We start from the raw sequence: 72,089 nt of genomic DNA on the forward strand, positions 1-72,089 counted from the left end.
CTAACTAACCGGGTATGTAATTTGCCGGTGACTCAGAGTTGATAATGAGATTCTTGTGCATTTCACATGGTAGATGTGGTGTGTTGTGCAGGATTTAGATTCACACGCATAAGGTGACAGTTCATTCTTGAAAGAAAGATCATGAATTTTGGACAGAATGGTCAGTTTCAGATATTTAGAGGAATGTTATAATTGCCCGAGGATCCCTGAGAAGGGTGTGCATTTCAGAAGGCGTGTTATGTTTTGACTTACGGATGTTCATCGATATTGCAGTACCCACCTGGGTTATAGACTGCTAATATTCAAATTATTTCTATGTGGCACGAAAGAATTATGAAAGTATTCGTCATGGGAAGATCGTGAAAAGAAGACGTGTTAGTCATTCTAGTGCTGGAGTTGGGATCAGTTACGATGATTCATGTGTTTGATGAATTTGGGGACTGGGAGTTCTCAGAAGTATATTATTTTAGGTTGCGGCCTGTTTGAGGTGAGTATTTTAATTTTTACTCAGTGGAGGCACTAGTTGCGTTAATTAATTGTGATAGCTACACACTATAAGTGTGCATATATGTGGGGTTTGAGCCAATGTGCGGGCATCAGGGCAAGTACTCATACTCGAAAGAATGCTTAGGCTATGATATGCCTAGAGTTGACTGTTGAGCGTAAAGTTATAACGTTTCTCGTGTTCGTACCTTTGTTGAGAACTATCTGGGTTACATTTGAGGTTTAAAAGAGGTTAATTCCCCTGAATAAATGGGTAGTTACTATTTTTGCGTTAACATGCCAATTGGAAGTGTAACACCAGACTTTGCACATGCTTACGCTATGGCGCGTTATTTATACCAGTCCAGGAGCATGTGAATCTTATTTCATGTATCACATACATGTGTCCTTATTTGATTGCTCCTCTATGATATGCTTGGACTGGAGGCCTGTGACCATGCCTGGCGGATTATGTTATTGATACGATAGCACGTGAGTTTTTTGTGCGAGTGATGTTAATGTGAGCTCTAAAAGAACTGGTTACTGTTATTAAACTTGTGTGTATCGGTTGTACAATATATAATGAGATTATAGCATTACAGTGGTGGTGGTTCTTGTTGAACTTACAATACAGTTCTCTACTTTGAGACATTTTCCATTTTTGGGTACAAAGTTGCGCAGTTGTGGATTGAGTTGTATTAGTGTGGCATGTCAATCGGATAGTTGTGTTTAATAATATAAGGTCATTGGACCAAGAATGGATACTATCAGGTTGGATTCCGGTATATTGGGAGGAACATATTGAAGGTCGGCCTAGAAAGTGATTTTATCTGGGACTATAGTTATGGCTGGATACAGCTTGTTCATACTTATACAGTGTGTAGATGTGAGATCCGGGTATTGAAAAGAATTCTGGATGTTAGAAATTTGGCTCCATGGTTTTTGGGCTAAGGGTAAATTAATAATTTTTCAGTTATGTTGTGTGGTCAGGCCTATATAGAATAGGATGACGTGAGATCACCCCCGGGTACATGCGTGGTAAGAAGGAATAGTGATGTGGTGGCTTGGAAACAACTCTTGGCACGTTCGAGGACGAACGTATGTTTAAGTGGGGGAGATTGTAACGACCCGACCGGTCGTTTTAAGCATTTACGCTTCTTTCAACTATTTGAAGTATTGAATAGTTTCCTACGAGGTATTATGACTTGTGTAAATTATCGGTTTGGTTTTAAGGTACTTCGAAGTTAGCTTGGAAGAATGAATTTCATGTTCGAAGCTTAAGTTGAAATAGTTGACCGGATATCGACTTATGTGTAAATGACATTGGAATGGAGTTTTGATAATTCCAATAGCTCCGTATGGTGACTTTGGACTTAAGAGCATGTCCGGAAAAGTTTTTGGAGGTACGTAGTGGAATTTGGCTTGAAATGCCGAAAGTTAAATTTTTGAAAAGTTTGACTGGGGGGTTGAATTTTTGATATCGGGGTCGGAATTCAATTCCGTAAATTGGAATAGGTCCGTTATGTCATTTATGACTTGTGTGCAAAATTTGAGGTCAATCGGACTTGATTCGATAGGTTTCGGCTCGAATGTAGAAGTTGGAAATTTCATAAGACTAAAGTTTCAAGTGAGTTCGCACAAGACCCAACTTTGAACGAGAACATCTACATATATATGGAGTTATGTGATGATCTACCTATTAAATGAAAGATCTTCGAGTCTACTTTCTAACACTTCAAACCGTTCGTCATTCGGACATTCCTACAAGAAGTTATGATCAAATACCCAAAGGCTGTCCTGTAGCTCGCTACAGAGCTCGCAAGGCCAGGCCTATCGCGCGCTAAGACCAGGCTTTAGCCTGGCGAGGCCAGGTCTGTAGCCTGGTCCGGAATGTTTGGAGTATCCATTCTTCTATTGTTATAACCCGACCCAACTTCGATAAATAAGCCTTGAAGCTCATTTTGGAGCAAAAATCTAATATTTTTAGAGAGAATGGAGAGTGTTCTAGAGAGAGGAAGAAGCTCAAGAACTTTGTTCATCAAGATCTTGTTCAAGCTTTGAAATCCAACAAGGAAATATCACAAGATCTTCAGCCAAGAGGTAAGGTTCTAACCCCTAGTCTTCAATTTCGAGTTTGGGTAAAGATGGGTGATTAAGAGTATGATGCTTGGGTGTAATAGTATCATTTATACATATCAATAAGGATTATGGAAAGATTGTTGAGTTCAAATGGGTAAAGATTGGGTTGAAAAAGGTAGAAATCTTCAAAGACTTTAATTGAAGGTTTGAGGGTCGAGTTGATGTCGGAATTTGGTAAAATTTATATGGTTGGACTCGTGGTTGGATGGGCATTCATATTTTGTAACTTTTGTCGGGTTCCGAGATGTGGGACCCACAGGCGATTTTTGAGTTAATTTCGGATTTTATTGAAAAAATTAGTATTTTCTTATGGAATTAATTACAATAATTGGTATTGATTGAATCGAATTATTTATGACCAGATTCGAGGCGTTAGAGACCAATTCACGAGGAAAGGAAATTTCGGAATAAGAAATTTACGGGTTGAGGTAAGTAACAGTTTTAAATCTGGTCCTGTGGGTATGAAACCCCGAATTTTGGTATCATGTGATTATTTTTGGAGGTGACGCACATGCTAGGTGACAGGCGCGTGGGCGTGCACCGAGGGGATTGTGACTTGGTCCGTCCCGTAGCAACTATAAAGTTGAATATTTTATGGAAATTATATGATACTTATATGTTTTAGAAAGAATTTCTATAAAATTGGGCTGAATGCCATGTTTGGGCCTTGCGCGAGTGTTGTTTGGACCCTTAGGGGCTTTTTTCTTACTATCCTCTCATTGTTTTCGATTGAAAATCTATACTTAGTCATGTTTATACTTGTTTACCGCATAACTCAATTTTTGTGACTCTAATTTTGATGCATATAAATGTTTTGGGCCGAATGCCCTGTTTTACTGAAATGTCCGAGTGGCTTGAGAGGTTTATGACTGAGTGAGGCCGAGAGACTGATTGTGAGGATATTTTTGGGATCGGGCTGCACGTCGCAGCAGGCCTTGTTGGCTATATATATATATATATATATATATAATATTATTGCACGTGAGTTGGCCGTGCAGATCTATATATTATACTATTGCACATGAGTTGGCCGTGCGGATCCAGATATTATTATAGCACGTGAGTTGACCGTGCGAATCTAGATATTATTATTGCACGTGAGTTGGCCGTGCGGATCCTTATATTATTATAGCACGTGAGTTGGCCGTGCGGATCCAGATATTATTATTGCACGTGAGTTGGCCGTGCGGTTCCTTATATTATTATTGCACGTGAGTTGGCCGTGCGGATCCAGATATTATTATTGCACGTGAGTAGGCCGTGCAAATCCAGATATTTATATTATGGCACGTGAGTTGTCCGTGCTTATAGCGCTTGGGCTGTAGGAGCCCCTCATGAGTCTGTACACCCCAGTGAGCGCGGGTACCCATTGAGTGAGGGCTGGGAGCCCAGGGAGTGATGAGGGCTGGGAGCCCAGTGAGTGATTGTTGTTTTGAGAGGTTGTACTTAAATTCCATTTGTTGTTGCATTTAGTTGCTATCTGTCATTGTTGTGAAATCTGTGAAAGATTGTTGATATACGGATTACATGAACAGGAACTGTATAAAAATTGATTTGACATTAAACTGCCAGATTTGATAGCATGTCTATTCTTTTATGGGATTACTAGAAATGAACCATAACTGTGTAGCTCGTTACTATACTCAGTTCCTTATTTATTATTGTTACTTGCTGAGTTGGTTGTACTCATACTACACCCTGCACTTCGTGTGCAGATCCAGGTGTTCCCGGACATAGCGGATATTGATTCTTCCGTACAATTGATTTTTCGGAGATTCAGAGGTAGCTGCCGTGTTTCGCAGACCTTGTCTCTCCTTCCCTATCTCCGTATTACTGTAATTTTTGGTCTTAGACTATTGTAGACCGTACTTTTCCAGATTTGTATTCATATTAGATGCTCATGTACTCAGTGACACCAGGTTTTGGGGAGTGTTCGTGTTTGTATTTGGGAGATTTTGTATTGTATTTAAATATTATATTCTCAAACTTAAAAGAAATTATGGTTTAGTGACATTAACTGCTTGCCTAGTATCGAGATAGGCGCCATCACGACGGGTGAGATTTTGGGTCGTGACAAATTGGTATCAGAGCTCTAGGTAATATAGGTCTCACGAGTCATGAGCATGTTTATTAGAGTCTTGCAGATCGGTACGGAGACGTTTGTACTTATCTTCGAGAGGCTGCCGAACCCTTAGGAAATACACGCGCACTTTTTAAAAGGGAGAGAGAGTGTGTGTGTTAGTGGGCCGAGCCCAAGGAAAACTCTGACAGTGTCAAAACAAAAGGGTATATCTTATATTGTGAGGGGAGAAGGGCAACATCCAGCAGCAAACAATAGAGAAGGGAAAATTTTGGACGAAATCCTTGAAAAGAAAGCTTAAGAAAACAAAGAAGAATTAGAAAGTTTTAATTTAATAATTCCTCCAGCTAATGTCTTCCTCGTCTCAAAAGGTCAGCTTTCTTTCTTTGATTTTGCACGAGTTTGTTTTCTTGTTTGGGGACTGAAAATAAATATTATGGGCTGTGATTCTATTTGCTTCTGGGGACTGGGGTATATATGTACGTATTTGGTATAACGTGGTGTTAAGAGCAAGATGACTATTATATCAATGGGTAGATTATAGATTTGGTTATAATGATACTTCTTAAAATTAATATATAGATTGGTTTTATAATAACATATGTAATTGATAAAGACGTCGAATTGATCGTCTGGTATTTCAATACGAATATTATGGGTGATAATATCACAACTTGTACTTTTATAACTTACATAATTTTCATGATTTGACAATGTAATGTGTTACCGAATATTTTAGAATATTACATCGGAGCAAGGGTATATACAGAATTTTGAAAAACAGTATCATCATTGGAATGAGCATTATAACATTAATTCAGATCATATTAATAAAAAATAATTTAAATACATTAGTATTAATTTTTTCGATAAATCTTTTATTTTTTTTAGAAAAGATCACGATAGCCTTATTAGAAATGTATTACATAATAAGCTGAAATAAGAAATTATTACTATAATTATCATGAAAGTACCTTTGACTGTCAGAAATTACCTCGTCCTTACCTCATACATCATGTCTCTGCATGTCATTATTCTTTTGAATACTCCCTCGTGATCCAAACACATAAAAAATTGTTAAGTATATGTGAAATTTTACAATCTTTCACATCAACTAAGTATCTATAGCTTGGACCATCTCCAACCCTTACCTCAATTTTTTTCTCCAAAATAGAGTAATCTCCAAAATGCAGGAAAGTTACTCCAATTATTACTTTATTTTTTACTCCAAAAAAAAATATTCCATTTTATATTTTTTTCTCTCTTCAATATTATATTATTATCTTTATATAAATTTTATTTTCTTATTTCTATTAAAGAAAATCTATCTTTTTTTCTTTTTTACATATTCATCACATATAATTTAATATAAAATTATTTTACACCATAAATTTTTAAATAATATAATTTGTAAGCAAATATTATACATTATATATATTAAAGAATAATTCAAATTAAAGTGAAATCATTGAGATACAAGATAATTCAATACATATTACATAATGGTAAAATTCATATTAAATATTATAACTTATAATAAAATTAACTTACAATTTTACATAAAAATAATAAATGCATGAAAATTAATTTATCAAAATTATACGCCAAAGTTAAGATGTAAAACTAATATTATAAAGATATTACATAAATATAATTAGATATATAAAAAGAGATAAATTAAAAGAGTTAAATAATAAAAAATAAAAAAAATGCATGAATAGTAATGGAGAGATGAATAGTGTCCCACATATTTGGAGGAACACTATTCGTCCCCCATTTTGGAGGCAAAAATGGGGGAGGGTTAAGTTGCCCCCATTAGGGAGAAATGGGGAGGTTTGGAGATGACCTTATTTAAATTAAAGAAAGATAAATCTATTTTAGTTTTTATTTCAAATATATAACAAAATTTAAATTATAGAAGGATAATTTTTTTTAAATTCACGTATCTAACAGAAGAATTAGAAGGACTCCACTTATCAAAGATACTAAACCAGTATGAGAAGTAGTTTTAATTCGATCATAATTTTATTTTTCATTCATATATCCGTATTTTAAATTCAAAATTTTATTACAACGATGAATAGTTTTGTCTTATGATTTTCAAGTGGCCTTTTAGTAGCTTGGCTTAGTGATATATATATATATATATATATATATATATATATATATATATATATATATGGCAGTATATATATATATATATATGCTTTCATTTGTCAAAACAAATGGTAGCATGTAAAATTGTGATCTACGAGGTAAGGACAGGGTAAACTTATCAGTAAAAGATACTCCATGATAATTACAGGAATACTTATTTATTTCAGCTTATTATGTTCTAGTATTATTCCTAATTAGGCTAGGGCTGTGCATAATTTGGTAAATATCGAATTACCGTATCGAAACCAAAAATTTTGGTATTCGGTATTCGATATTTTGGTATTCGGTATGTTATTTGGTTTATGTTTTAAAAAAAATTTGGTATTAGGTATGGTATTTGATATTTTAAAATAAAATACTGAAATATTGATATCGTACCGAAATATATATTATAATACACAATACACATTTTATTAATTATAACATAAGTATAAGAAATCTAAAATTTTACTTTCCTTTATTCTCTAAGTTCATCAATTAACTCTAAGCAAGTAACAAAACATTTCTCTAAGTTTTCTCTCTCTAGGTTGGTATATGTTAGTTTTGGACAAAACTTTTGTCAATAAACGTTTTTAGTTTTGTACTTTTGAATATTTTAATTAAGAATATTACCGTCTATGACTCTATGCACTAGTTAGTATTCAAACCGAATAAACTGACGTTACCGAACCGAATAAACCGAAACCGAATATCGAAAATATCGAACCGAAATATCTAAATACTGTACCGTACCGACCGACGAACACCCCTAAATAAGGCTATCATGAGCTTTTTTCTAAATAAAAAATTTATCAAGAAAAAGTTTACCAATGTACTTTGATTTTTTTTTTTATTAATATGATTCGAATTTTGTTTTCTTAATAAGATGTTGTGCTGATATGTTCATTCACTTTTTAAAATGGAGACTTCACTTTTTAAAATTTTTGTGTACGCCCTTGGATAGGATCTCATTAATCTTAATAAGATGTTTCGGGTCTGAAATTTAGGTATATAAAAAATCATGGTACAGAGAATCCCAGATGCAACATTAAAAAAAACTTGTGTTTTAATCTAATAAGGTACTAAACTTTATTTTTGCAGAAGGTTTAGGTGACGGAAAATATTTCAAGAAACTTATTTTTTGAATAGTATTTTCGATGTTAGACAGTGAAACAATGTTTCCAATTTTTTATTTATTAAAGATTGAGAATAATCTTGGCTAATCGGATAGTATTTCGATATATTTTTCGGAATATTAAAGAATAAATTATGACAATTCATTTAGCCAATTCCAACTTTTTGGGATTGAAACATAATTGTTATAAAACGTGATACATGAAGATTCACATAGCCAATTTCAAATTTCGTACTACTTGTTGTTCGTTGAACTTTACACTATTTTCCTGCTTGAATATATGTTTTATGATGTCACTCAATATAAATAACTGAACATATTATTCCAGCCCATTAAGATCTCTAACTCATTTCCTAGCACAATCTTAAAAACATCAAAAGGCTTGACCTTTAACACAACAAATTTTAGAACCTTAAGTTGCATTTCCACAGAGCAAAGGCTAGAACATATGTTAATTCACTTGTATTTGAGAATCATAATTCAAGAGCCTCTTCAAAGAGCTTTGTCATAATATACGGATAAGCCCCCTATACTACATAAATGACAATCTACAACTATTTTCCCCATACCTTTTTGGTGCCTTCCACTACTCAATATATCAACAAAATTCAGCACATTTATCTTGTGATATCATTGTGTGTCTTAAACTTAAACCAACTCAACAATTGCCATAATAAACCATTCAATCTACAAAGTCATGAATCATCTGACCTCCAAACTGCTGTCTGAGTCGATGTTCGTGTAGTTGCTGCAACTGTTGCTGTTGTTGTGCAGCCTCAGCATTTTGCCTTAGACCCAATGTCAACGACACAGCTCCTATACCACCGATTTCAAGTCCATTTCTCTGGTAAGGTACAAACCCCATTAACGAACCGTCCATGCTAGCAGGAATGTGACACTCTAACCTTGACCGCTTTTCTTGATTCTTCCACAACATATCTTCGTCTAATCGTTCCGAGGGACCGATCCCTGGGCAGTCATCTTGCTTCTCTGACATGCCACTCATGTTGAGCACATTGAAGTGTTGGCCACAATTTGAAATGCTGATGCTACTTCTATGCAATCCATCATTTACTTGGTTTGGTCGTTCTGTCACGAGCTTCCCCTCTGATCTTCTGATACTAGAACCGGTTTGATCTCCCAATCCTTTAGTCTCCAGTGTATGAATTTCTTCAACCATTGGTTTCCAGACACGAACACGTGCATTAATGAACCAATTAGAAACCTGTATTAAACATATCAGGCTTCGTTTTCTGTAATATCATGAATGTAGAACATAAAGTTTAGGCATTTCTTTCGATACGCTGCAAACCGTACCTGGTTTCTAGTTAGGCCAGTCTGAGTGGCCAACATGTGTTTATCACTATCAGTAGGATACCTAAAAGTAAAAAAAATTCATTCATTCATAACATTATCAAATGGAGTCAAATGCGGCAGTGGATTTTCAACTATTTAAAAGTGAAGAGGGCGATAGAGGATAGAGATTTACGGGTGAAGGAAGTGGTCGAAAAGCCAAGCTCTAAGAATAGCCACAGCACGCTCGGGTAAGCCTCGTTGGGGCCTCCAGACATGTTGCTGGGATTCAAAAAAGGCCACCCCGGCTCCACCAGCTTTCTGCTTATGTAAGTTCTGGTCAATGAATTTCATCTTCGATGAAGTTCCATCACCTTTGCTCATGCCAGTTGTTGCAGGGGAAGGCAAATCTTCACCTAATGCTTGCCTTATATTCTTTAGGTTATCCGAGATGGAATTCCTCAGTGATCTAAAATGTTGCGAGATCGATTTGAGAGCTAAGGAAATGTAAGGGGTCGCTGCACTAAGCCCAGCCACAGTTTCAAAGGATGAGACCACCATTTGCATTTGCTGATGATACTGTTTATATCTTCTACAAATCTGTCACAAGTATATTTAAGTCAATTTAAAAAGTTGTCCTCTAAATTAAATGTGCACCAAATATAAAGAAGCAATATAGTGGAAAATGTTCCATTTGTTGCTTCTATTTCTGGACTTTACTGTAACGAAAATTTCAAATACAACTTTGAGCCGAAGGTCTTTGGAAACAGCCTCTCTACCTCCACAGGGCAGGGGTCAGGTCTGCGAACACTACACTCCCCCGGTCCCACTTGTGGAATTATACTTAGTTTGTTGTTGTTCAATTTAATCCCAATAATTTGACAGTGAAGTTGGGTTAATCTGTGGTAGAATGTCAAATCAATTGGTAGAACAAGTAATTTTTTAATAAATGTCGGCAACAGAGGTACTTGGTCAGGACATTGCTTTACAACTATGAGAACATCAAAGTATGGTCTTTAAATGATGAGATTCTACTTTAATAAAGTCACTAAAACATAACATCATTGATTGAAAATCATTCTATTCAAAGCAATGCTCTTTGTTGAGTAAATAAATATGTTCATGCTGATGGAGAACGTAGATGTTAAAGGCACCAAATCATATAGATCGGCCGGCAAAGAAAAAAAGAAAGTAGGTTTAAAAAGGTAAAACTATGTCCTACAACAAAAGCAACCAACAGTCTCTTTGCCATGTACCTTTAACAAGCTGCATATTTGCAAGAAACAGTAACTAAAGCTGAGAGCCATTACAAGTGTAAATATTAGGCAGCGAAAACCCCACGAAATCACCAATCTAAGAAAATAGTCTCAAGCAAGGGAGATTCAATCCCAAGGAGTACCATATGTTGTGATACTTTGAGAGAGTAAAAACATATATGATGTTTATTCAGCCAAGTGAACGAACAAACTGCGCATTTTGATTATAGTATATGTTTTTTAATAAATCCTATATCTTTTCCAAAAGAACGAACAACTTCCTTCAGTTTTATGGAGCTAGTGTACAATACATCATATTAAGAAGATCGGAGTCTAATTTTTATTATAGCCAGGTTTAATATCAATTTATAAAAGTAGGATGCAAATAAGTCAATGTACCTAACATGAATTTTATACTGAAGGGCGCACTAAATACTATAACAAGTGCTACTATCGATAATCATCAAAGTTTCTAGTTCAGAAATAGGGCTCTTGATTTATTCCAACTATTAGAGATACTATACCATGTCCAATTTTACATAAGAAAAGTGACATAGTGAGATACCATTATTTCATCAATGCTTCAAGTTATAAGTTTAGCTACAACGGTTAGCTAAACTGATGTCTCTATCATATGAAACTGAAAATGGAATATCGAGCCTATTAGAAACTACTCCATCTGTTTCAATTTACATGAACCTATTTCCTTTTTGGTCTGTGCCCAAAAGAATGACCCCTTTTCTTAAATGGAAACAATTTACCTTTATGCAATGATTTATACCCCACAAAACATATGTGACTACAAGTTCAAAAGTCTTCTCTCTTTTCTTAAATTCAGTACCCGGTCAAATGAGTTCACATAAATTGAAACGGAGGGAGTAGAAAGTAGATAACCGTACAAACGTCCTTCAAAAATCCGCATACGAATGAAGATAAATGAAAAAGCAATTCCTAATGTATGAAATATCTTCATTCTTGTTCTACGGATATTTTGAAGGATACTATCATTTGTAAACGTTGCCAGGCCGGGGCGGTCTAACTGTAAGAGCACAACGCGTGATGTGTGGGTTGGGCGCAAGTCAACTTCTCAAAGATTTGAGCTGCACTGCAGACATAAATCTGAGATTTAATTATAGAAGGGTAGAAGGATAAAAGGGCAAGCTCATTATCCCCGAGCTTCAAACCGTACGCCACTATGCCTTCGGGCTTTGTCAGTTGTAAAAAAAAGTAGATAATCTACCCAGTAAAAAAAATCCACAAGACATAACGGTGGGGATGCATGCAAGAAAAGGATTCACCGACAGAAGAAAAATGAGAACTCTTGAGAAATTCTAGACCTTACGAAAATTACATTATACATCAGATTAAACATTTTTGTGATTGGAAGTATGCTATGCAGGAAAACTAAAACATCAATTGTGTGACATTAAATTAAGCTAGATAAAAGGAAATATTGCACAAACCTCATCCTGCATATATATTAGCTTCGCCTTCTTTTGCAAATAATCAGGCCGGCCATTGGATTCGGCTGATGAGCCACCCGAATCTCCGACAATGGCTCCTGATGAAGACTCAGCAGCATTACCATCACAAGAAACCCTAACACCACCCTCACGAACTTTCTTCGAGAAAATGCAACTTTTAACGGCGTTTGATCCAGCTGCAAGATTGCAAAGTTCATCCATCAATTGTTGCGCCGGCCTTAGAAACTTTGAGCTTTTCAGTATAGTTGCATAACCAGTGAAAGGACCAAGTGGCACTGCACTCCGATGTGCAATTGCAAAATTCTCAGATAATGGATTTCTTTTTTCCATCTGTACCATATTTGTTTTTGATGTTGGAACCGGCGAGAGCGAAAGAGCTAACGCCTGAGCGTTAGAATTATCAGGAGCAGTACTATTTGTGCTCACATTTGTACCCAATTCACAACTAATCCATTGATGACATCTCTCAACCGGCCTGCTTACTAAGTCAGAAGAGTTTTTCACGTGTAACGGGCGAGAATGATCAACATAATTTGGAAGCAAAAGAAGTTCATTCCCGCTCTCCGTCCAAGAACTACGACCAACCATTTCTACACCTTGGGTTCCAACAGTAGCTGAAGTAACAACTTCTTGAAGAGTGTCATGGTAAAGTACTGAAGTGGAACTAAATTGCATATTACTCGACGAATTAGTCATGGGAGAGTGCTGAATTTCTTGATAATCGAAAAAATTGGGCTTCACATCAATGGTAGAAACATTATTCAAATTCAATGATCCCGATAAACCTTGATCCTCTACAAACATTGGAGTACTTAAATTGCTTTCAATAACAACTCCAGAACCACTTGAATAATTTCCAACATTATTCCAATTACAATTACCGGTCTGTTGCAAATCAACGCTTTTCCAATTGCTACAATTTTGTGTAACATCATGACTAACTCTATGATCAAGCCGATCACTAGCAGCTCGCAACTCTAGATTATGCATCATCATAGTATCCTTATTTGACACTACAACAGGTTCCGTGCTTGTACCGAAATTAAACATTTCAGTTGACAATACAGATGGATCATACGATATATTTCCATATTGATATGGTTGAATTCCTTGCTCCAAATTAAACCTCAACCTTTCTCTCCTGCTTTGTTGTGCTACATGAAATTCAGACGTTTGGTCGCTCATCTCCAACTAGAAAATTAAAAACCCAATCACTCAAACAATTCTATACTTTTTTTGATATGATCCACTTTTAATCTTTTATCATTCACTGCCTGCATGGTCCAAGAAACTGGAAAATTTAAAGTTCAGCAGAAAAAAAGGCGTAAACGAAGTTGAAATAAATATCATGTTATAATGTTAAGAGTAGTATAGTAACATGAAATAGCACTGGAAGTCTAAGTTTGGTAGGTACAATAGATACATAGGAAGCAGATGGGAAATAATAAATGAGAAATTAATAGAGTTACAGTGACACAAAACAATAAAAAGATACTACAACAACAATCCAGTATAGTTTCACAAGTGGAGTCTGGAAGGGCAGATAATACGCATACCTTATACCTATAGTGAATGAGACTGTTTCCGATACACGCTAGACTATCGGCAAGAGAAAAAAATGTGAAAAGAACGCTGTAACACACAGGGACGAAGAAGGGAAGGAGACACAAATTCCAGTCCAAAAATTTAGTACTGTTAAAAGTTTTCCCAGTCTGAAATGCTAGGCCGTAATGTCTCCTACAATTAGCCTTATAGGACAAGCAACAACATTTTACCACGCTATCTCTTCACAACAGTTGCCACAAATTGATTAATAAGTGTGTGGAAGGAAAGATTTACCACGAGTAAACTTACACCAAAGAAGTTGCTAACAAGAAAAAAAGAAAACATACTGTAAAACGTAAAGAAAGAAAAGAAGATGTTCCTAACAAGTAAAAACAAACCCTAATTATAACCCCAATATGAAAACTTTATATTTTTTTTATTTCACTTCATTTCCCGCGGTTACAAAAAAAAGTTGCGAATAAGCAAAAGGACCACGAGTTCTAAAACTAGGAAACTAGAAAATGGCCGCGACAAAATTTCATGAAAGTCTCTTTTGAGCTATAACTAGGCTTAAACAGTCTTTCTAAACACAGAAATACGTACACAGTTAAAACTTTCGAAAAGAATTCTTGTATAAAGGAGAGGAATAAAAGACAAGTGATTTAGTTACACAAAACCAACCTAAAAAGATTGAAAACAAAAATAACAGTGTTACAGTAGTAAAAGTTTCAAGTAAGAAGATAATTACCAGTAAACAAATATATGATCAGTAAGAACTCGGTAAAACTTGATATAGAGAAAAATCCATTAAGGAGAAGAATACGCCGGCAAGATTATTTCCCGATGAGTTTTCCGGCGAGAATATAAGTGGAGAGAGCTAGCTGTAGTATAGAACTAAGGAGAGGGAAGAAGTAGTAAGTAGGACAATGATTGCCAAAGTTGGGGGTGGGGTTGGAGTGGGGGGTGGGTGTGTTAGAAGTGATAATTGCCAAGAAATTTTAGCTTTAACGTGTAAGAGAGAGAGAGAGAGAGAGAGAAGTAGTACTTGCGTAGTAGGTTAGCTTTTTAAGGGTTTTTGGCGGACAAGGGATGGGATTTTAACGTCTCTTCGACGTTAGATTTGACGGCGAATATTGTCACAGTCAATGAATCTTCATGAAATGAAATGGATTGATTTGAATTGAACAAGAGCCTTTTGGACAAAATATTATTTAACCATAGTTTTAAAGGAGAAGAAGCTTCAAATTTCTTTTTTGTAATAAAGTATAAACTATTACAAGAAATATAAAATTATGGTGAATGTCTATTCTTCCTTCATGGTCTCAACCCCGAAAAGGTCGAATTCGTGCAAAAAAGTAACATCCGAGATTTGTGAACAAACCGGCTTGGGACAGAGAAATTCGGATGAACACCACAAGGGGGCATAGGGCTGTGTGAACGCGACTTTCATTAAGAGAAAGACGTGTTCATCTCAAATGCTTAATGACATATTCAATGACTATTTTCTTTACTTTTCATGCCTATACAGAGGCCTTGTAATAGATAGGATAATACACATAATTGAAAAAGAAATAAGAATCTCTTCTCTCTCTCTCTATATATATCTCTTAGCTTATTTTTTCTTGTTCCATTTTGTTACTTTGAGTTATATTTTATAACAAGTTATCAGCACGAAGTTCTAGCCAGCTGAGTGTCACGACCCAAAACTAACCCTTGTCGTCATGGCGTCTATCGTGGAACTAGGCAAGCCGACTCATTTCTAAAACAAAACGATATTTTCATTTCAAAGATAATTTCAAGGTTATTTAACATAAAACCTCCATTTAAAGAGTTCAAATCAAAGAAAAACAGAAGTGCGGAAAAGAAAATCCCGACACCGAGGTGTCACTAGTCATGAGCATATACTACAATCTGTCTAACAATATCAAGGCTAACTCAGCCCGGAAAATAGCTAAATAAAACTAGAGGAAGATACAAGGGAGAAGAGCAGGGGTTGCGATCGCCAAACAGCTACCTTGCTATCTCCAAGAAAATCTGCAATCAGATCACTCAATAATCGCTACCGTGTCCAGCTACACCTGGATCTGCACACAAGTTGCAGGGAGTAACGTGAGTACGCCAACTCAGTAAGTAACAACAATAAATAAAGACTGAGCAGCAGTGACGAGCAATAAAGTATATAACGTTCATATCAGAAAATCTCAGTAAAATACCACATACTCTTAAAAAAATCAGGATTTGAATCAAATATCTCGTTTAAACCCAGTTCTAGTAAAAATCATTTAAAGACATTTTTTTCCAACTGTTTTTCAAACAAAGGCTCAATGCAAAGGTGAGCAAAAATGATAAAATCATAAACAACCTCTCGGGCAAAACATCACTCATATACAGCCCCTCGGGCAAACCTCACAGTCACTCGTGTCACTCGGGCATACCTCATAATCACTCTTGCCACTCGGACATACCTCACAATCACTATTGCCTCCCAGTCACTCGGCACTCGTACTTAGTAAGTACCTGCGCTCACTGGGGGTGTGTACAAACTCCGGAGGGGCTCATTCAGCCCAAGCGATATAATCTGCACGGACAACTCACGTGCGATAATAATAAAGTATGTTGCAGGCGGGCAGCCCCGATCCACACTCATCCTCACCAATCAGGCCCTCGGCCTCACTCAGTCATAAGTATGCTGCAGGCGAGCAGCCCCGATCCACACTCATCCTCACCAATCAGGCCCTCGGCCTCACTCAATCATAAATATCTCAAGCCACTCAGGCATTTTAGTAAAACAGGGCATTCGGCCCAAAATATTTATATACATCAAAATAGAGTCATAAAAACTGAGTTATGCGGTAAACAAGTACAAACATGATTGAGTATAGATTTTCAATCGAAAACAATGAGAGGATGGTAAGAAACAACCCCTAAGGGTCCAAACAGTATTGGCGCAAGGCCCAAACATGGCATTCAGCTCAATTTACAGAAAAGCTTTCTAAAATATATAAGTATCAATGGTTTCAACAAAGTATGCAACTTTACAGTTGCTACGGGGCGGACCAAGTCACAAATTCCCAACAGTGCATGCCCACACGCCCGTCACCTAGCATGCGCGTCACTAAAAATAGTAGAATGATATAAAATCTGGGGTTTCATACCCTCGGGATTAGATTTACAATCGTTACTTACCTCAAAACGTGAAATTTTTTACTCTGCTATGCCTTTGCCTCACAAATCGGCCTCCGAATACCTCGAATCTAGTCATAAATAATTCATTTCAGTCAATAAAATTTATTGAAATTAATTCCACAAGATAATAATGATTTTTCCATAAAAATTTGAAAATTAGCTCAAAATTCGCCCATGGAGCCCACGTCTCAGAACCCGACAAAAGTTACAAAATCCGAAAGCCCATTCAACCACGAGTCTACCCATACCAATTTTACCAAAATCCGACCTCAACTCGACCCTCAAATCTATAAATCTTATTTCCAAATTTCTAAGTTCCAATCTCTGATTTACACCTCAAAATCATGTAATCTAGTTGGATTATTCGATGATAATTCAATATTATGGAGTAGAAATGATCACAAGGGACTTACCTCAAGTTTTCCTTGAAAATATATAAAAAATCGCTTCTCCTCAAGCTCCAATTCGTCAAAAATGGCAAATGGGACGAAGTCCCTGTTTTTATAATTCTGCCTAGACATCCTCGGTTCTGCCATGATCTTGGCCTTCGATCGAGGTCCTCGATCCTGGTCCTCGGTCCTGCCCCTCGATTATGTCTTCGACCCGGCCTTCGACCGTGACTCTCGACCCTGGGCTCGATCATGCATTCGATCGTGGCCCTCGACTCTGGGCTCGATCATGGCTTCGATCGTGGCCCTCGACCCTGAGCTCGATCTGGGCTTCGATCGTGGCCCTCGACCCTGAGCTCAATCTGGGCTCGATTTCTGGGCAGAAGCAATTTCCAATAGAAGAAAATTGCAGCAGCTGTTCTAGTTCAATATTTGATCCGTTAACCATCCGAAACTCACCCGAAGCCTTCGAGACCTCAATCAAATATACCAATAAGTCCTAAAACATCATACGAACTTAGCCGAATCCTCAAATCACCTCAAACAACGCTAAAACCATGAATTATACCCCAATTCAAGCCTAATGAACTTTGAAATTTCTAATTTCTACAAACAACTCCGGAACCTATCAAATCACGACCGATTGACCTCAAATTTTGCACACAAGTCCTAAATGACATAGCATAGGTATTCCAATTTTCAGAATCGGATTCCGACCCCGATATCAAAATGTCAACCCCCCGGTCAAACTTCTCAAAAATAAAACTTTCGGCATTTCAAGCTTAATTCCTCTACGGACTTCCAAATAATATTCCGGATACGCTCCTAAGCCCAAAATCACTATACAGAGCTATTGGAATCATCAAAATTCAAATCCGAGGTCGTTTACACATAGGTCCATATTCGGTCCACTTTTCTAACTCAAATTTTTTATTTTTTTTAATTATGAGACTAAGTATCTCATTTCACTCCGAGTTCCTTCCGGACTCGAACCCACTAACCCTATATAACATAATGTAGCCGAATAATACCAAAAAGAAGTAGGAATGGGAAAAACGGGGTTATAACTCTCGAAAGGACCGGCCGGGTCGTTACACTGAGTTGTTATGATACGGCCAATGCCAGTAGCGTCATTTAATATTAATAATATGGTAAGAACGATGATGATATAAGGTGTACAATGCAAACATATATTCGGCCATCACAATTAGCCTTTTCTAATTAGTTTTCAAGTTTCTTTACTTTGCTATTTATGTTTCCATAGATGAACAAACTTGCTTTACGGAAAAGTTTTTCTTGAAAATTCATCAAGTCATGTAAGAATTTTTGGTGTAAAGAACGATAAATATTTTTTCTATAATAAGTATTATGTTCCTATGTGTTAATATTAAGAAACACGAAGTGAAGACTTTTGAGAGAGCACATATTTTTCCTTTCTATTTTATCGCATATCTCTTTTATCTTAAAGTGGGATAATTATCACAAAGGACACATAGATTTTAATTGATTATGTATTTTTCTATATTTGCTTGATACTTTTTATTTGATTGAGCTCAATTAATGAAAGTTCGCATATGCAAATTAAATTCAATCGTCACCAATAGTGAAAACCCGTCCCATAAATCTAAAATAAGACATGATGTTATCGTGGAGGTATGAATGGATGAGGACGTGGTAATAGACGAAATTATAGTCGTCATCATTATGGTAATGAGAACAATAATGGCTCTCAAAATAATTCTTCACTTTGTGAAAGTGATGTTTGCCATTGATATGGCATGAGATTTTATAAAGCACATATGGATTATTATGTTCTATTCCTGAAGTGAATGTGAAAATAATGTGATAATCATTATGAATACATATTCATTATTGGAAGAATATGAACGTGCTAGTGGTAGTAAATATACCACACTCACCTAGAGGAGGGGGTTTGAGATGAAATAAGAAAATAATGTCATTATTATGGCATGAATGGTCATTAGTCACGTACCTATTGTACGCCAAATGTTATGGCAATGTGATTATTAAAGGGCAACAATAATGCAAGAAACAGATCTTGCATCTAATTTTGACCATGACCATAATGGTATAACTTTCTCTTTAAAAGAAATATTCACCATATAGATGTTGATAAATATATGATAGTACAAAATTAATTGAAGGCTCTAGAAGAGCTACTATAACTCTGCCTAAGGGAACAATACTTATCATAGAGAATGCAATGTTCTCCTCCGAGTCCAAGAGGAACTTGTTGAGTTTTAAAGATATCTTCCGAAATGGATTTCATATTGAGACAATAGATGAGAATAATCTCGAATATCTCATCGTTACCAAGAAGGTCTCTGGTCATAAAAGGGTTATTGAGAAATTTCCATCTTTATCTTGTGGCCTGTATTGGATAAGAATTAGTGCAATTGGGGCACATTCTATCGTAAACCAAAAGGTTACTGATTTCAATACTTTTGTATTTTGGCATGATCAATTGGGACATCCTGAATCAATTATGATGCAACGAATTATAGAAAACTCAAATGGGCATCCATTAAAGAATTTAAAGATTCTTTTAAATAATGAAATTTTTTGCAGTTCTTGTTATCAAGGAAAGTTAATTATTTGACCATCACCAACAAAGGTTGGGATTGAGTCCCCTGCATTCTTGGAATGTATACAAGGGGATATTTATGGACCTATTCACCCACCTAGTGGGCCGTTTAGATATTTTATAGTCTTAATAGATGCATCTTCTAGATGGTCTCATAGATGCCTATTGTCATCCCGCAACCCGACATTTGTAAAATTAATGGCACAAATAATCCGATTACGGGCACAATTTTTCGATAATCCAATTAAGTCTATTAGACTTGATAATGCCACTGAGTATTCATCCCAAGCATTTAATGATTATTGCTTATCAATTGGAATAAAAGTGAAACATCCTGTAGCTCATGTTCACACTCAAAATGGCCTTGCAGAGTTTTTGATTAAACGTCTGCAATTGATGCAATTGATAGCAAGACCATACCTCATGAAAACCAAGTTACCCGCTTCAGTTTGGGGTCATGCCATTTTACATGCAACAATGCTAATTCATCTCAGACCGACAAATTATCATAAATATTCCCCGTTGCAATTAGTTTTGGATCATGAACCTAATATATCCCATCTAAGAATTTTTTGATGAGTTGTATGTGCCTATAACACCGCCATATCGCACCAAGATGGGTCCCCAAAAGAAGGTTAGGAATATATATTGGGTTTGAATCGCCCTCTATTATTCGCTACCTTGAAACATTAACAGGAGATTTGTTCACTGCTCGATTTGCAGATTGTCGATTCGATGAGACATTTTTCCAAAATTTGGGGAAGAAATTAGTAAAATCAAACGTGAAATTTTATGAAAAAATACATCATTGTCTCACCTTGATCCATGTGCCTCTATTTGTGAAAAAGAGATGCAAAAGATTATCAATTTGCAGAAAATAACAAATCAAATGCCAGATTTATTTACGGATCTGAAAAGGATAACAAAATCACTTATCCCTGCAGAGAATGTTCCTATACGTATTGATGTTCCTGTTGGACAATCTTCTAGTGTCATAGCTAATGAGTCAAAAGCACGCCTAAAGCGTGGCAGGCCATTAGGTTCTAAGGATCAAAATCCTAGAAAAAAGAAAATAAATTATCAAGATGACACTACAAATGATAAATTATCAAGATGACACTACGAATGAGTCTCATAAAGAAACTTATGATTTAACCAATCCTGAAATTCAAGAGAAAATCAATGAGGCCGAGACTCAAGAAAATAAGGAGCTATCAATAAACCCAATCGATATTGAGACAGATTAGAATCGATTGAATATAGTTGTGGATTATGTATTTGTATACAATGTTGCATCTAGCATTATGCAAGATAATGAGGATCTTGAACCTCAATCCGTTGGAGAATATCGACAAAGACGTGATTGGCCAAAATGGCAAGAAGCAATCCAATCTGAGTTGGATTCACTTGCGAAACGTGAAGTTTTTGGGTCTGTAGTCCAAATACCTAATGGTGTTAAACCTGTTGGTTATAAATGGGTCTTTGTACGTAAAATGAATGAGAACAATGAGGTACAAATATATAAGGCACGCCTTGCTGCACAAGAATTTTTACAAAGGCCTGGTGTCGATTATGAAGAGACGTATTCTCCTGTTATGGATGCTATAATGTTCTGTTATCTCATTAGTCTTGCTGTCCATGAAAATCTTGACATGCATTTAATGGATGTGGTTACAGCCTACATTTACGACTCACTTGATAATGAGATATAAATGAAAATTCCCGAGGGATTTAAAATGCCTGACGCATATAATTCAAAGTTTAGGTAAATATTTTCAATCAAATTGCAAAGATATTTGTATGATCTAAAGCAATCAAGAAGAATGTGGTATAACCGCCTTAGTGAGTATTTATTAAAGGAAGGTTGTATAAATGATGCTATTTGTCCCTGTATTTTTATAAAGAAAACAACATCTGAGTTTGTTGTACTTGCCATATATGTTGATTACATAAACCTTATTGGAACTCCTACAAAACTCCAAAAGGCAATTGATTATTTAAAAAAGGAATTCGAGATGAAAGATCTCGGAAAGACAAAATTATGTCTCGGTTTGCTAATTGAACATTTGAAAAATGGGATTTTTGTTCATCAATCTGCCTACATAGAAAAGGTATTAAAATGGTTTTACATGGATAAAGCACATCCATTAAGTACTCTGATGGTTGTTCGATCACTTGATGTGAATAAGGACCCGTTCTGACCTCAAGAAAAGAATGAAGAGCTTCTTGGTCCTGAAGTACCATATCTTAGTGCAATTGGTGCACTAATGTATCTTGCTAACACTACAAGGCCTGACATAACTTTTTCAGTTAATGTCTTAACAAGATATAGCTCCGCTCCTACAAGGAGACATTGGAATGGAATCAAACACATATTGCGGTATCTAAAAGGGACTACCAATATGGGCTTATTTTATGACAATGATTGCAATCTCGATCTTGTTGGTTATGCCGATGCTGGATATTTACTTGAACCGCACAAGGCTTGATCTCAAACAGGCTATGTGTTTACACATGTGGAGACACTGCCATATCTTGGCGATTGACTAAGCAATCAATCGTGGCTATTTCTTCTAATCACGCCGAGATAATTACTATTCATGAAGCAAGTCCAGAATGTGTTTGGTTGAGGTATATAATACATCTTATTCAAGACAAATGTGGTTTGAAGTGTGACAAACTACTCACAATTTTGTATGAAGACAATGCAGCATGCATAGACCAATTGAAGGGAGGATTCATAAAAGGAGATGGGACAACACACATTTCACCAAAGTTATTTTTTTACACATGATCTTCAAAAGAATGGTGATATCAATGTGCAACATGTTCTTTCAAGTGATAATATGGCTGATTTGTTCACCAAATCTCTACTGACGTCAACCTTCAAGAAACTAATGTACAAAATTGGGATGCAAAGGCTCAAGAATGTGAACTGATGCTCTCATCAGGGAGAGTTAATACGCGTTGTATTCTTTTTCCCTTACAAGATTTTATCCCACTGGGTTTTCCTTGCAAGGTTTTTAACGAGGCAGCCAAAAGGCGTATTTCTAAACATGTATACTCTTTTTCCTTCACTAGTTTTTTTTAATAGGATTTTTTTCTAATAAGGTTTTAACGAGGCACATTATCTATGGATATCCAAGGGGGAGTATTATAAGAAATATCAAATTATGGTGAATGTCTACTCTTCCTCCATGATCTTCATCTCAAGTGCTTAATGACATATTCAATGACATATTTTCTTAACTTTTCATGCCTATATAAAAGCCTTGTAATAGATAGAAAAATACACACAATTGAAGAAGAAATAAGAATCTATTCTCTCTTTCTCTATATATCTCTTAGCTTGTTTTTCTTTGTTCCATATTTGTTACTTTGAGTTATATTTTATAACATAAACGAAATAATTTTGTGAAGTTTTCATGTATTTTTGTTCGATTAACGTTTTTATTCTGTATACTTTTTGAATACAAATTTTAACTTTATATGAGAGAGTACTTTTCGCAATTTAGATGAAGCTTGCCCTTTAAACTTAAGCTAAACATGCATAATACATTAATTTCTAATTTGATGATATCTAAAGTCTTCAAGTAACATGTAGTTTAACCATGTTAAAATACGGTGTACAAATAAATAAAAATTCCTGTATTTTAGGTTTTTTTTTTATATATATATATATATATATATATATATTATAAGCTCACGTCATCTAGAAAAATAGAAAGTCATATCCTAATAAGTTGGGCGATGTTACTGACCAAATAAATGGTAATTTATCTTTCAGTAGAGAAAGAATAAACTATTTCCTCACAAATTGAAGACTTTTATATTAAGATCCTGTGAAATATTATATTTTAGTACCTTAATAAATCTTGTTATTCCTCTATTTACTCTAGCCTCAATTCGATCGGCCATGGGGTTTTATCTCTGCCAAAGTTGAGGAAAATAATTTCATTGCTACTCAGTAAAAAGATTCAAAGTGATGTTTTGAGCAAAGAATTTTATGAAATTTATTTCCTTTCCCTAATTTAAATTTGAAATCCTACACAAAATTGAAATAGATTAAAAACAAGTTCTAATTTTGGCATAGACTAGGTTCTTGAAAAACATAAGAAATCTTTAAAATCATAAATAGATTGTTGAGGAATATTTTCCTGAACTAACGAATATTAATTATTCAAATCTTTCTGAATTTTAATTTGCCAGAAAACAAAAATCGTGAGAAACTTGGCCAATTATATCAGTACTTTACCATACGCAACTCGCTTGAGCGCCATATGTTACACGTATAATAAAACCGTATTGTTTTTTTTTTCGTTCACATATTTAATAATAGTTAAAGGACTGTAAAAATTTAGTAACTATAAATTACTAAATTTTTTAACTTGCTGAAATAATTCGTGGGCATATTTGAACAGCTAAGTGGGTCCATCAACTCCTCCTCCTCCAATCTCAAAAACACAAAGGTCCTTTGAGCTTGCTCTCATTTTTGGAAAATTTGCGGTGTATCTTTTGTTTGGTCTTTTTTTCTTCTTCTTATTATTATATTCTTTTTATGTTTAAGGACATCCTTATGCAACATTTTTCAAATAAAATCTTTGGGAAACGAATGAACATATTTTAAAATAAAAAAGATCCAAATATGCTATTGAACTATGAGAAACAAATATGATTTGTCCGTCATTAATTTGTTTTGCACAAACATATATCTATCATCCAATACTTGCTCCTAATAAAGCCCTTATTTTAAACGGGGCCATATGGACTGCATATTAGGTTCCACGCGAATATTTTGAGTGTATATTTTGTCCACTACATTTCTTATGTTTTTCTGGTATTGAAATATCTTATTTGATTAATGGCAATAAAAGTTTGTAGTGATAACATCTCCCTCAAATCGATTGTTTTCCTTATGTAAATCTTAAATACGAACAACAAGGAGTAAAGTGTAGAAAAATCTAAATCATTTCCTAGAATGCCTAGCAGAGTACTATCGATACTATGAAGGCAAAGATATAGTCACTCGAGGAGCATGTTGATGCTAGCGTGATCGAGGCAGCCAACAATATTCCAAGGTGTTCGTAATGCACAAAAAGTGGAGAATTTCCATTGGCACTTGGAGAATTACTTCAAGCACGACAAAGCGAGGGACGATAAGACCAAGATCAACACTACTGTGTTGTACCTCTCATAGATCGTCGCGCTGTGGAGGCTTCAAATGTTATGTAATGTCTCGTAATATTCTTTTTTAAAAAAGGCATATTGATTATTTTAGCAAATTAATTAAAAAAATTCAAAAAATAGGGGATTAGGGCCAAAGCCCATTACGGGAGTCATAAAAGGCAAAAGATTAGTCTTAGAAGCCATTAAGCTTCGGCAGAAGCATTCAAGGCAATAGAAAAAAGAAAAAAAAGAAGAAGGCACAGAGGAAGAAACAAAGGAGAAGAAGAATAAGGAGGAGGTTGGAACCAAGCTTTGGTAAATAGGTAACAAAGTATTCTTATAATTTTATTCCACTGACATAACTTCATACACCTTGTCATGGGTTGAATTAAAGGATAATACCAACAATTTGGATTTAGAAATATCAATTTGCTTGGATATGAGGAACCCATGAACAAGAGTCAGATTTTTATATCCAAGATATGCTAAGTAATGAATTAGTCAAATTGGATCAAATATATATATATATATATTTCAAAAGCCCGATTAAGCAGACAATGATGCTAAAAGTAAAAATCTTCTGCTTGTACTATATTCATTAGGAAGATATGGGAAAGTAAACTCAGTGTTACTATTTAACTATAAGTTTCCGGTATACTTAGTAAATAAGTTGAAGTAAGGTTTGAGAAGAGAAAAGCAAATTTGCGATAGATTTACTTAGAGAAATAAATTATAAAATTATGGATGGTAACATTAACGTGAACTTCCACGAAGAAACAAGTTAGTTCATGAATAAATATGAACCTGTAATGAAATAGTTGTTGAGAACTAGTTTTAATAATGTTATGAGTTTCGAACAGATGATATTTTTAAGTGACACTAAGTCATGGGTTACTGAAATTATAACTCGTTATCACTTAAATTCAGTAAACTTGGGGGTTAGAAGATAGTAATACTAAAATTATATTGATTTATAGATTGCATACGAATTAAGCAATTGGACGATAAGCAGTCGAGCTTTGGTAAGTTGGCTTCGAGAGATGAATAGTAATCTTACCGCAATTTGTGTTTTCATAACCTGCATGATTTATACTATATTTTGAAAATAAAAGGTATTACCGAATGTTTGAAATTGCATGTGGGACATGTCCTTTACTTGATATGATACTGAATAGTTTACTTGAGATGTTTACAGTTATTTAAAAGGTTCTCAGTGTTACTAGATATGTTTTACTCTCACTTGAGATATGATTACCATTACCGAAATTTGGATTACATAATTTGATAAGAATTGAAATTCCTGTACTATTTTGAAAATGCTTCCATGTGAATATTTACTGTTTACAAAGAAAAGTAGGGAGGAGACTTTGAAGGATCTCGTAGCTAACGGAGGGTTCGTTAGACCTAGTTCACCTTGTATTTATCAATTACCAAGTATAGTTATAGCCCTCACTAGTGGGAAAGTAGAACTAGCATATAATTATAGTTTTCCCTCGACTAGGGACCTAAAGTTATATTTGACTCCTTTTATAAAGGGGCCCACATAGTGATACAAATTACATGATCCTTTCTTGAAAACCTCCCAAACATAAAGATTTGCTATGAGAAAGTGTTTACTAATTTTATTATCGATTTGTTAAATTGATTTATGTTACAGGAAATACATGAAAAGATTGATTATATTTACTGTTTTAGAAATGACATTATTATGATATTTTCTGTTTGATATACTAGCATATTTTTTGACTTGTTACTCACTGAGCTAGTGACTCACTCCCCATTATTTTTTACAGATACCGCAGTTGATGCATGAGGAAATTTCGTTAATTAGAGCACACAAGTTGATAGTTTTTTGGTGAGCTTTGCACTTGTTTACGTGGACGGAGAAATTTTTTATAGTTATGGTCTTTTCTTTGAACTCTTAGAGTCGCTCCATAGTCATTCTTTTAGTGTCATGAGTATTCTTTCGTTATTATAGACTTATGATGAGTATTGCACTTATTGAACTTGGAGATAAATTAGTATTTCTGGTTGTTAGTGGGTTGATTAGTAATGGTGGAGACTTATTTTGGTTAATTGATAAGTTGTTGATTGTTTGGTTTGATATTAGGATGGTTAGTTGTTGATTTTGAAACAGGAAATTCTTTTGGATCGTCCAAAGCAGGGAAAACTCTATCTGTTTTTCTGTAAAATACCGATAAGTCTTTCTTTGGAGCACTTACTCCTAAGCGCTGGTCACGATTTTAAATTAGGTCGTGACAAAGATGGTATCAGAGCTTAGGCTTTAAGTCCGGAGTCATGGAGTCATGCTTAGTAGAGTCTGGTTCATGAGTATGTAGGTGCCCATACTTATGATCTTGAGGCTACTGAACATCTAGGAATGTTTTCCCTTCTTTCATTCTTTGATCGTGCGTTGAGATAACTTGGGATTGACTTTGGAGTATTTCTTTTGCAGATGGATAGGACACGCATACCTTCATCTGCTGGACATGGTGCTAGACGTGGTGCTACCCGAGGTGGCGGTCAAATTGGGGCTCATCAGACTAGAAGACATGCTCCTCCTCAACCTGAAGTTGCAAACATGGGTCAACCCAGGCTGTTATGCCAGATCATGTGCAAGAATTAGGGGTGGGCATTCGGTATTTGGTTCGGTATTTAAGAATTTCGATTTGGTATTTCGGTATTCGGTTTATCGATTGTGTATACCAAATATCGTACCAAATTATTTCGGTACGGTTCGGTATTTTTTATTTTAGTTCGGTACGGTTTCGGTTTAATAATCGCTAAATAAGCAACACTAACGAGTGACAACAGTGCACAACGATTAACAAGTGCACAATTCTGTGCAACAGTATACTGTGCACAACGATTAAGGACTAAGGAGTACAACATCTTCACAATGTATAATTCAAACTCCAAAGCTGCCAATTCAAAGTGCACATTGCACAATTCAAAACTTAACTCACACAGTGCTGCAGAATTCAAAGTGCACATTGCACAATTTACAATTCTGCCTAACTCACACATTGCACAACGATTAAGGACTAAGGAGTGCAACATCTATACAGTGCATATTGCACATTGCACAATTCAAAGTGCACATTGCAAAATTCATAATTCTACCTAGCTTACACAGTGCAGCAGAATTAAAAAAAAACAGAGACTCTAACAGTGCAACAGTAGTAGCAGAATTAACTTAGTCTTAACAGTGCAACAGTAGCAACAGACTCTAACAGTAGCAACAGAATTAAACACAGTGCAACAAAAACAGAGAGGGCATCTGTCAATTCAAGCTTACACTAATAGTCTCGAATCAACTTAGTTTTAATTCTTAAATACGGATTTCAGGAAGACGCTCAAGACAACACCTAATATGCTTCCTTAAATAATATGTGCCATCCCTCTTTGGATGAACATTATAGACTCGACCACAATGCTTGCACTCTACTTTGCGAACTTTTCTGTTATCTTCTTTCACCTCAAAGTGTTCCTAAATATGAGAGCGTACTTTAGGAGCACGGGACATGATTGCACTTGAACCTAAAAAAAAAGATAAATCATAAGTTAGAATATTATTTTTTGATAATAATAAAACAAAACTACAAAAGTATATCACCAAACAAATTGAGTATTAAACTTACCACTCAAGTTGCAAGTTGTAACTATACATCAAACAATGCTAGTAGTGCTTTCATTATTTTCCATATCTAAAGATAATTCGACCAAATATGTCATACAAATAAATAAGTATGATATATTATTTTGAACTAAAATACACACAAAACATTAAAGCTTACCAGGCTCGAGTTCCTCAAGATACTCCAAGTCTTCTTCAACACTAATAGGATTCTTCTCTTCTCTAAGCCAATCTTGAACACAAACAAGAGCTTGCACACATTTAGGAGTCAATGAACTCCTAAATGAATCAAGAATATGGCCACTGGTGCTAAACGCACATTCCGATGCCACACTAGAAATTGGAATAGCCAACACATCACGAGCTAATTCCGAAAGAATAGGAAATCAGGAGCATGTGTTTTCCACCAACTTAAGATATCAAATTTTTAACTAAAAGGCTCTTGTTCTTCACTAATGTATTTATCCAACTCCGATTTAGCACCCCCACTTCCATTGTCTTTCTTTTATTTCTTCAATTGAAGCTTCGTCCTTATTAATGATGCAGTTATAATACTCCCACTAGATGTATTAGATGCGTTACTAGATGAAGTAGAACTAGATGGAGATTGAGGACAAGATCTAGTTGAATAATTTTTTAGATACTCTTCAAACAAAGAATTCATATAAGCATACACCTCAGTATTTATTTTCTTCCCTTTTTCCTCCCCAAAAAGCTCTTCAAGTGCAAGGCTAACATATTCAAATTTGTTACGTGAATCCAAGACGGAAGCAATAAAAATTATTTTATTCATCTTTTCAGGTTCACCTTAATACTTCTTGAACTTTTCTTGCATCCGCTCAGCCATTTTTCTCAAATGCTCATCCTCACTAATTAAACACATTTTCATATGACAATAAAGTTCAGATACATCCTCAAAATGAGAGTTACAAGTGATATAACGTGAACCTAAAACTTTTTTTGTGAGCTCGTGAAATCTTGCAAGAAACTCTATCACATTCCTCACATTCACCCAATCATCAGATTCAAGAGAACCTGCACTACTACCATCTTCACAAAGATGAGAACATTGATAAGCAGAAAATCCATCATCAAAAAGATGAAACTTGTCAAAGGCCTTTTCAAAGTTTTGTGCCGTATCCAACATCAAATAGGTGGAATTCCACCTAGTAGGAACATCTAAACACAATATTTTGGTACATTCTACCTTTACATGTGCACAATACTGTTTAAACTTTAAGGTCCTTGCAGGCGAAGATCTCACAATATTTCTAATACGTGTGACAGAAGCATCAGTTTCTTTCATACTATCTTGCACGATTAGATTTAGTATATGAGCCATGCATCTCACATGAAGATGTTTACCACTCATCATATTAGTTTTTCACATATCTAACTTTTTAGATAATTCTTTGACTGTGACATCATTTGAAGAAGCATTGTCCACGGTAATAGTGAACACCTTGTCTAATTTTCATTCAAGCAAATAATTATAAAAAGCTTTAGCCATCTCTTCACCCTTATGACTAGTGATAGGGTAAGCATTTAGTATTATTTTATGCAACTTCCAATCTCTATCAATGAAGTGGGCTATCAAGCACATATAATTTATTCTTTGCAACGAAATCCATGTATCCGTTGTGAGGTAAAATTTTTGGTCGTGCTTCACTAAAAGACCTTCTTAGATTTTGCTTCAATTCACCGTAAACTTCATAACAATCCCTTGTTATTATTCTACGAGAAGGAAGACGAAATAGTGGTTGAGTTATTCTCATAAATTTCATAAAGCCTTCCTTTTCTACAAAGCTAACTAGTAGTTCATCAATAACTATCATCTCAATTAAGGCCCTTCTAACCACTTCTTGATTAAATTTTCAAAGTGATCCTCCATCATTTTGGCAAGATTAAAAATTTATCTTTGTTTGACTATTATCTTTATTAATGTTAAGTGGGTATTCTTTGCATCTAGCCAAATAATTTTTCAATCCCTGTATTCCATTTCTAGATGTATTAGTAGCATAAGCTTGCTTACAATATCTACACCTTGCTTTACCGACCCCATTTACCTCAAATTTATCAAAAAATTTTCAAACTTCGGATCTAGGTTGGATGACTTTTCTTTTCTTAGAATCTTGAGTATCAATTGTGTTGGTGTTGCTATCTTCAGTAATAGATAAACTTTCAGTTGAATCAGCATCACTTACTCTACTTTCATCGGCCATCTATACAAAATTAAAACAAATATAAACACAAATTAAGACTTATATTTCAAACTTCATTCGAGATTTACACTATTAAAGGTAAAGGGAATACCTAATGAAGAAAACTAGAACAAAGAACTATAAAGTTAAATTCTGAAGGTTCTTTACATAATGCAGCAGACATACTGATGATGTCTTTCGGGAGGAATTCTCAAAGGGGAATCAAGAAAGCTATTGAAAGAGGAATTCTTACAAATTCAAGTGGTGAGGATTTGAGTCTAAATGTGATGCCATTATCATTTTGAGCTGTGAATTTATGAAGATTTGTCCAATATTTATGATATTGGCCTATTAGGCTTCTTCATAGTATTAACAGTGCATTTTTTTCCAAATTTTAAGAGCTGTAGAGGAGTAGAATCTAGATAGCTATTATTCTGTACTAAAGTTTTTGTAAATAGAACTTCCAAATAGAATTAATTCCAGATTTACTTTTCTGAGTATTAAAGTATTTCTGAAGCGAAAGCAATGGACATTTACTTTTCTGGAATCCTTCTGTACATTGAATTTCTTTACTGTAAGCAATGGACTTCCAAAATTTAATGCTATATATTTACTTCTCTTCATTCCAGATTCATCCAATCTAACTCTTAATATGAATCCCCACTAACTTAACAAGTGCAAAAATAGAAAATTCAGCATTTTAAACTCCTGAAATTAACCCAATACTAACCCAATTAATCAGAGAGAAAAATAAAATTAGAAAAGAGGCAAGACACATATTAGCAGTGACATAATTAATCAAATCAACCTAGTTAAGCGACGATACAAGCAGAAACGAATTAAATGAAATAGAAAAATGAGACATGACTTAATCCTAAATTATACCCCAAAATTCAACACTACAGCTACATCAAAATTCATACCCCAAAATTCAAAATAACATTCCTTCTCCAATAGTACAACTATTATTATAAAACAAACTGAAGATTGAAGAATGAAAAGTTATGAACCTGTTGAAGAGTTGACGATTGAAGAATTAAGGTAAAAAATGAGGAAATCAGCAGCAGAGTCGTCGGCCCCGAGGTCGTGAAGTCCGAGGTTCTCACTTCTCTGAGTTCTCTCTCACAGTCACAACAGCCGATATCTATTCTGTTAGGTTAGGTTTCTCCGTTTCTGTTTCTCCATTTCTAATTCCCTAATCCCTATAGTGAAAGACTAAAGAGGTTTCTGTTAGGCCTTATTGGGTTGGGCTGGGGCGTTGGGCACTAGGGCAATGTAGAGAATTAGATATACAACATATTAGGTTGGGCTGGGCAATATAGGTCCAATATAAAATTCTTTAAAAATTCGGTATTTCGATATACCGAATTTTCAAGATCCTAATACCAAGGACCGTACTGTTATACCAAAATACCGAAAATAAAATATTGAATTATACCAAAATACCGAAAAAACTGAAACCGAAATACCGAATTAATTCGGTCCGGTTCGAAATTCGATTTTTTGGATTTTATTCCCACCCCTAGCAAGAACAGGGAGTTCAGGACGCTCCACCACCAGTGCCAACTGTTGTACCTATTGTTACCTTACCAGCAAATGTAGTGGAAAGGTTATTGAATGTGTTAGAGGCATTGGTGCCTACTCAGGGTGGAAGTTTAGCTCCTCAGGCTACCTTACAGACACAAGCACCTGCACTGACTCAGACTTTCGGGAATAAGAAGGTATCCCTACAAGAGTTCCTAAAATTGAAATCACCAAAATTCATAGGTTCTGATAATTCAGCAGATCCTCAAAGATTCTTGGATGGAACACTTAAGGCATTACGTGCTCTAGGATGTTCTAGTGAGAGAGTCGTAGAGCTCGCATCATACAAACTAGAGGATATGGCTACCACACAGTATGAAACTGTATTGCTAGGAAGGCCAGCAGGAGCAGCAACACTGACATGGGATGAGTTCAGTTAGTTGTTCATGAATCATTTTCTTCCAGACAGCCTGAGGCCAAAATATGCTAGAGACTTTGAGAGATTGGTTCAGACTCCAGATATGGATGTGTCAACATGTAACACCAAGTTTTTTAATCTGGCTAGATATGATCCTTACTTAGTGCCTACCCAAGAAGCTCGAGTTCAAAGGCTTCTTGATGGATTGGTTGGTTGTCTATACACTGCATTAGGTCCACAGATGAAAACTTTGTCCTACTCTGATGCAGTCGATCTCGCTAGAAAGATTGAAAACAAGGGACGTGATGAGCGTGCATCCAGTGATTTACTTAAGAAGGCCAAGATAGGAGGATCTTTCAGTGGCGGTTTTAGTGAAAATCGCAGAGCAAGAAATCAGGGACAACAACAACAAGGTTCTGAGACAGGGACACACTTGTTTTCACAGTCCACATACAGACCACATTATAGACAGGGTACTAGGGGACCATCATCATCTGGCCATCGTAATTCTGTGCAGATATATGCCACTACTCCAGTCTGCTAGACCTGTGGTAGATTCTATTTGGGCCAGTGTCGTGTTCTGACTAGAGAGTGCTTTCGGTGTGGCCAGTTGGGACATCACTTGAGGGATTGCCCTCAGCCTCTGAGGAATTTCAGCCAGGCTTCTATCTAGTCAGCTGCATCGACTCAGATTACTCGTAATACTTCAGGTGCTGCAGGTACAAGAAATAGAGGTTGAGGTGCTAGAGATCGTGCTACTGTGAATCAAGGGCAAGGGAATGCTGGTAGAGGTCAGGCGAGAGTTTTTGCATTTACTAGACAGGATGCTCAGGCCTCGAATGTTGTGGTTACATGTATTCTTTCTGTCTGTACATTTGATGCACTTGCGTTAATTGATCCGGGATCTACTCACTCCTATGTGTCCTCGTACTTTGCTTTGAGGTTTGGTAGACAACCTCAGCTATTAAATGATCTTTTTCTAGTTGCTACTCCTGTTGGAGAGTCCCTATTAGCTGAATACATGTACGTGCTTGTCAGATTCGGGTTAAGGGTAGAGATACTCTAGCTGACCTTATTGTACTTGACATGATTGACTTTGACATACTGATGGGAATGAATTGGTTATCTTCTTGCTATGCTATCATCGATTGTCATGCAAAGATAGTTAAGTTTGAGATACCAAACGAACCTAGTTTTGTTTTAAAAGAGGCCTAGTTCCAGAGATTTGCAAAGTTGTATCTTTTATGAAGGCTCAACGACTTTTGAAGAAAGGTTTCTTGGGTCTCTTAGCTATTGTAAATGACACAAGAGAGGAAACAATTAGTATAGAAAATGCACCAGTAGTGAGAGAATTTTCTGATGTATTTCTTGAGAATTTACGAGGATTGCCTCCAGTACGAGAAATAGACTTTGGTATTGATTTGCCACCTGGCACACAGCTCATATCGATACCCCCATATCGGATGACACCAGCAGAGTTGAGGGAGCTAAAGCAACAGTTGCAAGATTTGTTAGATAAGGATTTTATCAGACCTAGTGTATCACCATGGGGTGCACCAGTATTGTTCGTTATGAAGAAAGACGGATCTCTGAGAATGTACATTGACTACAGGCAGTTGAACAAGATGACAATACGCAATAAATATCCTTTGCCTCGTATAGACAACATGTTATCATCAGCTTAGAATCAAATATGAAGATATTTCTAAGATTGCTTTCAGGACTCGCTACGAGCACTATGAGTTTCTGGTGATGCCTTTCGGACTGACTAATGCTCCAGTTGCATTCATGGATTTAATGAATAGGATGTTCAAGCCGTTTCTGGATAGATTTATAATAGTATTTATTGATGATATCCTGATATATTCTCGTAGCCAAGGTGAACACAAGAATCATCTGAGGATTGTGTTGCAGACATTGCGAGAACATCAGCTTTATACTAAGTTCTCAAAGTATGAATTTTGGCTACACTCAGTATCATTTCTGGGACATATTGTATCCAAGGATGGAATTATAGTAGATCCTAAGAAGACAAAAGCTGTACAGAAATGGCCCAGACTTACTTCTCCTACATAGATTCGCAGTTTTTTAGGCTTAGCAAGCTATTACAGGCGTTTTGTGCAGGATTTCTCCATAATAACAGCGCCACTAAGCTAACACAGAAAAATGCAATGTTTCAGTGGACGGAAGAATGTGAGAAGAGCTTTCAAAAACTCAAAACGTGTCTGACAACAGCACCAATATTAGCTTTACCATCGGGTTTTGGAGGATTTACGGTGTTCTGTGATGCATCAAGGGCGGGATTAGGGTGTGTTCTCATGCAAAATGGTCGCGTTATAGATTATGCTTCGAGACAATTGAAAAAGCACGAGCAAAACTATCTTACACATGATTTGGAGATGGCTGCAGTGGTATTTGCTCTAAAACTTTTGAAGCATTACCTATATAGCGAAACTTGTGAGATTTATACTGACCATAAAAGTCTGAAGTATATCTTTCAGTAGAGAGATCTGAATCTTCGGCAGCGTCGGTAGATGGAACTACTCAAAGACTATGACTGTTCTATTTTATATCATCCAGGAAAAGCCAATGTGGTGGCTGACGCATTGAGCAGAAAATCTATGGGGAGTTTGACACATATAGCTCTTACAAAGAGACTTTTGGCCAAAGATATTCAGAGACTAGAAGATATAGGTATCAGATTTAGTGTCGGAAATTCAGAGGCATTGTTGGCTTTTTCTCAGGCTAAGTCTTCATTAATTGAGCGCATTAAAGCCACCCAATATGAGGATGAGCGATTATACAAATACAGAGATGAGGCCTTAGTTGGTAAAAGCAAGGATATGATTGTTGAAAGTGATGGTGTTCTTCGAATGGGTGACAGGCTATGTGTAGCAAACGTAGATGGGTTGAGACAGGCTATTCTTGAAGAAGCTCACAACTCTAGATACAATATACATCCTGGATCCACAAAAATGTATCATGACCTAACGCAATTTTATTGGTGGGCAGGTATGAAGAAACATGTTGCTAATTTTGTTTCTATTTGTTTGATTTGTCAGCATATCAAGGCTGAGCATCAGCGACCAGCAGGACTACTACAACAAATTGAGATTCCGGAGTGGAAATGAAAAAGAATTACCATGGATTTTGTGACTGGAGTACCCCGTAGCCTTAGAGGTTATGATTCGGTGTGGGTAATTGTAGATCGAGTGATGAAATCAGCACAGTTTTTGCCAGTGAAGACTACATATGGTGGAGTGAGGTATGCATAAATATTTATGAACGAAATTGTCCGACTTCACGGAGCTTCAGTATCCATCATCTCTGATAGAGGATCACAATTTACTTCACACTTTTGGAAATCTTTTCAAGAGCATTGGGTACACGAGTAGATCTTAGTACTGCATTTCATCCACAGACGGACAGGCAGTCAGAACGTACTATACAGATCTTGGAGGATATGTACGTGCATTTTTGAGTTTGGAGGTAGTTGGGATGTTTATCTACCTTTAGCTGAATTTGCTTATAACAATAGCTTCCAATCTAGTATTCAGATGGCACCGTACGAAGTATTATATGGTAGAAGATGTCGTTCTCCGATCGGATGGTTTGAAGCTGGTGAAACTAACTTATTGGGATCCACATAGTACAAGAAGCTATGGACAAGGTCCAGTTGATCAGACAGAGATTGCTTACAGCTCAAAGTAGACAAAAGTCTTATGCAGATAAGAGAAGAAGAGATTTAGTATTCACAATTAGGTTCAAAGTGTTCCTACGAGTCTCCCCTGTGAAAGGTGTGATACGGTTTGAAAAAAAAGGCAAGTTGGCCCAGATTTATAGGACCGTATGAGATACTAGACCGAGTGGGAGCTGTGGCTTATCGTTTGGCTCTTCCTCCCGAGTTTTCCTTTATTCATCCAATATTTCATATCTCAATGCTAAGAAAATATATATCAGACTCATCTTAGGTGCTTGAAGCATCAACTATACCGCTTGATGAGAAGTTGTCTTACGAGGAGGAGCCGATGACTATTGTTAATAGACAAGTAAGAAAGCTACGGTCAAAGGAAATTGTATTCGTAAAAATCCTATTGAGAAACCATACAGTTAAAGAAGCCACATGGGAAGTAGAAGGTGCTATGCGAGTCAAGTATCCTTATTTATTTCAGTCTACATGAACGTACTTGGATTAAATTCGGGGACTGAATTTTTATAAGGTGGGAAAAATGCAATATCTCGTAATATTATTTTTAAAAAAAAAGGTATATTGGTCATTTTAGCAAACTAATTAAAAAAACCAAAAAATGGTAGATTAGGGAAAAAGCCCATTACGAGGCACAAAAGGCAAAAGCCTACGCTTAGATGCCATTAAGCTTCAGCAGAAGCATTCAAGGCAATAGAAAAAAGAAAAAAAGATGAAGAAGGCGCAGAGGAAGAAACAAAGGAGAAGTAGAAGAAGGAGAAGGTTGGAACCAAGCTTTGGTAAATAGGTAACAAAGTATTCTTATAATTTTATTCCACTGACATAACTTCATACACCTTGTCATGGGTTGAATTAAAGGATAATACTAATAATTTGGATTTAGAAATATCAATTTGCTTGGATATGAGGAACGCATGAACAAGAATCAGATTTTTTTTATTCAAGATATGCTAAGTAATGAATTAGTCAAATTGGATCAAATATATATATATATATATATATATATATATATATATATATATATATATATATATATATATATATATATATATATATATATATACAAAAGTCTGATTAAGCAGACAATGATGCTAAAAGTAAAAATCTTCTTCTTGTACTATATTCATTAGGAAGATATGGGAAAGTAAACTCAGTGTTACTATTTAACGTAAAAATCTTCTGCTTGTATTATATTCATTAGGAAGATATGGGAAAGTAAACTTAGTGTTACTATTTAACTACAAGTTTTCAGTATACTTAGTAAAGAAGTTGAAGTAAGGTTTGAGAATAGAAAAGTAAATTCGCGATAGATTTACTTAGAAAAATAAATTAAGAAATTATGGATGGTAACAGTAACGTAAACTTCCACGAAGAAACAAGTTAGTTCATGAATAAATATGAACCTGTAATGAAGTAGTTGTTGAGAACTGGTTAGAAGATGATAATACTAAAATTATATTGATTTATAGATTGGATACGAATGGAACAATTGGACGATAAGCAGTCGAGCTTTGGTTAGTTGGCTTCGAGAGGTGAGTAGTATTTTTACCGTAATTTGTGTTTTCATAACCTGCATGGTTTATACTATATTTTGAAAATAAAAGGTGTTACCGAATGTTTAAAATTGCATGTGGGACAAGTCCTTTACTTGATATGGTACTGAATAGTTTACTTGAGATGTTTACAATTATTTAAAATGTTCTCACTATTACTAGATATGTTTTACTGTCACTTGAGATATGATTACCGTTACCGGAATTTGGATTACATGATTTGATAAGAAGTGAAATGCCCTGTACTATTTTGAAAATGCTTTCACGTGAATATTTACTGTTTACAGCGGGTTCGTTACACCTGGTGCACATTGTATTTATCGATTACCGAGTATATTTATAGCCCTCGCTAGTGAAAAGGTAGAACTAGCATACAGTTATAGTTTTCCCTCGACTAGGGACCTACAGTTATATTTGACTCCTTTTATGAAGGGGTCCACACAGTGATACATATTACATGATCCTTTCTTGGAAACCTCTCAAACATAAAGATTTGCTATGATAAAGTGTTTACTGATTTTTTTACCAATTTTTAAAATTGATTTATGTTACAGGAAATACATGAAAAGATTGATTATATTTACTGTTTTAGAAATGGTATTCTTATGATATTTTTTGTTTGATATACTAGCATGGTTTCTGACTTGTCCCCAATAAAAACGGTGGTGGTTAAGTGTTATTACTCACTGAGCTAGAGACTCACTTCCCGCTATTTTTTTTACAGAGACAGCAGTTGACGCAGGCAAGGATTTCGTTAATTAATGCGCACAGGTTGATAGTTCTTGGTGAGCCTCACACTTGTTCGCATGGGCGAAGAATTTTTTTATAGTTATGGTCTTTTCTTTGAACTCTTAGAGTCGCTCCATAGTCATTCTTTTAGTGTCATGAGTATTCTTTCGTTATTATAGACTTATGATGAGTATTGCACTTCCTTATCGAACTTGGAGATAAATTAGTATTTCTGGTTGTTAGTGGATTGATTAATAATTGTGGAGACTTGTTTTGGTTAATTGATAAGTTGTTGATTATTTGGTTTGATATTTCGATGGTTGGTTGTTGATTTTTTAACAAGAAATGCTTTTGGATAGTCCAAAAGCATGGGAAACTCTGTCCGTTTTTCTGTAAAATACCGATAAGATTTTCTTGGGAGCACTTGCCCCTAAGCGCCGGCCACGATCCTAAATTAAGTTGTGACATGTGTGCTGAGATGGAGAAAGGGCTATGCATGATTGAGACGTAGGAGCAGTTCAAGAAGGAGTTAAAGGAGCAATTATACCCGGTAAAAGTGATGTATGAAGCTAGGCGGAAGTTAAGGGAGCTCCGAATGACGACCACACTTCGGGGGTATGTGCGCGAGTTCACTACCTTAATGCTGTAAATCCCGTCGTTGTTTGAGGAAGAATCAATCTTCCACTTCATAGATGGGTTGCAAAATTAGGCAAAATAAAAGTTAAGAAGACATCAAGTATCCAACATGGACGAGGCTGTACCGGTAGCCGAGTCGCTCGTTAACTTCAAAATGGAGCCTGCCAAGTCCAAAGAAGGAAACGCTGAGAGGAGTGGGGGAGATCATAACAAGGACAACGAGAAAGGCATAGTCGAGGTATACAAAGGCAATGGCGAGGTGCCATTCCATAACAAACATGGGTCCAAGAGAAACGACAAGGGGCCAAAAAATGGTAATGAGTACGTGCCTAAGAGAGGGTGCTACTTTTGTAAAGGATCACATCGGGCAAGTGAATGTCCAGAGTTGGGGAAGCTTGCAACAATGATCGGGAGCGTTGCTCAGGCACACAAGGGTGACACATGAGAGACCGCCTGCATTGGGTGGAAGCGCTTGGAATCTAAAGCCTATCTTGGCGCCATGTAAATAGATCATGGTGGTAGCAAGAAACGTTGGACGGACATAGTTGAAGAGGATGGCAAGTTACAAAGTGATGGCACACTATCAGACTTAGACGATGCATCAAGTAGAGGGGTCAAGTTTGCTAGCAAGGCTGGGACTGCGAGGGCAGCCAAATTGGGAGTGGAAGCATGGACCCGATGCTTGAGAAGTTGCTAGACTTGGTAGAGTCATGGGGAGATTCAAGCCAAGAGCAAGGAGAGGAATCCGATGGGCGGAGGATCGAGGCCATCATTGCTAGCCGTCCAAAGTACAAAAGGGGAAGGAAGAAAAGTGACAAGTACCTTGTAACATGGGAAGGCGAACCGCTCCATAGGGTATTATGGCTAATTGGCAAAGATCTCCGGCGACACCAAGGCGAGGTGAGCGCGTACGTGTCGATACTTTGTGCCGAGGGCAGCGCAAAATTAGGTGGGGGAGCGTGTTATGGCCCGCCACATCATCATGACACATAGGTATCACTTGGCATATATTTTTTCCATATGGAAAGCTTACATAGGAAAGAGGCTACACGTGTAGGAAGGTTCTAGAAAAATATAGAGCTTTCTCTCAGAAGACCCTAGAACCTTATGAAATTGCTAGGAAAGTCCTTGGAAGATCCTAGCTATGTATAAAATTCTAGAGAGTGTACTTATTTGTAAATATGGAAGGACTTCTGGAATAATTATTATTTATACACTAGCCTCTAGGTGACTAGTATAAATATGAGACATTCATATGTAACTCATCAAGCAAAATAATCAAGTTCTCTACAATAAAAAGCTTCATTTGAAAAATTTCTCTTGTGTATCATATTTGACATTCCCTTAGTGGCCTTGAGTGTAGCAACTTTAGGCTGACATGGCATAACAGAATCATGAGCAAGTTGTCAAGTGCCGCACGTGTTCTTAGTTAAAGATTAAGGACGTGACAACATGGTATCAAAGCCAGGTTACAACTAAGGAAATGGCGAACGATGGAGAAATTAATGCTGTCAACATCCAAGCCAACATCATCCAAGATGCTGCTGGCAAGAATGGCCGTAACAAAAAGTTGAATTCCACCAACAAGAGCCAAGAGGTGCCGCCCGAGGATGTTCCAAACGAGGGGCTTACATCCCAAGGACTATCTTCCACTAAGGCGAGCGAGAAAGAAGTATAGGACCTGCTTGAGGACGTCTCGCTCGGTAAAGAGTGGGTGATGAAGGTGAACGTGAGGATGGATGCCGTCAAGATCTTTGGCCAACACTTGGGGAAGGTGGAAGACACCCTTAGTGCTCTTGAGAGACACACACTTGAGGAGATTGAGAGTTTCTGGAATGACATGGAGAGACGTACATATACAAAGATGGAGCTAAGGCAAACCATCCTTGCCTTGGAGTGCAGATTCATGGAGGCGTTAGAGTACTATCAATGCTATGAAGGCAAAGATAGAGTCACTCGGGGAGCAGGTTGATTTTGGCGTAATCGAGGCAACAAACAATATTGTTGTGAAGAGGGAGACTAAGATCGAGGCTCCCAAGCCACCAATATTCCAAGGTGTTCGTAATGCACAAGAAGTGGAGAATTTCCTTTGGAACTTGGAGAATTACATCAAGCACGACAAAGTGAGGGACGATGAGACCAAGATCAAAACTACTATGTTGTACCTCTCATAGATCATCACGCTGTGGTGGCATCAAATGTGTGCTAATATGGAGAAGGGACTATGCAAGATTGAGACGTGGAAGCAGTTCAAGAAGGAGTTGAAGAAGCAATTATACCCGATAAATGTGATATAAGAAGCTATGCGGAAGCTGAGGGAGCTCCGAAAGACGGCCACACTTTGGGAGTATGTGCGCGAGTTCATTACCTTAATGCTACAAATCCCATTGTTGTTCGAGGAGGATTACCTCTTATACTTAATAGATGGGTTGCAAAATTGAGCAAATAAGGAGTTAAGAAGACATCAAGTAGCCAACATGGACGAGGCCATACCGCTAGCCGAGTCAGTCGTTGACTTCAAGATGGAGCCTGCCAAGTCCAAAGAAGGAAACATCAAGAGGGTTGGGGGAGATCATGACAAGGACAACGGGAAAGGCATAGTCGAGGTATGCAAGGCCAATGGCAAGGGGCCATTCCATAATAGACAGGGGTCCAAGAGAAATAGCAAGGGGGCGGAAAACGGTAACGAGTACGTGCCTAAGGGAGGGTGCTACTTCTGTAAAGGATCACATGGGGAAAGTGAATGTCCAGAGTTGGGAAAGCTTGCAACAATGATCGGGAACATTGCTCAGGCACACAAGGGTGTCACATGTGAGAGTACCTGCATTGGGAGGATGCGCTTGGAATCTAAGCCGAAAGTAGAGGCTTCCAAAGCCTATCTTGGCGCCATGCAAATTGAGCTTGGTGGTAGCAAGAAAAGTTGGACGGTCATATGTTGATATCTAATTTTGCCCTCATATTTTTATAAATATCATATATGCTTTTAAAATATCATTCCTGCATCATCACCAATTTAAAAGAGTCATATAAGTATTTTCTATAATATTTCATAATTTTAAAGCTTTAAAATTATTTTTCTTGCATTTAAATTATTTGAATATGTATTAATTACCCCTTTAAATTATTTTGTGATTTCTTAATTATCTAAATTTATTATTTTAATCCACATATATGTTTCATAATATTTTACCTTATTTTCATATAATTATATTTGTATTTTCAAGCTATTTACACAATTTTGCAATAATAGCTTATATGCTGTGCATAATTACATTTTATTACATTAAACTAGACAACCCTTTAAATGAACCCGATCGCGACTCGTGTAAACGACCAGCCCCCTTTTTCTTTGATCCTGGCCGTTGATCTCAAATGATCAACAACCTATAATAAATCCCCACCTTTCCTTTTACCCCCTAACCCAAACCCTAATCCTATTTCCCCACTCCAGACACCTCTGAATCCTCTCTGTTCCATTCGTCTCTGAGAAACCCTAGACGCCAAACCCTTCAATCACTCCGAACTTAATATGGAATCCCTCCATGATTCTCCTTCCTTATATGTTCTGTCTCCGTGTTACTTATATGATATTGGTATCACTTAGTACTTGCCTATTTTTTGGCAAGTACCAAGCCTTGAATCTCATGAAATCTTCTTCAATCTCCAAGATCTAGACGGTATTTTGTCTGTATACATTCATAGCAAGGTGATATGGGGCCGATTCACAAAGATCTGTGGTCGATTTTTGATTTCTATCAAACTAGGGTTTATCTGGTTTCTCTTTTATTCTGATTCGAAATTGATTTTTTCATGATAGTCTTTCCTTTAATATGTTGATTGACTGTTTTCCCTGTTCGTTCATTTGAATTTTACTACTATATAATCCCCTCCCCTAATTCCCCAGAAGAGAGCTTAATTACTGAAATTACTACTATTCTCTTATTCTCACTTGTCTTATACTACTGTGAGGCTTAATCTCTTGGCCGGCTGAAAGCCAAGGCTACCAGAATTTGATTATCGGACCTTTCTCAGCCTGAGCATTGCCCGGGGTTCATTCGAAACCCTTGGAAACTTTGACACACTTAGATTCCTAGGTTCTACTGTTCGTTTTGCTATTGACATTTGAGTATTACTGAAATTATTCCTCTTGTTTACTTGTTCATTAATCTGTAACTGGTAAGTACCTATGACTCTTTCAATTTCATTCTCCTTTCGTTTGAGTTCCTGCTCTGCATATCTATGTCTCTGAGATTTTTTTTCTATGACCCAACATGCTATTATAGGCTCTCAAGCTATTCTCGAGGCTCTATACCTTCTAGAGTTTAGCCTTCTCCTTGTTTTATATTCTTGTGATAAGTCGAGTTATGCCCAGAACATATTCTAATGCTTTCTAAGTCATTCATGTGCAACTTAATACTTTTCTAGAGTTAACTCGTGATCGTGTTATTAGCCCAAACATGATTTCCCTGATAGTGTAAATTAATGTGTGTTCCCTGCCTTGTTTAATATGGTGTTCTTTAATACTGTCTAAGGATTCGAGGATGAAATTCAATATCTGGCCTCTTCTTCTATATGTGACTAAGCCTAGTGCAGGCAAGTCATGTTAACCTATATTTGACATATTCTTGTCCATTATGAGTTCTGATTCTATTTAAACCTTCGTGTATGATTGATAATGTTAAAATTCCTCATGCCCAGTTGAGTGGATTGTTGCAGACCCTTTTTGTCAGCCTGTTTGTTATGATCATACTTGCACTAGACCCTCATACTAGAAATTTCCATATGAAAACCGCTAAATTACTTGCTTCTGTCTGTAATTCTGCAAGATTCTTCTGTCGAGATTGTACTTAAGCTGATCTTAGATCATATTATATCTTGAACTTCTACTTGGGATTGTCTGTTAGTTTGTGATGTTCCATCCTATCTTTTGAACTTCTAGCGTCTTATGTATATAACTTCGTGTGATCTCGACTATCTACTCTAGTTTAAACTATTGTTAATTACAGTCCTAAAAACTAAGTGTGTGGACTTCAAGTGGTCTGATCAATTTATGTATAATTTGTTACTCATATGGTTAAGTTTGATATTGCCTGGTAAGTTAGCTCCCCCTTTAGACTTGGTGTGGGTCTGTGTTCGAGTCATGCAGCCGATACACTCTAATGTCCTGGGGTGTACCTAGACCTGGGTTTGCTATTTTGTGTGAATAATGAGATTACTGAAGACCTCAAAGTTACTAGGTTATTCCTCTTGGGGCCTGCTCTGCTTATTGGGCCTGTACTCATTTTAGTTTGTAATATTTGAGCATGTATTCTCTCTTTAGGCCTGCAATAATATGTAATAACGAATAATGGGTTGCGTATTCTAATATTTGCATGAAAGGATAGAAAATATGTCTATAGAGTCTGTGTGTTATATTTGCTATTTCGTTCAGCATGCCTTGTTTGTTATTTCGTTTGGTATGTTGCACACTAATAGAGACCATGCATATAGGAATCATGCACACCACACTTGTACACTGTTCAAGCACGTTTCTATGTTACTACTGTGCATATAGATAACATGCCTATAGGATGTATAACATATGCTTTGTTAACCTAGATACCATGCTTATAGAACTTCAAATAATCAATTGGTCAGTTGCTTCTATTACTTTTACTGTACTGCTCATCCAGATATCATGACTATATGATTCTAATCTTTTGATCAACTACTTCCGTTATTGTCATTATACTGCCCCGCCTAGATGACATGCCTATAGGAATAAAGTGTTATAAAAATCAAGTCTAATTATCAATTGTTAGAAATTATTCCTATAGGATGTTGTCACTCGCATAAGAGCTGTTTATATGATCAACGTCGTTAATGCTGGACTCTTAAAGCTGTTTCACTGCCTAATTATGCAACTATTAGAAATCATGCCTATAGGATAGTTTCACCTGCCTAAGACGCCTATTTATAAAATCAGCGCTAATAATCCTGAGTTAGAAAACAACTTACAGTCTCTTTGTCTAAACCATTTAGAGAGAACAATAACATTGATGCTGGAATTCAGAATCACCTAGAAACCATGCCTATAAGACTTTAAGTCTTAATTCTAAAACTATGTACCACCTAAACTGCCCGCGTGCATTTGTTGTTTATGTGTGGAGGCTAACTTGGGCCTTTAATTGTCTTTATGTGAAGTCTTATATGTTTTGAGTGTCGCCTAGTTTTATCATTTTGAGCAACCTAATCTGAGTCTAGAACCACCTAATAGTAGGTCCAAAGCCTCCTGGACCATAAGCATGGGACGGGTAGTGCACGCGTAGGATACAATTTAGAATTGAATTAGAACGCCTATAAGTAACAACTTCAACATAGTAATTGGGTAGCAGGAGATGATAGTATGTGCCCGCTGAATAATATGAGCAACACCTACCTTAAGGTAGTTGCGAAGTATTATTTATGTTACACGGGGTGATCCTTTAGGCTAAAAAACTTAGGAACCCCCATGCCCTTTTCTTTACATACTTGCTATTCACACTTAGTCATTTGACATAGACCAGTGCAATTGTACCCTTGTAATATTTAAGAAGATGATCGATCATTTATTCTTATGTGTTATAATAGATCCTTCAACTTCTATACCTTTCTTTGTTTATCCCTTAGCTTAATCATCTAATCCACATAGTTTTAGATGGCCACACTTCGGGAGTATGTACGCGAGTTCACAACCTTAATGCTGCAAATACCATCGTTGTTAGAGGAATATACCTTATTCTACTTCATGGATGGGTTGCAAAATTGGGAAAAGCAGTAGTTAAGAAGACATCAAGTAGCCAACATGAATGAGGCCATACTGGTAGCCGAGTCGCTCATTGACTTCAAGATGAAGCCTGCCATGTCCAAAGAAGGAAACACCGAGAGGGGTAGGGGAGATCATGACAAGGACAACGGGAAAGGCATAGTCGAGGTATACAAGGACAATGTCAAGGGGCCATCCCATAACGGACAAGGGGTCCAAGAAAATGGCAAGGGGCTGAAAAGCGGTAACGAGTACGTGCCTAAGGAAGGGTGCTACTTCTGTAAAGGATCACATCGGGCAAGTGAATGTCCAGAATTGGGGAAGCTTGCAGCAATGATCGGGAACGCTGCTCAGGAACACAAGGGTGACACATGAGAGACCGCTTGTATTGGGGCTAGCACTTGTAGGAAGGTTTTAGAAAAATATAGAGGTTTCTCTAGGAAGACCCTAGAACCTTATGGAATTGGTAGGAAAGTGCTTGGAAAATTCTCGCTATATAGAAAATTCTAGAGAGTGTATTTATTTGTGAATATGGAAGGACTTGTGGAATAATTATTAGTTACACACTAGCCTCTAGGTGACTAGTATAAATAGGGGGAATTCATATGTAACTCATAAAGCAAAACAATCAGGTTCTCTATAATAAAAAGGTTCATTTGGAAAATTTATCTTGTGTTTCTTATATGACATTCCTTTAGCGGTCTTGAGCGTAGCAAATTTAGGCTGACTTAGCATAGCAGAATCGTGAGCAAGTTGTCAAATGCCACACGTGTGCTTAGTTAATGACTAAGTACATGACAATGCGGTATCAAAATCATGTTGCAACTAAGGAAAAGGTGAATGACGGAGAAATTAATGCTTCCAACACCCAAGCCAATATTATCCAGGATGTTGCTAGCAAGAACGGTCGTAACAAAAAGAGGAATTCCACCAACAAAATCAAGGAGGTGCCGCCCGAGGTTGTGCCAAACGAGGGGCTTACATACTAAGAACCATCTGCCACTAAGGGGAGCGAGGAAGAAGTGGAGGTCCTGCTGGAGGACGTCTCGCTCGATAAATAGTGGGTGATGAAGGTGAACGTGAGGATAGACTCCGTCGAGATCTTTGGCCAACGCTTGGGGAAGGTGGAAGGCACCCTTTGTGTTCCTGAAAGACACACTCTTGAGGAGATTGAGAGTATCTGAAATGACGTGGAGAGATGTACACAGACTGAGATGGAGCTAAGGCAAACCATCACTGCCTTGGAGTGAGGACTCATGGATGCGTTAGAGTACTACCAATGCTATGAAGGCAAATATAGAGTCACTCGAGTAGTATGTTGATGATTGCATGATCGAGGCAGCCAGAAATATTGTTGTGATGAGGGAGACTAAGATCGAGACTCCCAAGCAACCAATATTCCAAGGTGTTCGTAAAGCACAAGAAGTGGAGTATTTCCTTTGGCACTTGGAGAATTACTTCAAGCACGACAAAGTGAGGGAAGATGAGACCAAGAACAACACTACTGTGTTGTACCTCTCATAGATCATCGCGCTGTTGTGGCATCGAATGTGTGCTGACATGGAGAAGGGGCTATGCAAGATTGAAACATGGGAGCAGTTCAAGAAGGAGTTGAAGAAGATTTATACTCGGTAAATGTGATGTATGAAGCTAGGCGGAACCTAATGGAGCTCCGAAGGACGTCCACACTTTAGGATTATGTGCGCGAGTTCACTACCTTAATGCATAAAATCATGTCGTTGTTCGAGGAACATTACATCATCTACTTCATACATGGGTTGCGAAATTGGGCAAAAGAGGAGTTAAGAAGACATCAAGTAGCCAACATGGATGAGGCCATACCGGTAGTCGGGTCGCTCGTTGACTTAAGATGGAGCCTGCCAAGTCCAAAGAAGGAAATGCTGAGAGTGGTGGGGGAGATAATGACAAGGACAACGGGAAAGGCATAGTTGAGATATACAAGGGCAATGGCAAGGGGCCATACCAAAACGGATAGGGGTCTAAGAGAAACAGTATTGGGACGGAAAACGGTAACGAGTACGTGCCTAAGGGAGGGTACTACTTCTGTAAAGGATCATATCGGGCAAGTGAATGCCCAGAGTTGGGGAACTTTGTAACAATGATCGAGAACGTTTCTCAGGCACACAAGGGTGGCACATGAGAGACTGCCTGCATTGGGGGGATGCACTTGCAATCTACACCGAAAGTAGGGGATTCCAAAGCCTATCATGGCGCCATACAAATAGAGCATGTTGGTAGCAAGAAACGTTGGACGCACATAGTTAAAGAGGATGGCATGTTACAAAGTGATGGCACGCTATCGGACTTAGACGGTGCACCAAGCAGAGGGGTTAAGTTTGCGAACAAGGCTGGGACCACGGAGGGCAGCCAAATAAGGAGTGGAAGCATGGACCCGATGCTTGAGAAGCTGCTAGACTTGGTTGAGTCATGGGGAGATTCAAGCCAAGAGCAAGGAGAGGCATCCGATGGGCGGAGGATCGAGGCCATCATTGCTAGCCGTCCAAAGTACAAACGGGGCAAGAACAAAAGGTGACGAGTACCTTGTGACAATCAAGTTCTCTACAATAAAAAACTTACTTTAGCAAATTTTTCTTGTCTTTCTTATCTGACATTCCCTTAGCGGTCTTGAATGTAGCAATTTTAGGATGACTTGGCATAACAGAATCTTGAGCAAGTTGTCAAGTGTCGCACATGTACTTATTTAAAGACTAAGGACGTGACAAGGTGGTATCAAAACCAGGTTGCAACTAAGGGAATGGCGAACGACGCATAAATTAACATTTCCAACACCCAAGCCAACATCATCCAGGATGCTACTAGTAAGAACGACTGTAACAAAAAGAAGAATTTTCCCAACAAGAGCCAGGAGGTGTCATCCGCGGGTGTGCCAAGCAAGGGGCCTACATCCCAAGAACCATCTGCCACTAAGGCGAGTGAGGAAGAAGTGGAGGTCCTGTTGCAGGACGTCTTGCTCGGTAAAGAGAGGGTGATGAAGGTGAACGTGAGGATGGACGACGTCGAGATCTTTGGCCAACGCTTGGGGAAGGTGAAAGGCAGCCTTAGTGTTCTTGAGAGACACACTCTTGAGGATATTGAGAGTATCCGAAATGACATGGAGGGACGTACACAGACTAAGATGGAGCTAAGGCAAACCATCAATGACTTAGAGTTCAGACTCATGGAGGCGTTAGAGTACTGTCGATGCTATGAAGGAAAAGATAGAGTCACTCGAGGAGCATGTTGATACTGGCATGATCGAGGTAGCCAGCAATATTGTTGTGACGAGGGAGACTAAGATCGAGGCTCCCAACCAACTAATATTTCAAGGTATTCGTAACACACAAGAAGTGGAGAATTTTCTTTGGCACTTGGAGAATTACTTCAAGCACGACAAAATGAGGGACGATAAAACCAAGATCAACACTACTGTATTGTACCTCTCATAGATCATCGTGTTGTGGTGGCGTCGAATGTGTGCTAACATGGAGAAGGGGCTATGCAAGATTGAGACATGGAAACAGTTCAAGAAAGAGTTGAAGAAGCAGATCTACCCGGTAAATGTGATGTATGAAGCTAGGCAGAATCTAAGGGAGCTCCGCAAGACTACCACACTTCGAAAGTCTGTGCTGAGTTCACTACCTTAATGCTGCAAATCCCATCGTTATTAGAGGAAGATTCCCTCTTTTACTTCATAGATGGGTTGCAAAGTTAGGCAAAGCAGAAGTTAAGAAGACATCAAGTAGCCAACATAGATGAGGCCATACCGGTAGCCGAGTTGCTCATTGACTTCAAGATGGAGCCTGCCAAGTCCAAAGAAGGAAACTCCGAGAGGGGTGTAGGAGATTATGACAAGGACAACGGGAAAGGAATAGTCGAGGTATACATGGTCAATAGCAAGGGTCCATCCCATAACGGACAGGGGTCCAAGAGAAACGACAAGGGGCCGGAAAACGGTAACGAGTACATGCCTAAGGGATGGTGCTACTTCTGTAAAGGATCACATCGGGCAAGTGAATACCCAGAGTTAGGGAAGCTTGAAGCAATGATCAGGAACATTGCTCAGGCACACAAGGGTAACACATGAGAGACCGCCTGTATTTGGGGGACACGCTTGGAATCTAAGCCAAAAGTAGGGGATTCCAAAGCCTATCTTGGCGCCATGCAAATAGAGCATGGTGGTAGCAAGAAAAGTTGGACGGACATAGTTAAAGAGGATGACAAGTTACAAAGTGATGGCACGCTATCGGACTTAGACGATGCACCAAGCAGAGGGGTCAAGTTTGCTAGCAAGGTTGGGACCATGGAGGGCAGCCAAATAGGGAGTGGAAGCATGGACCCGATGCTTGAGAAGCTGCTAGACTTGGTTGAGTCATAGGGAGATTCAAGCAAAGATCAAGGAGAGGCATCCGATGGGCGGAGGATCGAGGCCATCATTGCTAGCCGTCCAAAGTACAAATGAGGCAAGAACAAAAGGTGACGAGTACCTTGTAACATGGGAAGGATAACCGCCCCATAGGACATCATGGCTAATGGAAAAAGATTTCCGGTGACACCAAGGCGAGGTGAGCGTGTACGTTTCAATACTTTGTGCCGAGGGAGACACAAAATTAGGTGGGGGAGAGTGTCATGGACCGCCACATCATCATGCCACGTAGGTACCGCTTGGCATATATTTTGGCCATATGGAAAGCTTACATAGGAAAGAGGCTAGCACTTGTAGGAAGGTTTTAGAAAAATATAGAGGTTTCCCTCGGAAAACCTTAGAACCTTATGGAATTGCTAGGAAAGTCCTTAGAAGATCATAGTTATGTAGAAAATTCTAGAAAGTGTACTTATTTGTAAATATTAAAGGACTTGTGAAATAATTATTATTTACATACTAGCCCCTAGATGACTAGTATAAATAGGGGCATTCACATGTAACTCATCAAAGCAAAACAATCAAGTTCTCTACAATAAAAAGGTTCATTTGGCAAATTTCTCTTGTGTTTCTTATATGACATTCCTTTAGCGGTCTTGAGCGTAGCAATTTTAGGCTGACTTAGCATAACAGAATCCTGAGCAAGTTATCAAATGTCGCATGTATGCTTAGTTAATGACTATGTACGTGACAACGCAGTATCAAAGTCAGGTTGCAACTAAGGAAATGGTGAACGACGGAGAAATTAATGCTTCCAACACCCAAGGATCATCCAGGATGTTGCTGCCAAGAACGGTCGTAACAAAAAGAGGAATTCCACCAACAAAATCAAGGAGGTGCCGCCCGAGGTTATGCCAAACGAGGGGCTTACATATCAAGAACAATCTGCCACTAAGGGGAGCGAGGAAGAAGTAGAGGTCCTGCTGGAGGATGTCTCACTCGGTAAAGAGTGGGTGATGAAGGTGAACGTGAGGATGGACGCCGTCGAGATCTTTGGCCAACGCTTGGGGAAGGTGGAAGGCACCCTTAGTGTTCTTGAAAGACACACTCTTGAGGAGAATGAGAGTATCTGAAATGACATGGAGAGACGTCCACAGACTGAGATGGAGCTAATTCAAACCATCACTGCCTTTAATAGAAAGCTTCCTTTGGCAAATTTCTTTTGTCTTTCTTATATGACATTTCCTTAACGGTCTTGAGTATAGTAATTTTAGATTGACTTGGCATAGCAGGATCGTGAACAAGTTGTCAAGTGTCGCGCGTGTACTTAGTTAAAGACTAAGGACGTGACATTAGGGACAAATAAAAGCAAAGTATAGAAAAACTTAAACCATTTGTTGGATGAGAAACCTCTCAAATTGGCTGGCCAATATATAAGTTTCTCTTTCAACAAAATATAATAGGTTCTTCAATACTTTACGTCTCTTCGTTCATATTTAAGATTTACAGAAGGAAAACTATCGGTTTGAGTGGGAATTATTATTACAAACTTTCATTACATTATCATGAACCAATCAAAATAACTCAAGAACATAAAAGGTTTAAAACTTTAATGGGCCAATTATGCCCTCATAGTATGCGCGTGAGACCAAATATGCCTTCCATATGCAATTGTTTAATAAGGGCATATATGAAGCAAGTATTGAACGATAGGAATATGTTTGTACCGAAGTATTAATGACGGCTCAACTATGCTCAATTTTGCATAGTTCAACATATCCAAACTATTTTTTTCTTTCAAAAATTCACCACAAATTCTTTCCCGGAAGAGCATTTTCTTAAAGATGTCCAAACGTGAGTTATGATCCATGGATCCTACTGGCAAAGATTTGTAAGAGTTGTGACTTTGAGCCACTACAAGAGCAAGGTGGAGAGTTTTTGGAGGGAGGGAGCCGAAAGTTTATTAGTAACAGCCTCTCTACCCCAGGATAGAGGTAATGTCTGTGTACACACTATCCTGTCCAAACTCCACCAGTGAGATTATTTCTTTTGCTATTTTTAATTAGTTATTATAGAAGGAAAAAAAAAACCCAAAACTTATGGGTGATAAACAACATTGCTTTAAAAATCGAACGTCGTACAAATACTCCGAAAATGCGGAACCTTCTTTCTATTGAAAATGATGTTGCCTTTAAATGAGCATCTTCAAAAGAGATTCCACCAACTTCTTTGGCCTACACATTTAAAAAAAGTTGTACTATATGTGCATGTTAGCTTTTCTCAATAAAGTGAGACAAAGGTTGCCAATATAGTATGTCTTCATAGTTTTATCATTTATGGAAAATATGCTATGAAACCAATCCCCAAAAAAATAACATTCTTTAGATTTAATCAAATATTTTAAGAGATTTTTAACGAAACCCATATAGTATATAATACATGTTTGAAGAAGTACAATTTAAGAATCATGATAATCTATTTCACATAGCTTATGAGTTTTGTTTTCGTTATCAGTTAATAATTGTAGATTATAATATCCTTTGGTTATAAACGTAGAGTTTCTGCTAACTGGGAAAATAAAAATCTTTCATGTTTAAGGTAACAAGATATCAACAAAGATTTAAACATTATCTATCCAATGTTGGACCTCCTTTCATATCATCGCCCCAATTTTTGTTGCAGGCGCACCATATGGGCTAACATCATTTTCTTCCTGTAATAAGCTTTAAGTAGGAATCAGATTAGTCAGAGCTCCAAAATAAATACCAAATATTAGTGAAAACCGGAAAAGAAGAAGATTATATACTAAGAGCTCGTTAGGACATAAGAAAATTTTTCTTTATTTCAAATTTTTTTTTGAAAATAATTTTAGCTATCAAAATCTTACAATTTTTCCAATCTCACTTGAAAATACATTTTCAAATTTGAAAAACTGGTTAATTGAAAATAGGAAGGTTGCTAGTGCTTAGTTGCAAAATATGTTGAAAAAAAAACATCCAAATATGTTGCAAAAATTATAACCAAACACAACTTTATCTTCAAATTTTAGTGAAATTCTAAATTTGAAAAAAAAAGTTAGAATTCATGTCCAAACGCCTACTAAGTGAGGACCTCGTTGAGAGTTTTGTTTTGCCAAACGATTGTTAGGGGGTTTATAAGATACGTTGTCAAAAGGACGAGGATATCTTAGAAACTTTTGTCCTTCAAATCAGATCATTGTCCTCAATATATTCATTTTATTTATCAAATTAAAAGTTTTTCCGCTCATCTCTCGCTTTTTCCCCCAACTTATGCAGTTCTGCCTATCTCTTACAATTTACAAATAATTCATGGTAACATTTACTTGGTTCATCCTAAATTCCTAGCACATTACTTTTTTGTGCAAAACGCAAAATTGGTCGATGGGTCAAATTAAATTGTATTTGATGATCGAAGGGGAGGAGCATCTCAAAGTATGGGGCAAAGGATGTTACGTTTTGACTTTGTTTTTCGGGATCCATCACAGGTTGGATTTGAGTGCCGTGTGATGGGTACCTTTTTGCACGAATCCGACCTTTTCGGGTTGAAGGCTTGAACCCTCATCCTCAGCCTTGGCAAGACTAGCTAAAAATTGAATAATATATATATATATATATATTGACTAATATTTTGGGAGCATCTAAAAATATACATTACTTTACTTTTATGATCTAAAAAAGAATGTTTATTCTCTTAAATAAAAAAAATTCTAATTAATTCTAATCTGACCAAGAACTAATCGTAATCCTCTTTCTTAATTTTACATCCATAAAGATATGGACAATCTTTGGCATCTTCCACTTATCTTTATCTGTGATCTTTTATCATCAAGCATGTTTTATCTATTATAAATTCTTTCGGTTGCTGTATTATATATTTCTCAAGAAATAAGGTATACAATAGCATCTAAAATTTGGAAAGTCCCTATTTAAAATTTTAATATTGTAATTAAATATTAATTTTAACTGCAGATGCCATCTCTTTTTGTTTCTTAATTATGTCATTCTCTACCAAAATCTAAAACCTTAACGTATGACTATATAGCCTAACCTTTTGGAAAGTTTGTCTTATAATTTGGTGTTCTTCTATAGGTTGGTGTTATCTTGCTATCCTTTTTTTTTTCTCAAATTAATATTTTTAATTTTTTTTTTCAAAAAGCTGGGCATTATACTACAAATCACCACAAAAAAAAAAAAAGAAGATAAAAGTGTTAGGAAGTCTAATTGAAAGCAACATTTTCACTGTTAATGTTCGTGATGAAACGAAAGAATGTTGATTAAAATATATATTTTTTAATTGATCTTATTCGGTGCAAAAATACCAAATAAGAAATTCAAAAATAAGAAAGAACTTATTTTCAAAAATAGTACTCTCTCTGTTTCAATTTACGTATTTCGCATATCGAGAGTCAATTTAATTAAACTTTAAAACTAAATTAGATTAGTTCAATTCAATATTTTAAAATTAAAATTTAAATATTCAAAAATTATACAAAAGTATTTTAAGTGACAATTTTTTTCATGTAAATATAATAAAAAAGAATATTTTAAAGTATTGATCAAATTTTACATAATTTGAGTCTCGATAAACGAAATATATCATTTAAATTGATGAAGTAGCTAATTATTAATCTAACAAGTTAAGAGGTCAAATTTACTTTCCATCTAAAGATAAAAGAGTTCACGTGGTGTTTTTATCCCAAAAATGTCAATTTAGGTAAAGGCATAGACCTACTTGGCAAACCACTGTGTACACTGCTGGTTATTTGATTGTGATAGTAGTAGCTGTTGAATATTTTTCACCATTAACCATTACTATCCAAACCTCTAATCGAGAAAACTGACAATTTCCCATCTTTTCTTTCTGTTCCTAGTCATTCCATTCTTTTCTTTTCTTTTACTTCTCACTATCCCCCGTAAGAATATTAAATCTCCTCTTACGTACACAATTTCTCTCGATTTCTTCACCTCTAGTCCTTCCTACTTTATACTCCCTACCGTCCGATTTTCTTCATCCAATGGTTGGGGTAACGAGATTTAAACAGTGATATCATCATCTACAACTTATCTAGAATTGGAAAAGAAAAAATAGTGAATTTTGCAGGCTTTTTTACTGAGGGGAATGAGAATTAGCAGCTTTATTTTTTTTTATTGGTAATTGATAATATGGCTACTACACTGAAGCAAAAGATCTCTATGATTTTGGTAAGAGAAGTGTTGTACTAACTTCTACGTGTAAAAGCAAAGAAATATAACAGGTGACGCAATCATTAGTAGCCCTGCTATTTGCTAGGTTGTCCTCTTCTGATCTTCTTTTTTGTAGAAAATATATATTTTGGTACTATCAATGGATATTAATTGGCTTATAAGCAGCGTGAATTTCTGTAATAGCTTTTTACACAAAGAAAAACAGTCACTTTCTTCCTTTCTTTAGAGAATTAATCTCGGTAAATTCAATATGACACTTTGTTTGGTTGCTTCAATGAGGAGAATTAATAGCATCGTTAATAGCCTATTCGGCCAATTTTTTTCCTTCAAAATACTACTCTATCTGTTTTAATTTAATTGAAACTTTTTTTATTAGTCCGTTCAAAAAAAAATATATTTTTATATTTAGAAACAATTTAATTTTGAACATTTCAATTTAACCGTTTTATCATTAACGAGAAGCTATTATAGCCACATAAATATTAAGGCCCAACAAATCTTTTACCCCTTATACTTTTAGGATTACATATTTCGAATTCTTTTCTTTTTTAAACTTTGTGGTTAGTCTAACTCATCTAAATTGAAACAGATAGAATACTTTTTTTTTTCAAAGTTTAAATGTTTGGCCAAGCTTTTAGAAAAAAAAAATATTTGAGTAAAAGCATAAACCAGTTTGGAGATTGCAGAAAAAATTAACTTCTCTCCAAAAATACTCCATCCGTTTCAATTTATGTGAACATATTTTATTTTTAGTCTGTGCCAAAAAGAATGACCACTTTCCTTATTTGGAAACAATTTACCTTTATGCAATGATTTATAGCCACACAAAATATATGTGCCTCATTTTATACCACAAGTTCAAAATTCTTTTTTTTTTCTTAAACTCCGTGCCCAATCAAATGGGTTCACATAAATTGAAACGGAGGGAGTATTTTTTTTTAAAGTACTTTTGAGAAAAATACACTTAGAAATACTTTTTAAAAGTTTGGTCATACACTAATTGCTACTCAGAACTGCTTTTCAAATTAATTAATCAAATACAAACTAATTCTCATCAAAAGTACTTTTGAAATTAAGCATTTGTCAAAAAAAAAAAAATTGATTTTTGTAGTTTGGCCAGACAAACTATAAATCTTAGCATTACTTAGAGTGAGAATAGGTGTATTAGCAACTCTTTTTTACGCAGTGATGATCGAACTAATTTGCATGCATTTCGAATACGCATCATGCATCTGCTGCCTTAAATCAACATAATTATTGAGTAATGTTATACATGAAGACTTAAAAAGTCTCCACTAGAATATATATATATATATATATATATATATATATATATATATATATATATATATAATGTTGGATGTAGATAATTTAATGTTAAAATTTTCTTGAAGAATTATTATTACCTCTTGTATAGCGATACCCTCTTTATCATTAATCATATATAAAAATTTTGTATTATTAATCATTACATAACAATTTATATATTGGAGTACTAATCATCGCATAAACAACCCCTTCTCTTTGTTTAACACGGATGATATTAGATATTCCACTTGACTAATCTAAAATACTAAATTGGTATCGTATAGACGTATATGATTCATTTCCTCATGATGAATATGCTGAGCTCCACATGAACGGAGTGGTATTGCATTGGAAAGTGATTGCAAACACAGTAGAATCATATGAGTGAAGTTTGGGGAGCCTAGTATATATATAAATCTTATCCTAATTATGTATCGGTAGAAATAATATTTTCAATAAACCTCCGACTCAGTATAATTGCATCATTAAAGCAAAGGAAATGTAGATAATGAAAAGGACGTGCAGAAAAATAATAACAACAGCAAAACAGTAATAAAAGCAAAGCACAAGCAACAACAGATAAATAAGGATCGTTTGTGTTACACCCCATATTTTCGTACGTGAGAGTACATTATAAGTCAATTGATTTAAGCTTAAAAATGAGATCGTATTTGAAAGTACATAAAGTAAGTTAATCATATTACTTTAAAAATTACAAATCTTTAAGATCATGGATAATAATTACCACGAGGGTTGAAAGGCTTAGGAGCTAAGCAAATTGAAGAAAATAAGTTTCGTCGAATGTCGACAAGTTGATAATGTTATAACATGTACTTTTGGGGTAATACTAGGAGGTTATGTTATGAATTATTTTAGTCGTATGACAGTCGTGTGTTACATTTTTAAGTCAAGCGAGTTTTGGAACAAAAGTTGGCAAAAGTCATCACAAGTTACATTCATAATGTGTTGAATATTAGGTCAAATGTAGTAGAGCTCTTCTCCTAATATACTTGGAATTACATGATTATACACATATCAAATTTAAGATCTACGAGTCTAGTTTCTAATGCATTAAATTGTTCGTCGATATGGCATCAAAGTAGAGAGATATTTGCAGTTTCGCAAGACTGCGCTGACTGCATAGGTGACAAGTAGGTGAGTCACTAAAGCTTTTTGACAATACCTTTAATGTGTTATATGAGTCTTGGAATGTAGTTTCCAACGCTTTTAACCGTTCATTCATAAGACATGCGGATAAAAGGATATAAGTGTTGGAAGAAGGGTCAATGCTAGGGTGTGAAGTAGCACCTTTTTGACTTTTCAACAATTCAGATATTTATATCCTTTGTGTCTTCTCTTCCTTCATTTTTTCATAGACCACGATCAAATAAGACCTATAATCTTACCCTTATTCTCTCCACAAGGGTTTCAAAGAAGATTAACATCCCGAGTACTATCACGACCCAAAACCGACCGTCGTGATAGCGCCTATCATGGAACTAGGCAAGCCAACTACTCAACCAATTCAACCAAATAAAATCTTTGAAAATTTAATAGAAGCAGTTAATATTTAAGAAAAACCTTTTAAAAATCAAAATAAAACCACAACGCCATATATATCTCTCCCAAAACCGGGGTGTCACCAAGTACATGAGCATTTATACCAGGGTACAACCTACTACAATGTCTGAGGAATAAGAACTGAAATACAAATAAAGATAATGAAGGGGGGTCAAGGTCTGCGAACGCCATACAGCTACCTCGATAGTCTCCGAGATCTCGACTCCTTACTCAGCAGCTGCCATAAATGGAAGCACCTAGATCTGCATACAAAGTGCAGGGTGTAGCTTGAGTACAACCAACTCAATAAGTAACAAATCCAAACCGTAGACTGAAAGTAGTAACAAACTCAAACGATACAGTTTAATACAGAAAATAACAGTATAGAAATGTAGACAGGCTTTCAAGTTCGATAGATATCTCAAAACAGTAAAAATGGATCAAATCTGAATGATATGAAAAATATAACTCCTTTACTTCTACATGTCAATGCACATGCTATATGTGATGCACCATGCTGACAATCTCATGTGCTCACACTCTCAAATGCTCAATCACTCGGTAATGTATATGGCCCATACAACCCAGGGAAGATTCATCCCAGAATATATACATCACTGACCTTCCGTCACCCAGTACCGAGTAGGGCAAATCTATCCCGTGGAGAAGATCCATCTCCAGGTATATAATGCTTCGAACAAGATCCATGTCGAGGGAAGATCCATCCCTCAATATAATCAACTGCGCTCATTGGGGTGTATGCAGACTCCAGAGGGGCTCCTTCAGCCCAAGCGCAATTATAAATCAGTATAACCGCTATAGCGTGTAACCCGATCCCATAAATACCACTCATAATCAGGCCCTCGGCCTCACTCAGTCATCAATCTCTCCAGTCTCTCTCTCACTGACTCACAGTGTCATGATACTAGCCCGAAAACAATGGTATGATGTATCAATAAATAACAACAGAGACTGAGATATGATATGAAATGAATGAATATGACTGAGTGCGAAATATCAATGAAATCAGTAAGAAAACAGCAAGAAATGACCACTATGGGTCCCAACAGTACCGACATAAAGCCTAAACATGATATCTAGCATGAGTGACACCTCAATTACTTTATCACATGATGAAAACACGGATATCAATAAGATAGAACCACTAGACAGTGCCATGGAATCGACCAAGTCACATTTCTCACGGTGCACACTTGCACGCTCGTCACTTGGCATGTGCGTCACCTTACCAATCACATAACACATAAGTTCGGGATTTCAAACCCTCATAACCAAGTTTAGAAGTGTTACTTACCTCAATCCGAGAAAATCCCTACTCCAATACGCCTTTGCTTCGCAAATCGGCCTTCAAATGATCCGAATCTAGCAACAAACAGTACAATACAATCAATACGGGCTAAAGAAATCAATTCTACAAGAAATTATGAAGTTATAACTAAAAAATCCGAAATCGGCTCAAACCCAACCCCTCCGGGCTCACGTCTCGAAATCCAATAAAAGTCACAAAAACCGAAAGCCCATTTACTCACGAGTCTAGTCATACCAAATTTATCAAAATCCGACACCAATTGGTCATTCAATCCCCAAAATTAACTCTCCAAATCCCTAGCTTCAAACCCTAAAATTACTCCTCAAAAACACGCCATCTAGTTGGAAAATCAGTGGGGAAACATAATTATTAAAAAAAAATGAACACAAGAAACTTACCTCAAGAATCCCCTTGAAAATACTCTCAAAAACCTCCAAAATCCGAGCAAAAAATGTTAGATAATGAAGAAAATCGCAAACCCTTATGTTTATATGTTCTGCCAAGTCAAACCGCACCTGCAGTCCCAAAATACGCTTCTGCGATCCCGCTCTTGCGGTGAAAACTCCGCACCTGCAAAAGTCACTTAACTTACCTGGGCTCGCAACTGCGCTCCAGGTCTCGCACCTGCGCTCCAAGTCTCGCACTTGCGGAGGCACTTCTGCGGCCCATGATCCGCTTCTGTGGAAGCAGCCTACGCCCCTTAACTCCTTCAAACTCCGCTTCTGCGCCCTCTTCGCCGCATCTGCGGCCTCGCAGGTGCGGAAAGGACCTCGCACCTGCGACCTTTGCCAATTCCTTCCTAGCCCGCTTCAGTGGCTCCCTTCTCGATTCTGCAAGCTCGCACCTGCGGTGCCCACTCCGCAGGTGCGATTACACCAACAGCCCTTAAACTTCAGCAGCTCTTCAACTTCAAACCTTGATCCGTTAACTACTCGAAATCAACCCGAGGCCCACGAGACCTCAACCAAACATACCAACAAGTCTTAAAATATCATACAGACTTAGTCGAGCTTTTAAATTACCTCAAACAATATTAAAAATACGAATCACACCCCAATTCAAGCTTAATGAACTTTGAAATTTCCAAATTTTACAAACGATGCCGAAACTTATTAAATCACGTCCGATTGACCTCAAACTTTGCACACAAGTCACAAATGACACAACGAACCTACTCCCACTTCCGAAAATCCAATCCGACCCCGATATCAAAAAGTCCACCCTGGTCAAACTTTCCAAAATTTTAACTTTCGCCATTTCAAGCCTAATTCTACTACGGATCTCCAAATCACAATCCGGAAGCGCTCCTAAGTCCAAAATCACCTAATGGAGCTAACGGAACCATCAAAATTCAAATCTGAGGTCGTCTACACATAAATCAATATCCGGACGACTTTTCCAACTTAAGCTTTCTATTATGAGACTAAGGGTGACGAAAAATATTTTCCGTGGAAAATATTTACCAAGAAAATATTTTCTTGGAGAAAAGGTGGTAATCTTATTCCTTATCCGATCTTTGGCACGCAAATTAAGGAAAATAACTTCTCAAGAGTATTCATAAATAATATAGATACAATAAACATGAAGTCATAAAATTTCAAACCAACAACCTTTCGAACCCACAAATTTCATAAACTTCCGAACCGCTAAACTTTCGAAACCGCGAAATTTCGAATATAATTTCTAAACCTGTAAAATTTCAAACACATAAACCTCTGAACTCATAACTTTGGAACTTGTAAAATTTCGAACATGTAAACCGAAAGATGAAAAAACTAAAATTGAAAATATATAAAAAAAATATTTTTTTTCGGGGATTCCCAATGCGGAGGGGAGGTGGGGGTGCAGAAAAACGAAAAAATAAAAATTTGAAATTACAAAAAAAAGTATAAAAAAAACTTTTTTTTGTGCGGGGTCGGGGGCAGTGGGTGGTGGGGTGGGGCAGAAAAAAAAACAGAAATTTTAAAATTATAAAAAAAAAGTTTAAAAAAATTATTTTTGCAGGGGGGTTGGAGGGTGGGTGGTGACGGAAAAAAAACTGAAATTTGAAAAACAAAAAGCCTTTTTGGAGAGAGGGGTGGGGTTATATTGTTGGAAAGCTATTTAAAAGTGCTACAACTTTCATGTTTTATATTTTTCCAAATTCCCAACTAATACCACCTAGGTTCGCGAGCGCACACTGGGCGCGCATGAGAGGCAGTGCGGTGTGCAAAATGCGCGATCAAGTGCAGGTGCAGCTCTCCAGGTGCGCGGCCGTGCATGTCCTGTCCTGGAAGAGTCCTATTTTGCTAAGAAAGGGATAGTTTCGTTTGGGGTTTGTTTTGGGGGTGGCTTAAATACACAAAAACACCATTTTAGAGAGACTTTTGGACAGATTTCGACCTAAGGAGTCCAAGGAGGAGTTGGTAGAATACAAGCACAAGGATTTCATCATTCCTTCCTCACTCAAGATCCAGGTTTGGATTTGTATTTATGTTTTCCTATACTTTTGTTACATTTGTGAAAAACTTCTCCATGTCTATGGAATAGATCCTTTTGGGTTTTGATGAATTTGGTGTATTGATGATTGTTTGTGGATTATCACTCTATTTTTATGTATTTGAATCGTTTTTGAAAGATTTCATTGTTGCATCTATATTCACTTGTTCGTGTAATCGAAAGAGGCATAACTTGTGATATCTTTGCATTATATTGTTAGTTGAGTTCATAGATTCTTCGAAGTAATCGAAAGAGGCTAGTTGAATCATTGATTAAATCTGGTTAGAAGAATAATCGAAAGAGGTTTTCCTAATGACTGATCCACTACGCATTCTTGCATATCTTCACAGAGCTTAAATTGGTTCATATTGTGAGGTAGATACTTAATCGAGAGAGGAGTTTCTATTAAATATTTATACTGATAATTAAGTGAACTCAAGAGACTCACTTGAACATTGGAAGTGAATTATCAAGAGTTAGATCCCGAACAATTATCTTGAACTTATTCCTTCAAAACCCTATCCTCTCTGAATGATAAACTTCTTTGCATTCCTTTGTTGCGATTGTCATTAGTCCATTGCTGTAGATTTTAGATTATTAATTATATAAATCTCAATTATTGATCCTCCTGGATAGCAATCTAGCTACAAACTACGATAATACTGTTTAAATCCAATCTTTGTAGACACGATATCATACTATACTATCTTTGACTAGTGAGAACAATTTAAGTGTATGTTTTGCGCACGTTAGTAATAAGCTCGCAGCTTTATAGGAGTCAAAGGGTCTCCCTTAAGTACTACAAAGAAAGACTAGCAGAGAAAATAAGGAAAAAGGCTTCAACTTAAGCATAGTGACATAAAGAAGAAATGATTTTGTAACAACAGTCTCACTACAACATTGTATGTACTCCATAAGAAAGTGGCACCTATCGTGGCTAATGAACGGGAAGAAGAAAAGAATCAAAATGTGATATTTGAGATCATATGAGTTACAACAAATTTCAGTATTCATGGGCAATGAGATAAGCCATGTATTCATGCAACAAATGGCAAAATGACCAGGAAAAGTAATTGCTTACGTTTAAAGGCAACTGAGAAGGCACGAAAGGAAATCTATGGTGCTAGCAAGTTAAAGGAATGTTGCGAGTAGTATAAATAGATATGTGTAGGTAACAAGCTAAAGTATGGTAGAGTGACAAGGTATTAGGTAGATGGGAGTAAGGATAAGAAAATGTGAGTGAGAAGGCGACAAGAATAGATAAGGCCTCGGGATTAAGCCTATCAAAACAAGAGAGCTGATGGTTTTCATAAGTTATAGAAAGCTCAGTATAGCTTGAATTGACTCGGAGGAGTCTAAGACTAGGAGCAATTAGAAGAGATGAAATGCTGCCTTGGTAGTATAATAAGGGTGTAATTAAGATAGATAAGATAATGACGTTTAGGCCTTCGATTGAGTAACGATTTTTAGAAAAAAGGATTTCATAAATTGCACAGGATTAGAACCTATATGATGAATCATGTTGGGATGCTATGAAATACGGTTATTGAGGTATAGTATTATCCCTAGGTGGATCAGACAAATCACTTCAAATGTTTTCCGATGAGACGTGAGCCCTAGTGACAAGGTATTACGTAAGAGGTTTCAAGTTATCAGTAGTAGATTATAGATCAATATTAAGGTGAATCGACAATACATGGGTAGAGGTTCCAAAGTATGAGATGAGATTAGGACATCATTATTAAGCTGAACGGTAATTAGAAAGCATTAAAGGACTTAGATTTATACATATACGATAAGCAGCGAGAGAGTAACCTTGAGTTGGGTAGCAGACCTCAGTAACAATAAACTGAAGTAAGAGTTATGGTATAGTATGGAGTAAAAAGGAGAGATAAATCGCATAGGTACTTACAAGGTCAATGTCGTACATGTTACATGATAAAAGGTAGCAACAGTTACGAGATTGAAAAGATTTCGACCACAAGTCGTGGTGTGAGGAAGAGGCCTAAAGGGGGAAATAGCCTAGCCTTTGAATTTATTCAGAGAACAGTTGCCTAGATGGAAAGGACAGTATTAAAGTATTCATAAAAGCTATAAGTTATGAGACTGATAGGCGCATCAGTCAACATTCGAGGACGAATGTTCCAAAGGGGGGAATGATATTACACCCCATATTTTTGTATGTGAGAGTACATCATAAGTTAATTGATGTAAGCTTAGAAATGAGATCGTCTTTGAAAGTACATAAAGTAATTTAATCATGTTACCTTGGAGGTTACAAATCTTTAAGATCATGGATAACAACAACTAAGAGGGTTGAAAGTCTTAGGAGCTAAGCAAGTTGAAAAAAAATAAGTTTCGTCGAATGTCGACAAGTTGGGAAAGTTACATTTTGAAGTCAAGCGAGTTTTGGAATAAAAGTTGGCAAAGGTCATTACAAGTTATATTCATAATGTGCTCAATATTAGGTCAAATGTAGCAGAGTTTTTATCCTAATATACTTGGAATTATAGGATTATCCACAAATAAAATTGAATATCTACGATTCTAGTTTCTAACGCATTAAACCGTTCATCGATACGACATCGGAGTAGAGAGATATTTGTAATTTTGCGAGACTACGCAGACTGCATAGATGACAAGTAGGTGGGTCACTAAAGCTTTTTGAGCAATACCGTTCGTGTGTTATATGAGGTATTGTTGGGACTATTATATACCAAATTGAAGGTCTTGGAATTTAGTTTCTAACACTTTTAACCGTTCATTCATATGACATACGGATAAAAGAATATAAGCGTTGGAAGAAGGGCCAATGCTAGGGTGTCAAGTAGCACCTTTTTGACTTTTTAAAAAATTGGATATTTATATCCCTTATATCGTCTCTTTCTTCATAAACTTACCCTTAAGCTCTATACTATGGTTTCAAAGAGGATTAACATGTCGGGAACAAAATCAAGATGTGATAATATTAGAACGATCCCTACGACGTAAGTATCGCTATATCACCTCTCTTTTTCTTTGTAGTTTGAGTTTTGGAAGATATTTAATAGTTAATAAAATGCCTACTTTATGTATTTAAGATTTTAAATATTAAGGAAGGTTGATAAATTCGTTTCCTAATAATTAGAACTCACGGGACAGTGATCGGAAGTTATGAGTTCGAGTTATTCGACTTGTAGTGGACTGTTTTGTGGGTTGTTTCATGTTATTTTTGGGCTGTATATTTTGCTAATGTTTAATGAATTTTGGAGGATAAATGGCATGGAGAAACACCACATAATTATGAAATGGTGGATTAGTCATTCTTTGTAACATTTTCGGTGTATTTGACACTACTATAGTTGTCGTTTTGGGTATGAAGTGATTGGGGTCTGTTGGGCTGTTGTAAGCTAAATATAACATGGATTCTGACTTGAATCTACTTTAGGAGGTAATTATATTGTGTTCTTGCATGTGCTTAAGGTTATCTTGATGTTGATTAAGTTAAATGGAAGGGCTAGACATGAACTAGTGAATAAAGTTGTTAATTGAGGTTAGTTGGAGTTGTGGATTATTTTCTTAGTTATAAATATATGGTATAAGGCTAGAATCATTGATGAATGACTTCATTATCATGTTAATGATACTGTTAAGTTAAATTAAGAAGTCTATAAGGGGTGATATGGGGTATACAAGTTTCAATCGGAGCTTGCCGCTCGTTGTGTAGTTGTGACTTGTTGTTATTATATGGTGTCTTGTTATTGATAATTATGTATTGCTGGATTGCTATGGTCATTGTTGTTGATATATCGTATTGGAGGAGGCGCTTGTTACAGGGGAGATGCTACCCAAATTTACATAAACGAGCTACTAGTTTAAGTTGTGGACTTATCCTTTACTCAACACTGATTTTGAATCTCTTTATGCTATGGTAGATTGGGTTGCGTTGTTTGAAGAATTGCTTGGAAGGTATTAAGGAATTAATGGAGTTAAGGTATATTAAGGCTATCCCTTCTTCCCTTTTGGCATGATCCATATGATGCAACGAAACGAGTAAGCACGCAACTTTCACGAATGATTCTATTATTAGAAGTACTAGGGGTGCCTTTGTTCTTGATTCCCCATGTGTCCTATTATTCTATCGTCTGTTCATGGGTCTAAAAAAATACGTAAGTTGATAAAGTTTATTACATGATATTAACCGAAGGCATATTAATCTCATGACATTCCGAGAGATCTTATTGACTTACTTCATTATGCATTGCATTAATTTATACATGTATATTGACCCATGACTAGATGGCATTATATACGCGTATAGTATATGTATATGGGGTATGGTAAATATTATGGCATTATATACGCACCACCACCTTATCAGCTGGTCTACGTTGATGATTACGCCCACAGAGGCCGAGATGAAATGATGGGATGCCCTCAAAGGCTTAATGATATTATGTACGCACATATCTATGCATGATGTGACATTTATATGCATATGCATGACATTATTAATGTTTCATGATTCACAGAGCAATTCAGACTTACAGGTTGAGTTCTTTACTCCATGTTTCTTTCATGTCTTTTATATACTGCTTTTATGCCTTACATACTCGGTACTTTATTTGTATTGATGTCCCTTTTGCCTAGGGACGCTGTGTTTCATGCCCGCAGATCCCGATAGACAGGTTGAGAGTCCTCCTAGTAGGATATCAGTTCAGCGAAAGGTGTTGGTGCACTCCACTTGCTCCGGAGTTGCCAATTTGGTCAGTATAATTTGGACATGTATTGATTGGTATGGCGGGGCCATGTCCCGACCTTTATGATGTTTATGTACTCTTAGAGGTTTGTAGACATATTTCATGTATATACATGATTGTATGGCCTTGTCGGCCTATGTTTTGAGTGTACAAATGATCATGTCGGCCTTATAGGCCCGTATGTCACATGTATAAGTTTCTATATCATGTTGGGTCGTCTTATTTCTAGAATTCTCTTATGTTTTATTTTGGTTATCTCATGACGTCACTTTGGCCCATTTACCCATGATGATATGATAAGAAAGATACGTTATGTTGGTTCTCGGTTAGGTAAGGCACCGGGTGCCCGTCGTGGCCCATCGGTTTGGGTCGTGACAGTTTGGTAGGATGCATTAGATAAAATAATACATGCATTGGCTTTGTGTATTCATAATACCTTGTTTGGTATACTTTTTGAACTTATGTATTAGTTATGCAAATATTAGTTATACACCATATTTGGTATTATCATATGCATAACTAATGCATAAGAAACCATGGCATTCACAATGCAATGGGTTTTAATGTATGCATTATGTCACAAACGCGGGTTGTGACTTAAGTCGGATCCGATGAGAAAAGGCTCTTTTGATTCTCTGACGTAGATCTGTCTACTTAGGAAACTTGGGCTTTTTAATTTTAAGCATATATAAGGGAGGTATAGGTGTTGAAAGCTCAACCTGCCTCCCCCAAACGTGCTGCCACCAAGCCATATCTAACGAGCGACCTTGAAGGAAACCTCAAGGGACTACCTGGATGACTCAAAGGAGTGTCCTAGGTATCCATACGAGTTAGGGAACTCTATGGACGACGCGACGCCTTCGGGCTAGCGTTGGGCACCAAACGGGTGCTGAAGGTTGATATGTGGGACGGCTATGCCCCGCGGGCTATCGAAATGTTAGACAAAGACCTTCGTGCCGATTGGATACTTGATGCACCTATCTTAGGGGCATCATGTGTCGACTTGTAAGTACGGCTTGGGTTTAGCCATGCCAACAAGGGTCTGTTGGCCTAAACGTGCAGTTGTAGGGCGACACTACACTAGACGGGATTGAAGTGTGTCACGAGAGCTATGTATAGGCATGGAACGAAATACATACATATCAATGGCCAAGGAAAGGTTAACTTACTCGGGCGAGGCACAAGCCGGGTGCAGATGCAAGAAGCGAGTGTCAAGCTTGAGGATTGGGTTGTGCACGCGAGAGCGATGCTCAGTCTTAGGCGAAGGACAAGACATGTCCTTATCCAACCCCCAGGGCACACATGGATTATGATCCTAAGACGAGAAATGCCATGACATGTCGAGGCCGGGAGGCTAGACATCTTACGGGCAACACAAGTTGGAGCATGCCTTCTAGGCAGGCTTCACCAAAGGCACAAGATCGTGCTTGAAAACCTGGGAAAGGATAAAGGTTGTCCTGCAATGAGGGGAACTGCAGGCGCCGCATGGGCAATTTGGTACGGTTGGCAAGCGTATGAAAACAAGCCTGTGACACATGGCATCAAAGCTGATTAAGGCCATACTATGCCATGGCACAATGTCATGGCAAGGGTAGAGATGGCAAGTGCATTTTGAATGTCAGTGCGGAGATCATGTCAAAGCAGAGATTGATGTTCATATGCCACCAGAGATCGAGAATATGCCTATAAGTCGGATGGTCATGAGAAGGTCATGTTTGCCAGGTCAAGTAACCATATTGTAAAGAGTGGGAGTCATGGACTATAAATGTCGGGCATGATCATAGCGGAGATCTTGCCAAAGATGCGTGTGACGCATCAGTTAAGTGTCTTTCCTACAGGATAGACTTTTGGACTGCCTGAGGGCATTGCCAAGGTGAGGAGACGAATTCGATGGAATAGCGAAGCTTCATAATTGGGCGGATTTCCAAGTTGGAAGATGTCATCATTCTGGAAAGAGGTACGCCGAATGATTGGGGACCGTTGAGAGTCCAAGTGCGAGGCACAACCGCACTGGGAAGCCATGCTAAAAGAACCAAGAGAGTACCTGTCTATAGGGCGAGTATTGACCTACTACCGGGAACATTGGGTACTTGCTGAGGAAGTGACAGTTGGAAAACAAAGAGCCTTGTTCGGGAATGCAGCGATGCTATGACTTTGAGAATATAGTACTCACCAAGAGACTTCCCAAGAGCTGGCCGAATGCCGAGTGGGACGTGTGCGCTAAGAAGTATCTTCCGCATTGAGTGTGGGAGGATCCCGCCTATGCAAGAGGCATTAGGGCGAAGTTATGAGTCCGGAAGCAAACACATCTTCAAAGGTACTGAGGGCAAGGAAAAGCTACGGGACTGAAAGGCTACGGGAGCTATGCCGGAGGGCGTTATAAGGCTATGTGAGCGATTGAGCTGCGAGAGCTGCGCCAAATAGCACGTTGATGTGCTTACCATTGAAGGAAAAGCTTTAGACGGACATGCAGGCCGTGAGGGTCATGGTGTAGTTGACTAGTGTGGGTCAACTACAAAGTTAGACACGAGAGGGTGAAAATGCGGAGGCACTTTCCAAGTGAACACCGAAAGGAGGTGAAGTGCAGAGGCACGCTTGGAAGATACTTGGGGGAGAAGTGCATGGGGCACGACTCCTTTTTGAGAAGGACTTCGAGGAAGTCCAACCCACAGGACAAAGGGAGCCGCGAAGTACATACCTGAGGGGGCAGACACCGGGATGTCGTAGGCCATGATGTGTCATCGGGGACAATGCCAGAATAAGTATGGGAGGATGTTACAACCCGCACTTTGGGGTTGTGACTTAAGTCGGAACCGATAAGAAAAGGCTCTTCTGATTCTCTGACGTAGATCTGTCTACTCAGAAAACTTGGGCTTTTTAATTTTAAGCATATATAAGGGGGTATAAGTGTTGAAAGCTCTACCTACCTCCCCCATACGTGCTACCACCAAGCCGTATCTAATGAGAGACCTTGAGGACAACCTCAAGGGCCTGACTGGATGACTCAAAGGAGTGTCCTAGGTATCCATACGAGTTAGGAAACTCTATGGACGGCTTCGGGTTAGCGGTGGGCACTAAACGGGCGCTGGAGGTTGATATGTGGGTAGGCTATGCCCCGCAGGCTGCCGAAATGTTGGACAAAAATCTCCGTGCAAATTGGATACATGATGCACCTATCTTAGGGGCATCATGTGTCGACTTGTAATCATGGTTGGGTTCAGCCATGCGAGCAAGGGTCCGTTGGCCTAAACGTGCAGTTGTGGGCTGACACTGCACTAGACGGGATTGAAGTATGTCGCGAGGGCTATGTATGGGCATGGCACGAAAGACGTACATGACAATGGCCAAGGAATAAAGGCTGCCTTACTCGGGCGAGGCGCAATTCGGGTGCGGATACACGAAGCGAGTGTCAAGCTTGAGGATTGGGTTGTGCACGCAAGAGCGATGCTTAGTCTTAGGTGAAGGACAAGATATGTCCTTAGCCAACCCCCAGGGCGTGCATGGATTATGATCCTAAGATAAGAAACACCACTACATGTCGAGGACGGGAGCTTAAACATCTTACGGGCGGCACAAGTTGGAGCATGCCTTCCAGGCAGGCTTCACCACAGGCACAAGATCGTGCTTGAAAACCTGGGAAAGGATAAAGGCTAGCCTACAACGAGGGGAACTGCAGGCGCCGCGCGGGCAATTCGGTGCTGCTGGCGAGCGTAAGAAAATGAACCTGTGACATGTGGTATCGGAGCTAATTAAGGCCATACTATGCCTGGCACAATGTCAAGGCAAGGGTGGAGATGGTAAATGCATTTTGAATGTCAGTGCGGAGATCATGTCAAAGTAGAGATTGATGTTCATATGCCACCAGAGATTGAGAACCCGATACTTCTGGTCGAAGAAAGTCTAGGGTGCTACTGAATGAGGTAATATGCCTATGAGTCGGATGGTCAAGAGAAGGTCATGTTTGTCAAGTCGAGTAACCATATAGTAAAGAGTGGAAGCCATGGACTATAAACGTTGGGCATGATCATAGCGGAGATCTTGCCAAAGATGCGTGTGACGCATCAATTAAGTGTCTTTCCTACGGGATAGACTTTTGGACTGCCTGAGGGCATTGCCAAGGTGAGGAGACGAATTCGATGGAATAGCGAAGCTTCAGAATTGTGCGGATTTCCAACTTAGAAGATGTCATCATTCTGGAAAGAGGTACGCCGAATGATCGGGGACCATTGAGAGTCCAAGTGCGAGGCACAACCGGACTGGGAAGCCGTACTAGAAGGACCAAAAGAGTACCTGTCTATAGGGCGAGTATTGACCTACTACCGGGAACATTGGGTACTTGCTGAGGAAGTGACAGTTGGAAAACAAAGAGCCTTGTTCGGGAATGCAGCGATGCTATGACTTTGAGAATGTAGTACTCACCAAGAGACTTCCCAAGAGCTGGCCGAATGCCGAGTGGGACGTGTGCGCTAAGAAGTATCCTCCGCATTGAGTGTGGGAGGATCCCGACTATGCAAGAGGCATTAGGGCAAAGTTATGAGTCCGGAAGCAAACACATCTTCAAAGGTACTGAGGGCAAGTAAAAGCTACAGGACTCAAAGGCTACGGGAGCTATGCCGGAGGGCGTTATAAGGCTATGTGAGCGATTGAGCTACGAGAGCCGCGCCAAATAGCACGTTGATGTGCTTACCATTAAAGGAAAAGCTTCAGACGGACATGCAGGCCGTGAGGGTCATGGTGTAGTTGACTAGTGTGGGTCAACTACAAAGTTAGACACGAGAGGGTGAAAATGCGGAGGCACTTTCCAAGTGAATACCGAAAGGAGGTGAAGTGCAGAGGCACGCTTGGAAGATACTTGGGGGAGAAGTGCATGGGGCACGACTCCTTTTTGAGAAGGACTTCGAGGAAGTCCAACACACAGGACAAAGGGAGCCGCGAAGTACATACCTGAGGGGGCAGACACCGGGATATCGTAGGCCATGATGT

At 37.4% G+C, this 72,089-nt stretch overlaps 2 protein-coding genes and 2 long non-coding RNA genes across 5 annotated transcripts; 1 reads left to right on the forward strand and 3 right to left on the reverse strand.

Moving 5' to 3' along the window:
* Positions 1–8,408: 8,408 nt before the first annotated feature.
* Positions 8,409–14,591, reverse strand: LOC104108485 (BEL1-like homeodomain protein 7). Of its 2 annotated transcripts, none has more exons than XM_009617530.4 (5): positions 14,300–14,591; positions 11,986–13,280; positions 9,463–9,866; positions 9,291–9,351; positions 8,409–9,198 (listed from the first exon to the last, which is right to left on the reverse strand). In XM_009617530.4, exons 2-5 carry the CDS (start codon positions 13,189–13,191, stop codon positions 8,656–8,658), a joined length of 2,214 nt encoding a protein of 737 aa, XP_009615825.1. In that variant the 5' UTR covers positions 13,192–13,280; positions 14,300–14,591; the 3' UTR covers positions 8,409–8,655. The 2 variants fall into 2 exon arrangements, with proteins under 2 accessions (XP_009615825.1, XP_033515161.1); XM_033659270.2 differs by having other exon boundaries at positions 11,986–13,297; positions 14,300–14,572.
* A 10,518-nt stretch (positions 14,592–25,109) lies between these two features.
* On the forward strand, positions 25,110–27,640 carry LOC138900970 (uncharacterized). The gene is made up of 3 exons (XR_011412381.1): positions 25,110–25,220; positions 26,691–26,752; positions 27,353–27,640. It is a non-coding gene; the product is annotated as an uncharacterized lncRNA (long non-coding RNA).
* Positions 27,641–28,301: 661 nt separating this feature from the next.
* Positions 28,302–29,029, reverse strand: LOC138900784 (uncharacterized). The gene is made up of 3 exons (XR_011412055.1): positions 28,695–29,029; positions 28,539–28,604; positions 28,302–28,437 (listed from the first exon to the last, which is right to left on the reverse strand). It is a non-coding gene; the product is annotated as an uncharacterized lncRNA (long non-coding RNA).
* Positions 29,030–29,039: 10 nt separating this feature from the next.
* LOC138902028 (zinc finger BED domain-containing protein RICESLEEPER 2-like) lies at positions 29,040–29,876 on the reverse strand. Its single transcript, XM_070189834.1, has 2 exons — positions 29,350–29,876; positions 29,040–29,265 (listed from the first exon to the last, which is right to left on the reverse strand). The coding sequence occupies exons 1-2, from the start codon at positions 29,874–29,876 to the stop codon at positions 29,040–29,042; spliced, it is 753 nt and encodes a 250-aa protein (XP_070045935.1).
* Positions 29,877–72,089: the final 42,213 nt, after the last annotated feature.

Source organism: Nicotiana tomentosiformis, chromosome 11 (assembly GCF_000390325.3).
Source record: "Nicotiana tomentosiformis chromosome 11, ASM39032v3, whole genome shotgun sequence".
In the NCBI taxonomy this organism is placed as follows: Eukaryota; Viridiplantae; Streptophyta; class Magnoliopsida; order Solanales; family Solanaceae; genus Nicotiana; species Nicotiana tomentosiformis.

Bases quoted from the DNA above. Each gene is read 5' to 3' on its own strand.
- LOC104108485 (XM_009617530.4), bottom strand. From the start codon at position 13,191: ATGAGCGACCAAACGTCTGAATTTCATGTAGCACAACAAAGCAGGAGA. The intron at 9,352-9,462 runs GTAAATCTCTAT...TTTTACTTTTAG, and splicing joins TTCGACCACTTCCTTCACCC to GTATCCTACTGATAGTGATA. The intron at 9,199-9,290 runs GTACGGTTTGCA...TGTTTAATACAG, and splicing joins CTGGCCTAACTAGAAACCAG to GTTTCTAATTGGTTCATTAA.
- LOC138902028 (XM_070189834.1), bottom strand. From the start codon at position 29,876: ATGGCTCATATACTAAATCTAATCGTGCAAGATAGTATGAAAGAAACT. The intron at 29,266-29,349 runs GTATTAAGGTGA...TGAATATGTTAG, and splicing joins ATGCAAGAAAAGTTCAAGAA to CCTTGCACTTGAAGAGCTTT.